This window comes from Microtus pennsylvanicus, chromosome 6 (genome assembly GCF_037038515.1).
Source record: "Microtus pennsylvanicus isolate mMicPen1 chromosome 6, mMicPen1.hap1, whole genome shotgun sequence".
NCBI classification, from domain to species: domain Eukaryota; kingdom Metazoa; phylum Chordata; class Mammalia; order Rodentia; family Cricetidae; genus Microtus; species Microtus pennsylvanicus.
Genome location: NC_134584.1, coordinates 81,580,519 through 81,652,607, shown reverse-complemented (window position 1 = coordinate 81,652,607; position 72,089 = coordinate 81,580,519). Strand labels below are relative to the sequence as shown.

At 42.2% G+C, this 72,089-nt stretch overlaps 1 protein-coding gene and 1 long non-coding RNA gene across 2 annotated transcripts; both read right to left on the bottom strand.

Annotated features, from left to right (window-relative positions):
• Positions 1-45,796: 45,796 nt before the first annotated feature.
• Positions 45,797-47,231, bottom strand: LOC142852903 (uncharacterized). Its single transcript, XR_012911018.1, has 2 exons — positions 47,064-47,231; positions 45,797-46,589 (listed from the first exon to the last, which is right to left on the bottom strand). It is a non-coding gene; the product is annotated as an uncharacterized LOC142852903 (long non-coding RNA).
• Positions 47,232-55,224: 7,993 nt separating this feature from the next.
• LOC142853073 (transmembrane protein 184C-like) lies at positions 55,225-65,815 on the bottom strand. Its single transcript, XM_075978001.1, has 8 exons — positions 65,749-65,815; positions 65,620-65,656; positions 63,776-63,975; positions 62,972-63,046; positions 61,074-61,167; positions 58,606-58,718; positions 55,802-55,901; positions 55,225-55,380 (listed from the first exon to the last, which is right to left on the bottom strand). The coding sequence occupies exons 2-8, from the start codon at positions 65,644-65,646 to the stop codon at positions 55,225-55,227; spliced, it is 765 nt and encodes a 254-aa protein (XP_075834116.1). The 5' UTR covers positions 65,647-65,656; positions 65,749-65,815.
• Between the last annotated feature and the right edge of the window lie 6,274 nt (positions 65,816-72,089).

Below are 72,089 nucleotides of genomic sequence, written 5' to 3'. Positions count from 1 at the left end.
AAGTGCCTCGGAAGTGGTGGGATAAAAGGCTTATGCCACCAACGACCAGAATAAAATCCTTTTTTTTTTTTTTTTTTTTTTGGTTTTTCGAGACAGGGTTTCTCTTCCGGGCGGTGGTGGCGCACGCCTTTAAAATCCATTTTAAAATGATTCATTCACTTCAAATTGGGGCATTACACTAACACCTCCCCTCTCCACTAAAAGTTACTTCCAGGACTAACAGCACGTTATTTCACCCAAGCGAATCAGACTGCACTGTCATTTCCTTACGGTGTAAATGCTGCCCTAGGGTTCATCTTCACAGTGTTATTTCCAATCTAAGGACTGAAACTCTCAGAAGCCTTGGGCCTGGAACTACCGATTACCTCAAAACAAGTCCAAGGCCAAGAATAAAAATCGGAAGCAATAACTTTGTTCCCAGGCGACTCAAAGCCTGGGAGCATATCCAAAAGACCTGCCTGGCAGCGCCACCATTTTTCCACGCTCTCTCCCCCACTTCGTATTGTCATCATCATCTGGCCCACTCGAACCCCAGAAGGTCTGAATGGACCTTAGCAGGAGGTAATGTGCTGGGCCAGCAGCCCAGCGCCCTCCCGCGACGTTCCCATTCATTCATCTCTCCATCCACAAACCCCTAATTAGATGGGGATCCAGGCGGGGCCAGCGGGGTCACGGAGGGCTGAGAGAAGGGGAAAGGAAAGCTAAAGGTCCTCGGAGGCCTATGGCGCCTTCTTCACTCCAGAGTAGACTCTTCTCTAACCGCTGCTCCCAACAGTCGTGAGAAAGCTCGTTTCCCCCTAGGAATGTCTGTGCTGCGTGTCTCGGGCTGCTGCGGCGGGTCAGGAACTCATTCACTCCTCTGATGCATCTTCTGGTACAGGATCAGATCCCCTTGCTGGCCAGGGACCTCTCAGACAAAAGGCCCGCCCAGTTGCACTCACCACCCGGTCCCAGCACCCGAACAGGCTGAGCTGGTTGGGGGATCTTATGGCCCCAAAGAGGGGAGGAAGAAGGGAGGGGTTTCCTGGGTGCAAGCTGGGATGGGATAGGAAGAGAGAGGCAGTAGCCGGGGAGAGTAACCCCTGCAGGAAGACCAGGAAGTATAGGGGGTTGAGGAATGTCTGTGCCTTGTCTACTTTTTTTTTTTTTTTTTTTTTTTTTTTTTTTTTTTTTTTTTTGGTTTTTGGTTTTTTGAGACAGAGTTTCTCTGTAGCTTTGGAGCCTGTCCTGGAACTAGTTCTTGTAGACCAGGCTGGCCTTGAACTCACAGAGATCCACCTGCTTCTGCCTCCCTAGTGCTGGGATTAAAGGCGTGTGCCACCACCACCAGGCCTAAAGTCCTTTTACTTTAACACACAGTTCAACACATGGTTAAACACACAGTTCACATGGGCCATTGTGGTAACACAGGCAACAGACATCAACACAGACTCCAGCTGCATCAAAGCCACAAACCCAGACGTGGTCAGTAGCAGCAGCTTGGGTCCAGTTGTTACCATGGCCCAGGTTGGCATTGCAGGCCTCTTATCAGAATGAGCCCAGCCATGACAAACTCCATAGAGGCCTGAGTTTCAGATTACCTTGTTCCAGGAAAGACCAGAAACTGAGACTACTCTGGCACCACCCAGGAATGGACCATCCAAGGGGAAAGTACCTAAAGGAAATCCTAACATTTCACCCATTATAGATAGGATCACCTGATGTCCCTTAGTCCAACACACACCCATCCCCTTTTACCAGGGCACTTCTAGACAAATGTCAGCCAATCAGGGGTTCTGAACCTTTGAAATCCCTCACCCCAACCTCTGCTATTATATATACATACACCACCCCAACTGAGCTCGAGGCTCTCTGATCACGCCAATGCACTGGACACACAGAGAGTTCAAATTCGAACTTGAATAAAGGCTCATTGCTTTTACAAACAGGGTTCAGTCTCTGTGGTGGTCTTTTGAGGGTCCCCATAATGTAGGTATAACAGTCCCCGGACTCCAACATGGCCCCAGGTAGCAGCCCAGATCCCAGGTAGCCACACAACCTTCAATGGTAACAGGAACCACAGTAGGGCCACGAACCAAGACGTGAACCCTGGCCACAGCTTGGGCCCAGACAGCCCTATGGTCCTGAGTGGCAGTGCAGCGCCCCCATCTGTGGGGCCCCTGTGGCAGCCTGACCCTCAGGTACCAATGCGGCCCAAAGTGTTGACCCAGACCCCTGGCATCTTCACAGGGTTTGGTGGCAACAAGTTAGAGAAATCATCTCGGACCCTGGATATGGTAGGGCCACAGACATAGCCATCGGCAGCAACTCAGGACCAGATGACATCAGGTAGGAAGAGAAGGCTACCCACTTCCCATATGGCCCTGGTTGCAGCATGACCTTTGGTCACCACCATGGCCTCAGATGTCTGCCTAGACCCCGGGCATTTGCACTGAACTCAGTGGTAACAGAAGCCATGGACATCAATGTAAGCCCTGGCTGCGGTAGCGCTGTGGACCCAGACATGGTCTTCAGCAGTAGCTAGGGACCCAGATGACATCACAGGCCCAGCAACACAGGCCACTCAGATCGGCATGACCCCAGCAGCTACCCATTCCTGGGACCCCAACATGGCCACAGGTGGTGGCCCAAAATCTGGGCATTGTGCCAATAAGACCACCATGGAGCCACACTTCCCAATGCAAAAGCAAGGTTTCGTTTATTAAGTACGGGCTAGCATGGGTCCTCTGCCTCACAGTCTGACACAACAGATGGAGGGAGAAGGACCCCGTCTACTATTGTAAGGGGCTGATAAAGCCAAAAACCTCAAAATACAAAATTCTTTCTATATCACAATTGGCTAAAGGTGAGGTAAAGCTCAGTTGTTAGTTCCCGATAGGCTGTAAGTATCTAAGGGAGACAGCAACAACCCCCTGGTTATGTCCTCCAGATCTGCAGACCCTGTGCTAACCACAGGAGCAAACAGTGGTTAATCGGGTACCTACAAGGACGTTTGAAGCAAGCAGATGTAAACAGATGTTGTTTGAGTACCCTGGTGGTTCACTTTGAACAGGGCAGACACAGTTTCTTGGGAGTGTTTATGGCCCCTAGTTAGGTCCTGTCTAAAATGGAGTTCTTTTTCAAAATGGAGTTTGTTTTGCTCCTTCAGGCATTCTGTGGCCTTTGGTGGCAACATGGGCCATGGACATCAACACAGACCCCAGCGGAGCAGGGACCACGGATCCGGACATGGTTCCTGGCAGCAGCCTGGGCCAGGATGTCACCATGGCCCTAGATGGCAGTGCAGGTCTCTCAGATCTGCAGTGCTCCAGTGGCAGGGTGGCCCTTGGACACCAACATGGCCCCAGGTGGTGGCCCAGACCCTCAGTGGCAACAGGCACAGTGGATATCAACACGTACCCTGGCTGCGGTAAGTGTGAACCTAGACATGACCCTCATCTGCAGCTCAGGCCCGGAAGCCTCCATGGTCCCTGGTAGTTCAGGGTAGCCCCTGTGCAGTGGCATGGCTCTTGGGCATCAATGTGACACCCCAGACTCCGGGTATCCTCACTTCCTTCAGTTATAACCACAGACATCAACACAGACCACAACTGTAGCAGGGCCATTGACCAAGACATGGTCCTTGGCAGAAGCCCAGACCCAGACGTCAACATGGTCCAAGGGGCAAGCAGGTTACCCACATCAACTTGTTCCTTACTGCCTTTGCCTCTTCAGATCTGCCTCTCTCCACAGGACATGAGCCATTCTGCCTCTGTCTCTTTTCCATACACCAATATATATTGGCTCACCATAATGGTGCCTGACTGCCAGTGGTTCCTCCTCCCAACCCAGGGCAAGTGACCCTGGGCAGGCATGTGGGTGTTCTTCATTCACTGGTCCCTAATCCTGCATTTTTTTAAAAAAAAATAAATGTGTTTTAGTAATGAAAAATCTACTTTTTCTACTTTTATGGAGGTATGATTGGCAGATGAACTAGGGGTTTAGCTCAGTGGTAGAGCACTCTTGCTGAGCATAGTCAATCCCCAGCACAGAAAGAAGGAAAATGTGTTTATTCAAGGTATATAACATGATGTTTAGAAATACAGATATATTATGAAATGATTACTATAACCCTTTCACCATCATCTCTTATATTTACTCTCTCTCTCTCTCTCTCTCTCTCTCTCTCTCTCTCTCTCTCTCTCTCTCTCTGTGTGTGTGTGTGTGTGTGTATGAGAGAGAGAGGGAGAGATTTAAGGTCTAGTGAGGATGTAGTGCAGTGGTGCATAACTTTCCTGGCCTGCAGAAGGCCCTGGGTGAGATAATACACCAATGCAAAAATAAATCGAGGGGCTAGGGATCCGGCTCGGTTGGTAGAAGTGTTCGCCTAGTGTGAAGAGGCCCTGGGTTAAGTTCCTAGAATGGTGGCACACACCTATAATGCCAATACTTAGGAGGTAGAACTGGGACAATCAGAAGTTCAAGGACGTTCTTAATTACATATCTCATTCAAGAGAAGCCTAGGCTACATAAGACCATGCCTCAAAAATAAATAAATAAATAAATAATAGTAATAAAAGATAAGCAATGTTTCTTTTACTGAAAATAGATTTTTTCATATAATATATTTTAATTATTGTTTCCTCTCCCTGACTTTTATCAATTCTTCCCCTTCTCCTATCCCATCTGACCCACACCTTTTCTGTCTCTCAGTAGAAAACACACAGGCCTAGCAAGCACAAGGCCCTGGGTTCGGTCCTCAGCTCTTGGAAAAGACAAAATGAATCATAATATAATTATCTATGTTTTCCAATGGTCCCGCGCCCCAAAGGGGTCTCAATACACAGGCTGAAAACCGCTGGTTTAGAAGGCCTTGTCTCTTGCTGTCCTCTCTCCCCTTTGGATCTCATACACTTTCCACCTCCTCTTTGGAGTTCCCTGAGCCCTGAGGGGAGAGATTTGACGGAGACGTCCCTTTTATGGATGTACTTAGGGATTTTCCAAAGTCTCTCATGCTTTGCACTTGTCCAGTTGCAGTCTCTGTATTTGTTCCTATCTGCTGCAAGAGGAGACTTCTCTGACAACGACAGAGCAAGGCACTGGTCTATGAATATCAGAATGCTTTTAGGAGTCATTTTATTGCTACGTTCCTTTAGCAGACAGTAGTATTTGGTTTTCCCGTAGGTCCATGGACTATCTAGCTAATATCAGGTTCAGGTTCTTGGCCACCCAAGGAGTGCCAGTGGAGTGCACCTTAAATCAGATCTTGGTTGGTTCCTCCCACAAGCTTTGGGCCACTATTGTACCAGCACATGTTGAAGGCGGGACAACATTGTAGGTCAAAGGGTATAATAGCTGGGTTGGTATTTACCTTTCTCTTCTCTTAGCTTGCACAGTACAGTTAATGCTGCCTGGGAGAACCAGCTTCCAGGCTGCAGAAAGGCTCAAAGGGAAAGTCCACAGTGTGGTGCAAACTAAGACATTTTATCTGAGGGAGTTAAGGGGGAAAAAAACCACTCGTACATTTTCCTGAGGGATTCCTTCTTGATTCTCTCATGTTTTTCTCGTGATGTTCTCTATTCTCTCATTCTGACTCTATCTTTCCTCTTATGTTTCCCTTTGAATTCTCTCATACCTGATGTTATCCTTCTAGCCCATTGTAACTCCTTCTCTCATGGTGTTCTCATCTTTCTTTGTTCTTCACAGTGTAAATACCCACAAAATCTTTCAGACAATACAGGAGTCACACAAAAGGTCGCATTTCATTTCTTAAGTAAATGATTAAAAACAGACAGCTCACATGCTATAAATCTAAATAACTTGTCACATAGCAAGAAAGGAACATTTTTTTTCTCAGCCAGGTCCCTTAATTGGTGGTTTGTAACTTGCAGCTGCAAAGAATCATTTTGTTAACTATTTAGAGAGGTAGTTCCTTTTTTTTTTATCTTTTTTTTATTGAGAAAATGAGAAAAAAAACAAGTTTCCACCTCCTCCCAGCCTCCCATTTCCCTCCCCCTCCTCCCACCCTTCTCCCCCTCCTCCCACCCTTCTCCCCCTCCCCCCACTCCTTTCCCCCTCCCTTTCGAGTCCAAAGAGCTGTCAGGGTTCCCTGCCCTGTGGTAAGTCCTAGGTCCTCCCCCCTCCGTCCATATCTAGGAAGGTGAACATCCAAACTGGGTAGGCTCCCACAAAGCCAGCACATTACGTAGGATCAAAACCCCTTGCCATTGTCCTTGGCGTCTCATCAGCCCTCATTGTTCGCCATGTTCAGAGAGTCCAGTTTTATCCCATGCTTTTTCAGTCACAGTCCATCCAGCTGGCCTTGGTGAGCTCCCAATACATCAGCTCCACTGTCTCAGTGGGTGGGTGCACCCCTCATGGTCCCGACTTCTTTGCTCTTGTTCTCCCTCCTTCTGCTACTCATTGGGACCTTGGGAGCTCAGTCCAGTGCTCCAGTGTGGGTCTCTGTCTCTATCTCCATCCATCACCAGATGAAGGTTCTATGATGATATGCAAGACATTCGTCAGGATTGCCATAGGACAGGGTCATTTCAGGTTGCCTATCCCCAGCTGCCCAAAGAATTAATTGGGGACCTCGGCTTGGGCACCTGGGAGCCATTCCAGGTTCAAATCTCTTGCCAACCCCAAGGTGGCTCCCCCAACCAAGAATTGTGCTTCCGTGCTCCCCTATCCAACCTTCCTTTATCCCAATCCTCCTTTTTCTCCAAGTTCCCCCCTTCCTCCCCTTCTCCCTTTTCGCTCCCCATCTCCCCTTACCCCCATCCCACCCCACCTGCAAGATCTCAATTTTCTCTCCGGCAGCTTTGTCTACTGCCCATAGCCAAGAGGATAGCTATATGTTTTTCCTTTGGTTCACCTTCTTACTTAGCTTCTTTAGGATCACCAATTGTAGGCTCCGTGTCCCTTATTTATGGCTAGAAACCAATTATGAGTGAGTACATCCCATTTTCATCTTTTTGGGTCTGGGTTACCTCACTCAGGATAGTGTTCTCTATTTCCATCCATTTGCATGCAAAATTCGAGAAGTCATTGTTTTTTACCGCAGCATAGTACTCTAATGTGTAGATATTCCACACTTTCTTCATCCATTCTTCCATTGAAGGGCATCTAGGTTGTTTCCAGGTTCTGGCTATCACAAATAATGCGGCTATGAACATAGTTGAACAAATGCTCTTGTCATATGATAGGGCATCTCTTGGGTATATTCCCAGGAGTGGTATTGCTGGGTCCAGGGGTAGGTTGATCCCAAATTTCCTGAGAAACCGAAACACTGATTTCCAAAGTGGTTGCACAAGATTGCATTCCCACCAGCAATGGATGAGGGTACCCCGTCCTCCACAGCCTCTCCAGCAAAGGCTATCATTGGAGTTTTTTATTTTAGCCATTCTGACAGGTGTAAGATGGTATCTCAAAGTTGTTTTGATTTGCATTTCCCTGATCGCTAAGGAGGTTGAGCATGACCTTAAGTGTCTTTTGGCCATTTGAACTTCCTCTGCTGAGAATTCTCTTTTCAGTTCAGTGTCCCATTTTTTAATTGGGTTAATTAGCATTTTAAAGTCTAGTTTCCTGAGTTCTCTATATATTTTGGAGATCAGACCTTTGTCTGTTGTGGGGTTGGTGAAGATCTTCTCCCAGTCAGTAGGTTGCCTTTTTGTCTTGGTGACAGTGTCCTTTGCTTTACAGAAGCTTCTCAGTTTTAGTAGGTCCCATTTATTCAATGTTGCCCTTAATGTCTGAGCTGTTGGGGTTACACATAGGAAGCGATCTCCTGTGCTCATCTGATGTAGGGTACTTCCCACTTTCTCTTCTATCAGGTTCAATGTGTTCTGACTGATATTGAGGTCTTTAATCCATTTGGACTTGAGTTTTGTGCATGGTGATAGATATGGGTTTAATTTCATTCTTCTACAGGTTGACGTCCAGTTACGCCAGCACCATTTGTTGAAGATTGTATACTTTTGCCTCCTTTATCAAAAATCAGGTGTTCATAGGTTTGTGGGTTAAAATCCGGGTCTTCTATACGATTCCATTGGTCGACTTCTCTGTTTTTATACCATTACCACACTGTTTTCATCACTGTAGCTCTGTAATAGAGTTTGAAGTCAGGGATGGTAATGCCTCCAGACGATCCTTTATTGTATAGGATTGTTTTGGCTATCCTAGGTTTTTTGTTTTTCCATATAAAGTTGATTATTGTCCTCTCCAGATCTGTGAAGAATTTTGATGGGACCTTAATGGGGATTGCATTGAATCTATAAATTGCCTTTGGTGGAATTTCCATTTTTACTATGTTGATCCTCCAATCCAAGAGCAAGGGAGGTTCTTCCATTTTCTGGTATACTCCTCAGTTTCTTTCTTCAATGCCTTAAAGTTCTTGTCAAATAGATCTTTCACTTCCTTGGTTAGAGTTACCCCAAGATATTTTATGCTGTTTGTGGCTATCGTGAAAGGTGAAGCTTCTCTGATTTCCCTCTCTGCTTCCATATCCTTTGTGTATAAGAGGGCGACTGATTTTTTGGAGTTGATCTTGTATCCTGCCACATTACTAAAGCTGTTTGTCAGCTGTAAAAGTTCTTTGGTGGAGTTTTGGGGGTCGCTTATGTACACTATCATATCATCTGCAAATAACGAAAGTTTAACTTCTTCCTTTCCAATTCGAATCCCCTTGATCCCCTTATGTTGTCTTATTGCTATTGCTAGAACTTCAAGCACTATATTGAAGAGGTATGGCGAGAGTGGACAGCCTTGTCGTGTTCCTGAGTTTAATGGGATGGCTTTGATTTTCTCTCCGTTTAATTTGATGTTAGCTCTCGGCTTGCTGTATATAGCTTTTATTATATTTAGGTATGACCCTTGTATCCCTAATCTCTCCAATACTTTTATCATAAAGGGATGTTGAATTTTGTCAAATGCTTTTTCAGCATCTAATGAGATGATCATATGGTCTTTTTCTTTCAGTTTATTTATATGATGGATTACATTGATAGATTTTCGTATGTTGAACCAACCCTGCATCCCTGGGATGAAGCCTACTTGATCATAATGGATAATTTTTCTAATGTGTTCTTGGTTTCGGTTTGCCAGTATTTTGTTGAGGATTTTTGCATCGATGTTCATGAGTGAGATTGGTCTATAATTCTCTTTCTTGGTTGAGTCTTTGTGCGGTTTTGGTATCAGAGTAACTGTAGCTTCATAAAAGGAATTTGGCAGTGCCTCTTCTGTTTCTATATTGTGGAATACATTAAGGAGTATGGGTATTAGGTCTTCTTGGAAGTTCTGGTAGAATTCTGCATTGAAACCATCTGGGCCTGGGCTTTTTTTGGTAGGGAGGTTTTTGATAACAGCTTCTAATTCTTCGCGACTAACAGGTCTATTTAGATTGTTCACCTGGTCCTGATTTAACTTTGGTAAATGATATTTATCTAAGAAAGTATCCATTTCCTTTACATTTTCCAGTTTTGTGGCATATAGGCTTTTGTAGTAAGATCTAATGATTCTCTGAATTTCCTCTGTGTCTGTGGTTATGTCCCCCTTTTCATTTCTGATCTTATTAATTTGCAAATTCTCTCTCTGCCGTTTGATTAGTTTGGATAGGGGTTTGTCAATCTTGTTGATTTTCTCCAGGAACCAGCTTTTTGTTTCATTGATTCTTTGGATTGTTCTCTGTGTTTCTATTTTATTGATTTCGGCCCTCAGTTTGATTATTTCCAATCTCCTACTCCTCCTAGGTGAGTCTGCTTCTTTTTTTTCTAGAGCTTTCAGGTGGGCTGTTAAGTCTCCAATGTGAGCTTTCTCTGTTTTCTTTAAGTGGGCACTTAGTGCTATGAACTTTCCTCTTAGGACTGTTTTAATAGTGTCCCATAAGTTTGAGTATGTTGTTTCTTTATTTTCATTGAATTCAAGGATGACTTTAATTTCTTTCTTTATTTCTTCCTTAATCCAGGTATGGTTCAGTAGTTGGCTGTTCAGTTTCCATGACTTTGTAGGCTTTCCGGGGGTAGCATTGTTGTTGAATTCTAACTTTAATCCATGGTGATCTGATAAGACACAGGTGGTTAGTAATATTTTTTTGTAACTGTGGATGTTTGCTTTGTTACCGACTATGTGGTCGATTTTCGAGAAGGTTCCATGAGCTGCAGAGAAGAAGGTGTATTCTTTCCTATTTGGGTGGAATGTTCTATAGATGTCTGTTAAGTCCATTTGCTTCATTACTTCCATTAATTCTCTTATTTCTCTGTTAGGTTTCTGTCTGATTGACCTGTCCATTGGTGAGAGAGGAGTGTTGAAGTCTCCTACTATTAGTGTGTGCGGGTTGATGGCTGCCTTGAATTTTAGCAATGTTTCTTTTATGTATGTGGGTGCTTTTATATTAGGGGCATAGATGTTCAGGATTGAGACTTCATCCTGATGAACTGTTCCTGTTATGAATATAAAATGCCCCTCTCCATCTCTTCTGATTGATTTAAGTTTGAAGTCAACTTTGTTAGAGATTAGTATGGCCACACCTGCTTGTTTCTTAGGTCCATTTGCTTGATAGGCCTTTTCCCAACCCTTTACTCTGAGTAGGTGCCTGTCTTTGTGGTTGAGGTGTGCTTCTTGTAAACAGCAGAATGTTGGATCCTGTTTTCTTATCCAATCTCTTAGCCTGTGCCTTTTTATAGGTGAGTTGAGTCCATTGACATTAAGTGATATTAATGACCAGTGGTTGTTAACTCCGGTCATTTTTTTTTAGTCAGAGAGTTTGTGTGTTTCCCTTCTTTGGTTTGTGTTGATGAAGGGTCTCTAGATGTCTGAGTTATTGTGGTCATTGTTGGACTCCTTGGTTATTGATTTTCCTTCTATTACTTTCTGTAAGGCTGGATTTGTGGCTGCATATTGTTTGAATTTGTTTTTATCCTGGAAAATTTTATTTTCTCCATTTATAGTGAACGAAAGTTTGGCTGGGTATAGTAATCTGGGCTTGCATCCATGGTCTCTCAGTTTCTGCAGTACATCTATCCAGGCCCTTTTGGCTTTCATGGTTTCCATGGAAAAGTCAGGTGTAAGTCTGATAGGTTTACCTTTGTAAGTAATTTGGCCTTTTTCCTTTGCCGCTCTTAATATTTTTTCCTTATTCTGTATGCTTTGTGTTTTGATAATTATATGGCGAGGGGATTTTTTTTTTGATCCAGCCTATTCGGTGTTCTGTATGCTTCTTGCACCTTCATAGGTATATCTTTCTTTAGGTTGGGAAAGTTTTCTTCTATAATTTTATTAAATATATTTTCTGGACCATTGAGCTGCACTTCTTCTCCTTCTTCTACTCCTATTATTCTTAGGTTTGGTCTTTTTATTGTGTCCCATATTTCCTGAATGTTTTGTGATGAGAGTTTGTTGGACTTGCTGTTTTCTTTGATCATAGTGTTTATTTTCTCTATGGTATCTTCAGAATCTGATAGTCTTTCTTCTATCTCTTGTATTCTGCTGGTTATGCTTGTTTCTGTAGTCTCTATTCGTTTACCTAGATTTTCCATGTCCAGCCGGCCCTCTGTTTGTGTTTTCTTCTTTGCCTCCATTTCAGTTTTCAAGTCTTGAACTGTTCCCATTATCTGTTTGATTGTTTTTCCTTGGTTTTCTAGGGTATCATTCACTGATTTATTCAATTCTTCAAACTTTCTGTTATATTTCTCATCCATTTCTATAAGGGCGTTTTTTACATGCTGTTTAATGGCATCAATCACTTTCATGAAGTCAATCTTTTCTCCTTCTTGATTAAGGTGTTCATGTCCTTCCATTGTGAGGTCGCTGGTTTCTGGTGGCTTCATGTTGCTTTTCAGTTTGTTGGGCGAATTCTTGCCTTGGCGTCTGCCCATCTCTTCTTCCAAATGCTCCCTTATGGATCTTCTTTTACCGGATCAGGTCTCCTTGCCTACCCAACGTGGCCTCCCCAATGTTGGCTCCCTGGCACCAGGGATCAGGTCTCCGTGCCCAACACTGGCTCGTCTAGCGAGGAGAGATCAGGCCTCCGTGCTGGTTGGGCAGCTGGCAAACAAAGTGCCTACCCTGCTTGGTGCAGGCAGGCCACAGAAACAAAGGAACTGGAGCCCTCCCGGGCGCCCCGAGGTCTGGGACCTATCGCCCAGACAGGCTGGGCTGGGCGATGCCACGCGCCAAAAGAGGGCGGTGGGGCCGAAGTGGGGGGGGGCTCTGGACGGAAGCTGGGTGGGCCAGGAAGAAAGAGGCAGTACCCAGGGAATAGAGGCCCTGCAGAGAGCCCAAGAAGGACAGGAGGCCAGGGAACCACCGAGCTCCCCGTCCCCGGCTGGCGCCGCGGGCCAGAAACTCACCCCAATGCTGGTTCTCCTGGGGCTGAGAGATCAGGCCTCCGTGCTGGTTGGGCAGCTCGCAAACAAAGCTCCTACCCTGCTTGGTGCAAGCAGGCCACAGAAACAAAGGAACTGCAGCCCGCCCGGGCTCCCCGAGGACTGGGACCCAGCGCCCAATGCCATGCGCCAAGAGAGGGCGGTGGGGCCTAAGTGGGGAGGGCTCTGGACGGAAGCTGGGTGGGCCGGGAAGAAAGAGGCAGTACCCAGGGAATAGAGGCCCTGCAGAGAGACCAAGAAGGACAGGAGGCCAGGGAACCGCCAAGCTCCCTGTCCCCGGCTGGCGCCGTGGGCCAGAAACTCACCCCAATGCTGGTTCTCCTGGGGCCGAGAGATCAGGCCTCCATGCTGGTTGGGCAGCTCGCAAACAAAGCTCCTACCCTGCTTGGTGCAGGCAGGCCACAGAAACAAAGGAACTGCAGCCCGCCCGGGCTCCCCGAGGACTGGGACCCAGCGCCCAATGCCGAGAGGTAGTTCCTTTAAAAAAAAAAAGATTTATTTATTTATTTGCCGGGTGGTGGTGGCGCACGCCTTTAATCCCAGTACTACTGAGGCAGAGGCAGGTGGATCTTTGTGAGTTCAAGGTCAGCCTTGTCTACTAGAGCTAGTTCCAAGACAGGATCCAAAGCTACAGAGAAACCCTGTCTCTAAAAACAAAACAACAACCAAAAGATTTATTTATTATGTATATACTGTTCTGCATGTAGGTATCCCTCTTTACCAGAAGAGGACACTGGATTTTATTAGAGATGGTTGTGAGACACCATGTGATTGTCACTAACTGAACTCAGGACCTCTGGGAGAGCAGCCAATACATTTAATTTCTGAGTCATTTCTCCAGCTCCCAGAGTGGTAGACTTATAAAAGATTTTAAAGAAGTTATATATAAAATCAAACTATTAAAGGGTATAAGAAAAATAAGGAAATTGTGTACTTTATATTTCTGAGTGTATAAACATATTAAACTAACATTTGTGATTAACAGTCATAAAAGCTGGGCTTACTGAGACTCCATGAGCACCCTGGTTTGTTTGTTTTTTTGAACTGATTGATTTATTTTATATATATATTTTTTTCTCTGCTCCCTTCCTGCCTCTCCCCTCCCTTTTAATCCTCACCCAAGATCCCCCGCTCCCAATTTATTCAAGAGACCTTGTCTTTTTCTTCTTCCCGAGCACCCTGTTTGGTGTGTTGTAAATTCTTTAGCTCTGGGTACTATAAATTTCTTCGTATCCGCTCAATCGGCACTTCCCAAGACACAGTGCTTTAAATCTTAAAATGTGCTTTTCTGCCCTGTGTGTAATGCTTGAGCATAAAAGAGAAAACCTTTAATGCTTTCTGGGGTCTATGAAGTCATATTACGTTCTGTAGCCCTGGCCAGTTAGAAAATCTTTTCCTGTGGTGTATCTAAACCAAAGCGTTTTTGTTTCTAGACTTCGGTTACTTGCTCCCTGTCACGTGCACAAATTTCAGGACCCAACATGAAAAAATAGGTAGTTGGCTGAACCTTGGGTCTTCAGGTTACAGACCCAGATCATAAAACTGAGGTTAGGAATTTGTGCAAAGTTGATCACTGTCCTAGGTTCTCAGCCAGACCTAGCAAAAGAGACTGCACAACAATTAGGCTGCTTTGTACTTTTCGCCTTAGTCCAACAGATCAGACAGCTTGTTATGTGTCCTTGTGAATTGGGTTGCCTTTTCTGAGTATAGTTCATCTTAAAAGCCATTAGTAATGTACCTGGTCTGATCTAACGCTACTTTGAAATTTTATATCAGTTGATCGTGCACATCTGTCCTGACCGCTGTGGAAAATTTCACTATTTCCTTGGCGTCAGCCTGAGCTGTGATCTATAACAGGTCTTTGGGGGAACTTATAAAATAACCTCTGACATATGTAGCACTTCTTTGTATTCATTTTATTCATCAAAATTTTATATAAGATATCATTATTAAGCTGCACAGTGGTGGTGCATGCCTTAGAGGCAGGCGGATCTCTGTGAGTTTGAGGCCAGCCTGGTCTTCATGAGCTAATTCCAGGACAGGTACCAAAGCTACAGAGAAACCTTGTCTCAAAAAAAAACAAAAACAAAAACAAAACAAACAGCAAAAAGATAACATTATTGATATCAGTTAGATAATACAATTAAGGAGGAGTCATCTTTTTTAAAAAAATATTTATTTATTATGTATACAATATTCTGTCTGTGTGTATGCCTTCAGGCCAGAAGAGGGCACCAGACCCCATTACAGATGGCTGTGAGCCACCATGTGGTTGCCGGGAATTGAACTCAGGACCTCCGGAAGAGCAGGCAATGCTCTCAACCTCTGAGCCATCTCTCCAGCCCCAGGAGTCATCTTCTTGATCACCCACAGATAAAAATACCTGGTAGATTGGCATACGATCATGACATAAGCACACTATGTATGATACAGTTTGAAATAACACATGTGGAGTAAGAGACAGAAGCATAAGATATTCCCGAGTCTTTGCTCTATGGCTTTGCCTGACGTGGTTTCTCATCAGTGAATTTCATTCTGTTAGGTTGACATCTTGAATATTAGTTATTATGTGCTGCTCCTTTGACAATGGTCACTGGCATATCATGAGCATTAGTCAGCAGGGGTCAAGGCACTAGGGAGTCACATGACTTCTCCATGTTCAGTGAGCTTGTGTAGGTCGGTGTTGGCTTCAACAATAAGGCCTTTTGGAGAGCAACCAATAGCCTTGACAATAGCCAGTGTTGTTTGGGAGTTCCCGTACAACCCCTTTGGCCAACAACTCAATTAAATGTAACTGATTCCCAGTACTGAAAACTTCATTTTGTGATGAGAGATGTCCAGCTGGGACTCTGTTCCCTTCTTATGTGACAATTTCATTGGAGTTGATTACATATATGTATATATTATAGGAAGCATCTACTGTATTAAGTTTTTTAAATTTATTTATTTCATGTGCATTGGTGTTTTTGCTTTCATATATGTCTGTGTGAGGGTGTTGGATCCCATGGAACTGGAGTTACAGACAGCTGTGAGCTGCCATGTGGGTGCTGTGAATCAAACTCTGGTCCTCTGGAAGAGCAGTCAGAGCTCCCAACCACTGAGCTATCTCTCCAGCCCCATGTATTAAGTTTTTATACAACCTGTCCAATGGCCCGTAGTTTTAGATGTCCCTCCCCATGTTCCCTCACTCGCCCCTTATCCCACCTGCTCCCTGTTTTATCCTCCCATTCCAGTCTCCCCACACCTCATGCATTCATGAATGTGTATTCTATTTCCTCTTCCTCGCGGGATCCATCCCTAGTCCCATAGTCCCTTATTCTATACATATATAGTGTAATCTATATATACCCATATATGTGCACATATTTATGTATATCTATATATACCCATATATAGATAGACACATACAGATTATATACATATGTATATAGATAGGTATAAGCACATATGCATATACGTAATATATATATAACTTCTGTGATTATTTACATTATAGCTTCCTTATCAATGACTTAACAGCTAACATCCACATATAAGTGAATACATACCACATTTGTGTTTCTGGGTCTGAGTTACCTCACTGAAGACCCATTTTTTTCTAGCTCCATCCATTTATATGCAAATTTCATTATTTCATTTTTTAATTGCTGAGCAATATTCAATTATGTAATTTACCACATTTTCTTTATCCATCCACCTATTGATGAACATGTAGGTTGCTTCCAATTTCTGGCCATCGTGAATAGAGCAGCAATGAACATGGTTGAACATGTGTCTCTGTAGTAGAATAAAGAGTTCTTTGATTATATGCCCAAGAATAGCATAGCTGAATCTTGAAGTAGATCTGTTCCCAGCTTCCTGAGGAACCACTACACTGATTTCCATAGTGGCTGTATATGTTTGTACTCCCCCATCAATGGAGGAGTGTTCCTCTTACTCCACAGCCTCGCCAATATGAGCTGTCATTTGTTTTATTGATCTTGGCCACTCTGACGGATGTAGGATAAAATCTTCAAGTATTTTGATTTACATTTCCCTGATGACTAAAGATCTTAAACATTTCTCTAAGTTTTTCTCAACCATTTGAGTTTCCTCTTGAGAATTCTCTCTTTAGATCTATACTCCATTTTTTAATTGGTAAACCTGTTTTCCTGATGTCCAGGTTTTTGAATTCTTTATATATTTTGGATATTAGCCATCTAGCAGATGTGTAGTTTGTAAAAAAAAAAAATTTTCCCATTATATAGGCTGCCATTTCGAATGATGATGTTCTTTGCTGCATAAAATTTTTTTGGGGTTTTTCGAGACAGGGTTTCTCTGTCAGCTCCCTAATTAGTGCTGGGATTAAAGGCGTGCACCACCACCACCCGGCTGATATTTTCAGTTTCATGAGGCCCCATGTTTGAATTTTATCTTAGTGCCTATGGTATTGGTGTTCTGCTCAGAAAGTCATTTCCTGTGCCAATAAGTTCAAGACGACTCTCCACTTTCTCTACTATCATATACAGTGTATTTGGCCTTATTGTAAGTCTTTGATCCATCTGGAATTGAGTTTTGTGCAGGGTGGTAAGTATGGATCTATTTGCATTCTTCTATATGCAGCTGTCTGCTTTGACCAGCACAATTTGTAACAGATGCTGTCTGTTTTCCAGTGTGTATTTCCAGCTTCTTTATTAAAAATCAGGTGTTCACAGGTGTGTGCATTTATGTCTGGGTCTTTGATTGATTCCATTGATCAAACTGTTTTTATGCCAATACTGTGTGGTCTTTATTACCATTGCTTTGTAGGACAACTTGAGATCAGGAATGGTGAGGCCTCCTGTAGTTATTTCAGTGTTCAGGATTGCTTGAGCTATTCTGGGATTTTCATGTTTCTAAATGAAGCTGAAAATTGTCTTTTCAAGAATGTGAAAAGTTGTGTTGGAGCTTTGATGGTGATTGCATTGAATCTGTAGGCTTCTTTTGGTGAGATGGCCATTTTTACTATATTAAGCCTATTGATCCATGAACATGAAAGATCTTCCTGTCTTGTGATATCTTCTTCAATTTCTTTTTTCGATGTCCTAAAGTTTGTAATTGTACTAATTATACAGGTCTCCCATTTGCTTGTTTAGGGTAATCACAAGCTATTTTATATCACTTGAGGCTATGATGAAAATGTTTTTTTGCTGATTTCTTTCTCAGTCTATTTGTCATTTGCATATAAGGGGGCTACTGATTTCTGTGAGTTAACTTTGTATCCAGATACTTTGATAAACGTAGGAGTTCCTTGTTGGAATTTTTAGAGTCGCTTAAATATACTATTATATCATCTGCAAATAAAAATACTTTGCCTTTTTTCCCAATTTATACCCCCTTGATTTCCTTCAGATATCTTATTGCTGTAGCTAGGACTTCAAGTACTGTATTGAATAGGTTTGGAGAGACAAGTACTGTATTGGATAGGTTTGGAGAGAATGAACAACATGGTCTTGTTCCTGATTTTGGTGGAATTGCTTTGAGTTTATCTCTACTTAAGTTGATGTTGGCTATGGGCTTGCTATAAACTTCCTTTATTGTGTTAAGGTATGTCTACTGTACACCTACTCTCTCCGTTACTTTTATTATGGAGACATTTTTTGCCGGATTTTGTCCAAGGCCTTTTCTGCATCTAATGAGATGACCATGTGGTTTTGTCTTTTAGTTTGTTTATATGATGGATCACGTTTATTTATTTACCTTTGTTGAACCATCTCTGCATCTCTGGGATGAAGCCTACTTGATTATTGATTATTGTGGAATATATATATTATATAAGATATATATTATATATAATATATATATATATTTGAAGTGTTCTTGGATTAGGTTTACAAGTATGTTTGTGTCTTTGTTCATAAGGGAAATTTGTTTGCAACTCTATTTTGTGGATCTTTGTGTGGTTTAGGTATCAGGGTAACTGTGACCTAGGAAAAGAGTTGGGCAGCATCGCCTCAGGTTCTATTTTGTAAGAAAATTTGAGGAGTATTGACATTACCTCTTTTAAAGTCTAGTAAAAATCTGTACTAACCATCCTGATTTTTTGGGGGAGGGGGCTTGGGAGAATTTTAATTGCTGCTTCTATTTCATTAGGAACTGTGGGTATGTTTAAACTGAAGATAAGCAATTAGTTATAGATTGTTAAAAAGTGTGCTAGGCATAGTGGCACAAGCCTTTAATCCCCAGCACTCAGGAGACAGAGCAGCTGGCTCTTTGTGAGTTCTAGGTCAGCCTGGTCTATTTAATGAGTTCCAGGACAGCCAGAGTTGTATAATAGAGAGAGATTTCTAAAGCACCCAAATATAAATAAAATAAAATGAAATCTATCATCAAATTTCACATATACAGTTGAGTACTTTTAACTACAGTAACAATGATAAATATTAGACTTCTAAAATTTATTCTTCCCAAATAACTGAACTTTTGTACCGTCTTAGTCAGGGTTCTATTGTTGTGAAGAGACACCATGACCGCAGCAATTCTCATTACTTAACTCCAATGCTTAAAGGACAGCATTTAATTGGGGCTTGCGAGCAGTTTGAGAGGTGCAGTCCATTGCAGTCATGGTGGGCAGCATGGCAGCATGCAGGCAGACGGCCCTAGAAAAGTTGGGAGTTCTACCCCCAGATCCACAGCCATCTGCAAGAGAGAACATCACTGACCTGGTGTGGGCTTTTGAAACCCCAAAGCCCCCTGTCTCCTGAGTGACACACAGCCTCCAAAAAGACCACACTTTCTAATTTCTCTCTTGTAGTGCCACTCCCGAATGACCAAGCAAACAAACATATGAGCCCTTGGGGGCCGTTCCTATTCAAACCACCACACGCTCTTTAACCAACATCTCTTCATTTTAAGAAATAATTTTCAGTCTTAAACATTTCTTTGCCAAAAGTATTTATATGGAAGGATAAAAAGATAATGTCTAGAGTCATATCTGACACATACTCTCTTGCTGAATAGTGTTTATATGCTAATATATGTATATATATATATATACACACATATTTATACATCTAGCTTGTATTTAGCTGGGCTTGGTGACAAATACCTTTAACCCTAGCACTTAGGAGGCAGAGGCGGGCAGATCTCTGTGAGTTCAATGCTAACCTGGTTGACATATCAAGTTCCAGACCAATCAGGGCTACACAGTGAGACCCTGCCTTAAATTTTGTTTAGATTTTTTTAATGTTGCATAGTGAGATTCTGTCTTAAATTTTATTTAGATTTTTTAGTGTTACTTTTTAATAGATTTATTTATTCATGTATTTATGTACATGGGTGTTTTGTCTATGTGTGCCGTACTTTAAATGGAAGTGGCCCCCATAGACTTATAGGAAATGATACTATTAGGAGGTTTATGACATTAGGAAGTGTGTCACAGGGGTGGGCTTTAATGTTTCAGAATCTCAAGGCAGATCCAGTGTCACTCTCTCTTCCTGCTGCCTGCCAGTCCGTATGTAGGACTCTTGGCTCCTTCTCTGGTACCATGTATGCTTGCACACTGCTGTGCTTCCTGCCATGATAACAATGGACTAAACCTCTGAACCATAAGCCAGCCCCATTAAATGTTTTCATTTATAAGCGTTGCTGTGGTCATGATGTCTCTTCACAGCAATAGAAACCCTAACTAAAACAACATGTATTTCTGCACACCAGCAGAGGGCATCAGATTCCCTGGTTGTGAGTTACCACGCAGGTGCTGGGAATTGAACTCATGACCTCTGGAAGAGGAGCCAGTGCTCTTAACCATTGAGCCATTTCCAGCTTCCTAGATTTATTTTCATTTTTATGAATGTGAGTGTTTTGCCTTCATGTATGCCTGTCCCAGGTGCATAGGATTTCTTCAGAGCCAGAAGAGGGAGTTGTATCTCCTACAACTAGAATTACAGACAGTGGTGAGCCAACATCCAGTCAAATAAGGTCATCTGAAGGAGCATCCAGTGCTCTTACTGCTGAGCTATCTGTGGTGTGTGTGTGTGTTTAATATTCATGTTGTTAAGTAGAAAGTACATAGTCCAATATGGTGTTGGATGACTGCATACTCACCACTTGGAAGTCTGAGCAATAAGCTCTGGAATTCCAGTCCAGGCTGAGGTTATACAGAAAACTGTCTCAATTTCCTTCCTCTCCCCAAAACACATAGAGATAGGGATGGCAAGCAGGCAGGAAGCACATTTATTTAGTATTCATGGTATTCATTTTTTTAGATTGAGGTAGATGTCTAGGGTCTAGAATCCATAGAATTATACATAATTGTGCGAAAGGAGAATCATGAGTTTGATAGCTAAGTTAAATAACAAATAGCAAGGAAAGGTGCAAGTAAGTGAACACCACTTCCAAGCTGACAACTGTCCCTTTAGCATGTGCATTATATATGTGAGTTCCCCAAATCTATCAGCATTTGAAAGACACTCTAGGCTCTTGATAGAAAAAATATGGAAAAATGGTACATAAACCAGAAAGAAAGTATGTATAAGGTCACTAATTAGCCATCAGAAGCAGAGAAAATGGTTTGGAGTGTAACGGAGTAAACAAATGCAGACATATTGTAAATATATATACATATATATATATATATGTATATATATATATATGTATATATCTTTAATGAAGAGATAGACTTACAGAAACACTGTTCCCGCAGAGACCAGGAAAGCAGAAGCAAGTGCTGTGAGCATGCTCGCCAGATTTTTAGGTAAACATTAGCCCGAGGAGAATACGCCCCCTAAGGGTGGGACTTATCCCTACATCTCCCCCTTTTGTCTAAATAAGACAGAACTAAACTAAATACAACTATATACAATAATAACAAATAATAAATATAACAAACAATATTGAGAACAAAAGTTTTGCTAAACATTCTATCTCAAGGAGTCTAAATAATGTAGGGAGTAACTACAATTATATAATCTTCAACTCCGTCAAAGATCTGAGAAGGGAATAAATATTACTTAACAAACGAGATATATCCAAAATGTGCAACAATTGACAGAGACAACTGATTACCTGGGCAATCACCCAAAGTCTCGTTTGCAATGTTGAGTCAACCTACTTTGGCTAAGGCCTAACATAACTGACGTACCATTATTAAAGGCAAGGAACTTTTCAAAACTATCTTACCCTGTCTTGGCAGGATATGACAGTCCTGTTTTATCCATTGATGCACACTCTGTATCTCTGTCAGTGGTTGAGGTATGGGCATTTCTTTGCCCAAAGGCCAGTTCTGCCAAAAAGAAAGGCTCCAGGTGGAGTGTCTTTGGTGCTCAACGTTCTCTCGGGAATAGAGCGGTATTGCCAGGAGCAATTGTGTCTCACTACCACAAAACTCTGAGGTAGATTAAAGGCCATTTTCTACAGCTCTTTGAAGAGGTTGAAGATTATCTATCTATACTGAGTATAATCTCTATATATCTAGAGAACCTGGTTAGTCTAATTATAAATGACAAACTTAGATGACTATTTATCTATATAATTCTCAATATCTATCTAACTTAAAGACTAAGACAATAAACAACTGTGTAACAAATGAGGATAATGACCTCCAAATATAAACACTGTACAAATATACATTGCAATATGGTAAATATATATCGATACACAAACATTATATAAGTATCTTAATCAGAGGTAGAAATGTACAGTGCAATATGGTAAATATATACAATATATATATATCAATACAATATATGTCAATACATAAAAAATGTTTTAAACAGAGGTAGAAACATGCATGCATACAATAGTCAATATAATTTAACTTTGTATCATCAATATACAAGAATCGATACCAATATATTTGTCTAAAGCAGTAACTCACAATTATAAATCTATTATCCCATCATCCCTCTTTTTTTTTCCAAAATGATCTCTGAGCTTATAAAATTCCTCCCCCAACCTCCCAACCCCTAAATGATGTCCCTAAACCCAGGGGCAAACTTTACTGGGAGAGGGGACATCGTCCTCTAGAATTACTTCCAGCTGTCATGGGGGTGCCGTTATTTCTGGGGGATCCTGTGAAAGTAAAATGATGGTTAAATTTCAAGATCAATGTCTTTTAAAATTGCAAATAGTCTCTGAGTATTTTGTGGAGGTCTGGCCAGAATGTTCTACAAGATGTGCACAATTTCAGCTAACCAAGTTGGGATCGTCTTGTGCAGCTGGTACCCAAAACAGGTCTTGTAGTAGCACTATCAGTATCATGACATCATATAAACCAGGTAGAGTTGTTGTTGTGGGGCCCTATCTTCTTCCTGGAAACTTCAAATGTCACTTCAGGAAAAACTCATTGTTCATTATGAAAAAATTAACATTAATCATATAGACATATATAGAATATATATATATATATTCAATGAAAGGTATGATAGATATATTCAATGAAAAGTATGATAGATAAGAAGAAAAGCAAAGATGTTTTCTAAACTCATATTTCTTTCTGTCCCATATCATGACTCTTGACATGAGACAAAAACTCCAGAAACTCTGGGTTTTTCTCTTACTAACAGGCTTGGAATTGGAGAGGGACTGAGCCAGAGTCCAACTTCAAAACCAGCTCTACATATTTATAAAGAAATGTTTCATAAGACATATATATAAAAAATTAATACTTACAAAATGTGTCCATCCATCAGTAATTAAATATTCAGGGTCCCTTAAATTCTTTGAAGATGAGTATTTTCCTGTGGAGATAAGAAAAGAACCCTGCCCCCAACCTATTTATATTTCTTACCATCAGTATGCTCACCATCCTTGTGAATGAATTGTTATTTATCTTTTCCAAGTGGCTTCTCTTCTTCAAACCGAACCTTTATTAATTTTGATAGTATCCACAATTTTTCCTCACCTGTGGAGATAAGAGCAAAACCCCTTCCCCAACGCAGCACATCTCCTGGCTTCCATTGTGAGGTCAGCACATCCTTGAAATAAACTGGTTGATTTAATTCAGTAGACTTTTCCATTATTCAATGTCTTTCTGCAGCCGTTGTTCCCTTCTCATTAGCGTTGAGAAAATTCAAGGTTAACAAAGCATTATGTAACCTATTTCTGGGGGTGTTTTCCACACCTTTCTGTTTGTTCAACATATTCTTTATAGTTTGATTTGATCTTTCTATGACTGCTTGACCTGTAGGATTGTATGATATGCCTGTAACATGCTTGATATTGTAATAATCAAAAAACCATTTCATTTTCCTAGAGACATAAGCAGGACCATTATCTGTCTTTATTTGTGTAGGTATACCCATGGTAGCCATGACTTCTAATAAATGAGTGATTACTGAATCAGCTTTTTCTGAACTTAAAGCAGTTGCCCACTGAAAGCCTGAATAAGTGTCAATGGTGTGATGAACATATTTTAATTTGCCAAATTCTGCAAAGTGGAACACATCCATCTGCCAGATTTCATTCCTTTGGGTGCCCTTTGGATTAGCCCCTGCAGGCAGTGGCGTTTGGTTATAGAAAGAGCAAGTAGGGCATTTCTTTACAATCTCCTTAGCTTGTTGTCATGTAATAGAAAACTCTTTCTTCCAACCTTTGCTATTAACATGATGTTTTTATGAAATTCAGAGGCTTGTAGCACACTACCAATCAATAATTGATCAATTTCTGAATTCCCTTGTGCTAGAGGACATGGCATACCCGTATGGGATCGGATGTGTGTTCTGTACATAGGGCAAAGCCTGTTCCTGATCAAATCTTGATGGAGAAACAATGAGGTTAGTTCTGTATCATCAGGTATAAATTCAGCAGTTTCAATGTGTAAAATAACTCTTTCTGCGTATCGTGAATCAGTAACTATATTAATAGGTTCTTTAAAATCCCTTAGCACCATAAGAATGGCATATAATTCTGCCTTCTGGACAGAATTATAAGGACTTTGTTCCACCTTACCCAAGTCATCTGCTTTGTAACCTGCCTTCCCTGATTTATTGGCATCAGTATAGAATGTACAGGCTCCAGTTATTGGAGCATCATGGACGATTCGAGGAAGAATCCAAGAAGTTCTCTTTATGAAGTTAAGCCTCTTCCTTTTTGGATAGTTGTTATTAATATCTCCCAAAAAATTAGCACAAGCTCTTTGCCATGGTTCATTATCTTGCCATAATTTCTTTAGTTCATCAGCAGTGAAAGGCACTATAATTTCTGCTGGGTCTATGCCTGCTAGTTGATGAAGTCTCAGTTTGCCTTTTATAATTAACTCAGAGACTTTTTCCACATAAGTTTTCAGTTTCTTACTTGGTTCATGTGGGGTAAAGATCCATTCCAAGATAATATCATCTCTCTGCATTAAAATTCTTGTAGGAGAAATTTTTGATGATAGTATGATGAGAATACAATCGAGCTCTGGATTCACCCTGTCCACATGTGCCTGTTGTATTTTTTCCTCAATTATTGTCAGTTCCTTTTCTGCTTCAGCTATTAATTCCCTGGGACTCTTTAAATCTTTATCACCATCCAAGGTTATGTTCAAATGAATTATTAGATCAGGTGTTATCCCAATAGCTGGTCGTAGACTGGAAATGTCTCCTAACAGTCTTTGAAAGTCATTAAGAGTCCATCGGCAATCTCTCCTAATTTGTGCCTTTTGTGTCTTAATTTTTTGCAAATCTATTTTATAACCTAAATAATTAACAGAATCTCCCTTATGAATCTTTTCAGGAGCAATTTGCAATCCCCATTTAGGTAAAAGTATCTTTATTTCTTCAAACAGTCTGTTCAAGGTATCCATGTTTGAATCGGATAACAAGATGTCGTCTATGTAATGGTATACTATAGATTTGGGAAATTTCTTGCGTATTATTTGCAATGGTTGGTTCACAAAATATTGGCACAGGGAGGGGCTATTTAACATACCCTGGAGGAGGACGGCCCAGTGGTACCTCCTCGAAGGTTGAGAATTGTTATAAGTAGGCACCGTGAAGGCAAATTTTTCTCTATCTTCTTTTTGCAAAGGTATAGTGAAAAAACAATCCTTCAAATCAATAATTATGAGAGGCCGTCCTTTTGGTAATAAAGAGGGCAAAGGAATTCCAGATTGCAGAGGGCCCATAGGTTGAATAACCTTGTTGATGGCCCTGAGATCTGTCACCATTCTCCATTTACCTGATTTTTTCTTAACCACAAATACAGGAGATTTCCAAGGGCTGGTAGATTCTTCTATATGTCCAGCATCTAATTGTTCTTGTACCAGCTGTTCTAAAGCCTGTAACTTTTCCTCAGCTAAAGGCCATTGCTTTGTCCATATTTGTTTCTCAGTCAACCATTTTAGAGGCAAGGCTGTTGGTATCTCTGAAGGGACATCAATTGCTTGTTCTTGTACAGCCCGACTGGCCAGTTTTCTCTGTTTGTAATATCTTTTAATATTATTCTCAGAAATATAGGTTTTTAGAAGTAGCTGGAATGTTAATTTCGGTATTCCATTGTTGTAATAGGTCACGACCCCATAAATTCATTGCAATATTGGCTACATATGGCCTTAATTTTCCTATTTGTCCCTCTGGCCCTATACATTCAACCCATCTCATGCTCTGCCTTAAGAATCCTGGATTCGTCTCGTAAAGACTTTATCATATTTCTACTATCAAACCATTTAGTGCCAACGAAAACTACAAATCCCAGAAGGATTTATAGATGTGGGGTGATAGACACCTCTTGTAAAATCTCCCACAAGGTACAATTAAAAAAACTGTTAAATTCTTGAATAGTAACGTGTCCAGACATTTTATTTATAAAAGAAAAGTTTTTTACCTGCAATGATCGGTTCCTGCCAGTGGTGGTCTCTGTGTTTTTGGAGCCTGTCCTGGAACTAGCTCTTGTAGACCAGGCTGGCCTCAAATTCACAGAGATCCGCCTGTCTCTGCCTCCTGAGTGCTGGGATTAAAGGCATGCACCACCACCGCCTGGCTGGCCTTGAACTCACAGAGATCCCCCTGCCTCTGCCTCCCAAGTGCTGGGATTAAAGGCATGCGCCACCACCACCCGGCCAAGTCACTTTGTATCAGACCAAATCTGCTGCTGTGGCGGCTTTTGTTGCAAAACCTCAGGTGCTTGAGCTTCTGCTAATTCAGGCAGTGGGGTTCCGCTGCAAACTTAGCCAAGGCAGCCAGGGAGGGGTTAATTGCTCTGGCGAGCAGGCGGGGCAGAATGGGCCTGTGTGGCCAAGTTTGTCTTGGACTTGGCACTGGGGCCCAAGTCATGAACTTAAAAACAGCACCTGGGAGCGTGCTGTGTTAGCTAGCAGACTACACACTTGAGTCGGGGGCAAAATAGCCCAACGTTGGACGCCAAAATGTAACGGCATAAATGAATGCAGACAGATTGTAAAAAATATATATATATATATATAGCTTTAATGGAGAAATACACTTACAGGACCACCCTTCCCACGGAGACCAGGAAAGCAGAAGCAAGTGCTGCAAGCATGCTCGCCAGATTTATAGGTAAACATTAGCCCGAGGTGAACACGTCCCCTAAGGGGCGGGACTTATCTCTACACCTGACTGCACAAACGATAAGTCAGAGTGTTCTCTTTCAGGTGCCTATCCGTGTGTTTTTGGATTTATCTTCGTTGCCATGTGTCCCTTTAAGCCAGCCAGTGGAACTCTTTTTTTTTTTTTTGGTTTTTCAAGACAGGGTTTCTCTGTGGTTTTGGAGCCTGTCCTGGAGCTAGCTCTGTAGACCAGGTTGGTCTTGAACTCACAGAGATCCGCCTGCCTCTGCCTCCCGAGTGCTGGGATTAAAGGCATGCGCCACCACCGCCCAGTGCCAGTGGAACTCTTAAGATTAGATCTGATGACGTCATATCTGAACACTTCCAGTAGAGAAGTAAAGGTAAGGACAACGGCCAGCGGTCACTCTTGTCAGTCAGAACAGTTTGCCTTCATGAAGGATACTATACTCACACGGTTTATCATTTTCTTTGAAGATTTAAATCTTTCTAGACAGCATGCAAAAATAGATTGAATAAATATTAGTGTCTAGGACTAGTTATTATGAAATTTGAATGGGTGGTTCAATATGTTTTTAGTTCTTATATCCAATTTGATTAAAAAGAGAAAGACTTGATGATTTGCCTCGATGAAATGTTCAAAATTCGATTTCTATAGGTCTGCATTTGTAGATCTGGACGAGTGACCGCTCTCCCATTTTGGTTTCCTTTGTGCCTTGATGATGAGGTCAGGCTGGACACCTCAGGTGAAGGCTCCCACTGGAAGCAAGCTGCCATGGTTCTGGACACCCCCATCCAGGTGCAGGCGGGAGAGGAGCTTGTGCTCAGTGTGCAGCATCACAAGAGCAATGTCAGCATCACAGTGAAGCAGTGAGAGAGGCTGTAATCATGGGAGGAGTGTAAATTTCCTTGTCGTGCTCAAAGTAAAGCGTTAATAAAGCACATGGTAACGGCCTTAATGTGCAGCCTTGTTTTTGCTCTCTAGAAAAGGATACGTCCTTTGTTTCATTTTGTTGGGCTTGGTAGGGATTTAAAAGTTGTCTGCCTCATTGTCATGTCAGTTAAACAGATATTTAAGGTTTTGAGGCCTTGGCTTATAAAGGCTTCTAGGGAAGACTGAAAGGTGGTGTGAGCCAGAGCTTGCTTCTGTTAGGTAGTGAGTTAGAGAGTGAAGGGCCTAGGAGGTGTCTTAAGGAGGCACAAACAAAAGCTTGAAAATGCTAACTCGGGGGCTGGAGAGACGGCTCAGCAGAATTTTTCTAATTTTGATTTGAATGTCCTCTTGCAAAGCTTTGTAATTCACGGAATCCCATTTTTAATTGTCGCTGTTTCCTGAGTGATCTGAAAGCCTTCAGAAAGTCATTGCCCATGTCTCTATCTTGAAGTGCTTTCCCTACTTTTGATTTTGCTAAGGAATTCTTTCTTTCTTTTTCTCTTTATTTTTTTGGTTTTGTTTTTCTTTTCACGACAGGTTTCTTTGTAGCTTTGGAGCCTGTCCTGGAACTAGCTCTTGTAGACCAGGCTGTAGACCAGGCTGGCCTCGAACTCCCAGAGATCCACCTGCCCCTGCCTCCGAAGTGCTGGGATTAAAGGCGTGTGCCACCACCGCCCAGAAATAAGGATTTTTTTGATCTTCTCCCTTGTCCCAGTCTCTTCTTCTCTCTTTTCTCCTCTCCGTTTTCTTTCTTTGATCCTTCCTCCTCCCTTTTTTTTCTTTTCTTTTTTGTTTTTTTGAACAGGGTCTTATGTATCCCCGACTGGTATCAAATTAGCAATGTATCTGAGGATAACTTTTAATTTCTGAATTTCCTGTCTCTACTTTTTAAATGCTGAGATTACAGGCACATGCCAGCATCTCTGGTTGGTCCCGATTTGGGCATGCTAGTCAAACATTTTTAGTAAGCTCCATTGCCATCCCTTATTCATCTACTCAAGGAACCAACTCAGCTTCATGAGTCTTTTTATTAATTTCTGCCCTCATTTTAATTTCTTTCCATCCACAGCTGTTTAGGTTTGGCTTGTTCTTACTTCTCCCAAGACTCTGAGGTTCATTTTTCTTTGAGATTCTCTGATTTTTTTTAAATGTTTAGCTACGACTTTCCCCTTAGAAATGCTTTTGTTGTGTCCCGTAGGTTTTCGTTTGTTGTTTTCCCTTTGCTTTGATTCTCCTGATCTCTGATTGCCTTCTTGATTTCTTCAGTGCCAGTGCAATGGCGATGGTGTGCTGTTGAGTTTCTACAAGTTTGCATGCTCTGTAGTTACTCTTGCTGTTGATTTTTAGTTTAACATTTTGATCAAAATAAAAGTTATTTCAAGTTCCCTATGTTTATGTCCTATTATATGATCTATTATGGTCTATTTTAGAGCCGTTCCTATGGGTTGCTGAGAGTGTCTGTCCTGAAGTGCTGGAATGGACTGTAGGCTCTGTTGCTACGTCACTTAACTCTGGTGTGTAACTTCTGACACGATGACCTGTCTGCTGCTGAGAAAGTCACCCACTGGGTGTCGGGATTAATTTGTGACTTTTCATTTGATTTAAAAATTTTATTTGCATGTGGCTTGTGTGCTAGTACATGTATGTGCTAGTGTGCACACACAGTATGTACCCATGAATACTGAACCCTGAAGTTGATACTGTGTCTCTCTCCCTCATTCTTCGTTTATTGAGGTATGTTCTCTTGCTGAAGCCAGAGAGCACCAATAGCAAAGTCTTTTCTAGCCGGTGTGCCTTGTAGACCCTGGTTCCCCTCCAGTGTTGGGTAACGGAGAACCACCACAGCTGTCTAGCTTGGATGCTGCTCCTGCTCCTTTGTGGAAGCCCTCTGGTCACTGGGCCATCTTCCTACTTTGACTTTACATCTAGTAGTTTTGTTTTGTGAAATGGGTGCACATGTGCTGGGTGAACAGAAGTTTGGAATTGTAATGTCCTCTTGAGAGATTGTTGCCTTAGATACAATCACATCTTAGACCTTGTGACTGCCTGGCTCTGTCAGGCAGTAAAACAGTGGCACTTTGCTTGTTTATAGTTCCATTTGTTTGGACCACCATTTCATCCTGGCACTGCGTGGTACTATCAGTTTATACTGGTGGCTCATTTGTGGAGACAACAAATAGTGGATCCTTACTTTGACCGCGAGGGGCTCGTCTGTGTCTTTGTGGACTTGGGAGCATTGCTGTTCAGTTGTCAGTGAGAAGAAACACCTCGATCCTGTCGCTCCAGTGTTTGCTTTCTCCTGCTCTTCATTTGTTGCGGCACAGCCGCAGAGTGCCTGTTTCCATAGCCTCTTGGGTGTGTTTGTTTTCTTCAGGCCCAAAGATTCTTACTAGTGTTTTCTGATAACCTGGCTCCACAGTCTGTCCATGTTGTGTTGTGCGCCCCACCCCTTCTAAAGCAATAGGGTTTGGACCTCTGTCTTGGGCTAGACACCATGATCATCTTTAATTGGGACTGGTCTATAGTTCATTATCATTGTACTTGCTGGCTTTGTCTGTCAGCTTGACCCAAGCTAGAGTTATCAGAGAGGAAGGAGCCTCCATGAGATCCAGCTGTAAGGCATTTTTCTCATTTTGTGATCAGTGGGCGAGGGCCCAGTCCTTGGTGCGTGGTGCCATTCCTGGGCTATTGGTCTTGAGTTCTATAAAAAGGTGGGCTAAGCAAACCGTGGGAAACAAACCAGTAAGCAAGCAGCTCTCCTCTATGGCCTCTGCATCAACTCCTGCTTCAAGGATCCTGCCGTGATTGACTTCCTGTCCTGACTTCCTTCTGTGATGAACAACAGTGCTGAAGTGTAAGCCAGATAAACCCATCCCCTCTCCCCGCTCCCCCCACCTCAGCTTGACTTTAGGTATTTCATTGCAGTGGTAGAAACTGAGACAATCCTCAATGCAGGACTTGTCAGCGTGCAGGCAAACATGGTGCTGGAGAAGGATTGGAAAGTTCTGCATCCTGATCCACAGGCTGCAGAAAGAGAGTGAGCCACTGGGTCTGACTTGAGCTTCTGAAACCTCAAAACCCACCGTCCGTGATACACTTCTTCCAATAAGGCTGCACCTACTCCAACAAGGCTACATGTCCTAATTCAAATGATGCCACTACCTGTGAGTCTGTGGAGACCATTTCCATTCAATCACCACACTGGGTATAGGAGTCAGAGATGGAAGTTATTATCTTTCAGACCTTGAAATACTTCATTCCTCACTCTCCTCTTTTAAAATATTGTTAAGGAATATGTTTTTTGATGAGTCAGCCTTTATAATGTGACTTTTTTTCTTTTGCAGCTTTAGATAGACTTCCCTTGTGTATATTTAGTGTTTTGACCATAAGATAACAAGTACCTGTATGAGCATCTCAGATGAGGTGCAGTTTCTTGCTGTCTGTCATTTTATGAAAAATGTTTTTCTGTTCCTTTGACATGCAACTTACCTGTCTACAATTCATAGATTTGGTCCTTTTCATAGTTCCTCGTGAATCCTGCATGTTTCAGGCATGCACATACACACGGAAACACACGCACACACATATATGTTTGATTTTTCAAGAAAGGGTTTCTTTGTGTAGCATTGGGTGTCCTGAGCTAGCCCTGTAAACCAGACTGGCCTCAAACTCATAGAGATTTGCCTGCGTCTGCCTCTGAGTACTGGGATTAAAGTGCTGAAATTAAAGGTGTGCACCACCACAGCTCAGCCCAGGCATATTTTTAAAATTAATGTATCTTTGTTAATGAAAGTCCAATTCCTCATTGCCCTTAAGCCTGGATATTGTTGTCCTATTCATGGTCCTTTGGATTGCTGAATCTTTCCACAGGTCTTGTTATTTGAATTATTGGAATTTTAATTTCTACTTGTTTGGTTTTTCTTCAGTTTCTTTTATATCTTATCTTGATTTCCTTCTTTGATGTTCTCTTAGAACTCAGAAGTTTGTGTCTTCTTACTTTTTTTAAAAAATATAGTTGTAATATTTATTTTAAAATCTTTCTTTTTGATTCTTGGGATGTCATTTAATGTGCTCTCACTAGGTGTGGTTACTAATGGGCTTGATTGTTTTTCACGAAGCTGTACTGTCTTGGTATTCCAGTTTCTTTCCTGTGTTTTTGCTCTGAACTTAATCCTCTGTTGTTAGACTGGTGGCTGATTCAGCAGTTGAGAGCACTGGCTGATCTTGCAAGGACTCGAGTTGGAATCTTTGCATCTACATGGCAGCTCGCAGCATTCTGCAATTCCAGTGCCCGAGGATCTGATGCGTTCTTCTGTCTTCCATGGGCACCAGGCATGCCCATTGGTGCATAGACTTACATGCAGGCGAAATACCCATACACACAAAATACTGGAGAGATGGTTTGATAATGATAACATTTTTACTCTTGCAGAGGCCCTGAGTTTGGTTCCAGTACCCATATATGGCTCACAACTATGTGTAGCTCCAGCTCTGGGGGATCCGACACTCCCCTCAGATCTCCCGCACCGAGCACACAGGCGGTGCATGACATACCTACACTAATAAAAGAAAGTTTTAAAAATTAGGTCATCTTTATTCTTGGAGTGAATGTTTGCAGTGTTCAAGAGGGATAAAGGTATATATATAACAAGGCCGGGTTGTTGTTTTCTTCTGCTTGATTGCTTAGCCCTGGCCTGGTCCCCAGTACTCCTGACAATAGTGTCTGCAACAATAACTGATTGTTATATCAAGGGGTAGGTCAACTGTGAAAATACTGTCATAGCCAAATAAAAACCCACCATTCCTTAAACACCATTTCAGGAAGTAAAGAGCACCGGTACCTTGTTCACTAGGTGTGAGGGCGGAAGGGAAGAGTGAGACTGGTGTTCAGTGTTGGCTCGGAGGAGTGAGGACAGAAATACAAAGTCTCAGGTAACAGGACAGTCCAGTCCCAGTCTTAGGCGGACACAGAGACCCACAAGCCAGTCGAGCATGGGTGTTTTGAGAAAGGAAAATAGAGTAGACAGAATAAATGTGAAGAGTGCTGGATCGTGACAGTATGAACGCTGTCCGTCCTGTTGGCTCTATTCAGTCTCAAGTCTCCATTGTTGTCCTGATTCCCAGAAGCCTGCCATGCTCTTGGGCATTTCACTGCTAGGGTTCTAGTTATTGGTCACAGTCATGGGTGTTGCCCTCCTGTGCTGCTCCACTGCCCTCAAGGTTCTATTTGGAATGGAATGTTTTTTTGCTTCTGGGCTTCTCTTTTGAAGTCTGGGTTACAGATGTTGAGGTCTCAGCTCTGGTTAAGCCTTCAGGAAGCTGGCTGTATATATCCAGTGTCCAGCATGCTGTGTAGAGCTTGTATTCAAGCTCTCCCCGGCAGACTCAAGCTCTATTCCGGTCTCCAGGTCACTGAATTCAAGGAGTTTTTGTTTCAAATACTTCCATAGTCTGCAAATATTCTGCTGGCCAGGTTTTTAGTGTGACTGACACTTGCTGAATTTCCTTAAGAGTATGGTTCACATCGTGCCTTGGGTTGCAAAGACACAGAGGCAGCAGGGGTCTTAGTTTGAAATAACCTTGTAGTTGCTGATAATGTCTAATTTGCAAATTATTCTGAACAGGGGCTGTAGACAGAGACTGTGCTTTCGTTTCTGGCCACCCAGAACCAAATAATCACACAAAACTGTATTAATTGTAACACAGGTCAACAGCTCAGACATTCCTACCTAGCTCTTACATCTTAAATGAACCTATTCTATTAATTTAGGTATTGCCACGAGGCTGTGGCTTACTGGTAATGCTCTGGCATTTTTCTCCTTTGGCAGCTACATGGTTTCTCTTTACTCTGCTAGCTCTCTCTTTATATCTCTGTTTGGATTTTATACCTTGCTTTACTCAACCAATAAAAGCAACACATATACAGAAGGACATCCCACATAATCTTCCCTTTTCTGTCTAATTAAAAAGGAAGGTTTTAACTTTAACATAGTAAAATTCCATATAAAAAACATTGATCAAGCAAGAATTATAATTATTCAGTCCATTTACACTTGGTAAATTAAGGAAAATATTCTATCTATCCTGTTTTGTGTGTCTAAAGTTTTATTTCTAATTTATCTTTTATCATAACTAAGAAAAATTATAATTATCTGTTTTCAACTCCACCAAAGACCCCAGAAGGGTATAATATGACCTAAGTAAACAGGAAGTGCATTGTAAGCAACTTCTGAAACTCTAGAATTGACAGAGTCATCTCACTGCCTGGACAGTCACCCAAAGTTCTTTTGTAATATTGGGGCATCCATCTTCAGCCTATAGGCCCATAATGTCCAGCTGACTTTCCAGTGAAGCGGGAAATTTGAAGATCTGTTATGCCTTGTCCTGGCAGTTTGTCTCATCTGTGTTGCTCTCATCTGGGTCCTGTAGAATGTCTGGCAGTTTCGCCTATGAAGCAGGAACTCTGAAGTACCATCTCATCTTGGAAAGTTCAGCACTTTTCTGTAGGTCTTGCATGTACAGTTCATATAGCATACCATCAAGCTGTCCAGGCAAGAGCAGTTTCTTGCCCAAATAGCTAGCTTTGTCACACTGAAGGAAAATTCCATAATGAATTTCTTCAGTGCCCATCAACCTCTCTGAAGTGATTGGTGCTGCCAGAAGCAGACATGTCTCACTGTCGAGAAAAGTCTAGGTTCTTAAAACATTTTAAATGCCATATTTCATAGGTCTTTGAAGTGCTGAAGATTATCTGTGTAACTGAAATATATTGCTGTATATTTAGAAAACCTACCATGGCTACAAGTTTGACTATTTTACATGACTATTAACCCATAATTTCTAAATTATACATTACATTTTTCAATGAGTTGTATAAACATAATACCTTAAACAAGAGTAGAAATATACATATAATGAAATTGACTTTAATTTTGTATCAGCAAACCAAAATCCATACTATCATCTTCCCTTATTTTTTTTTAGAAATTAACCATGACCATTAATTGTTTATAAACAACCTTCTTTAAATGAAAATAAAACATTTATAAACAATCATTTGGAAATTTGGGCATAGTTTTCTCCAAACTACTTCCTGTTGTTTAGTGGACAAAGTATTTTTTAGGGTTCAGAGACCTTTCTGGGGGTCTTGTTCCATCAAACCACACTAACCTAGAAGGAATCCACAGGTTCTCGTCTTCTGTGGAAACAAAAGCAGAACCTCTTTTCCAAAGTAACATATCCTTTGACTGAAATTTTTAAGTCAAGATACTTTTAAAATATATACGTTGGTTTGGCTTAGTTGCCCAGGAATCAAATGTTTTCAGCAGTTAACTCATTAACAGTCAAAAAATTTAAAGAAAACACAATAATATACACAATCCAGACTCTTTGTGTATTTTCCATCTTTATGTGGCTTTTTTGTTTTGTTTTTACTCTATTTCTTTTATTTTTAAACTTTTGTTTTTTTTTCTTTTTTATTGATAAAAGGAGAATAAAAATAAAAAAACAGATTTCCACCTCCTCCCAGCCTCCCATTTCCCTCCCCCTCCTCCCACTCTTCTCCCCTCCTCCCACTCTTCTCCCCCTCCTCCAACCCTTCTCCCCCTCCCCCCACTCTTCTCCCTCTCCCTCTCCCTCTCCAGTCCAAAGAGCAGTCAGGGTTCCCTGCCCTGTGGTAAGTCCTAGGTCCTCCCCCCTCCGTCCATATCTAGGAAGGTGAACATCCAAACTGGCTAGGCTCCCACCAAGCCAGCACATTGCGTAGGATCAAAACCCCGTGCCATTGTCCTTGGCGTCTCATCAGTCCTCATTGTTCGCCATGTTCAGAGAGTCCAGTTTTATCCCATGCTTTTTCGGTAACAGTCCAGCTGGCCTTGGTGAGCTCCCAGTAGATCAGCTCCACTGTCTCAGTGGGTGGGTGCACCCCTCGTGGTCCCGCCTTCTTTGCTCATGTTCTCCCTCCTTCTGCTCCTCATTGGGACCTTGGGAGCTCAGTCCAGTGCTCCAGTGTGGGTCTCTGTCTCTATCTCCATCCATCACCAGATGAAGGTTCTATGATGATATGCAAGATATTCGTCAGTATTGCTCTAGGATAGGGTCATTTCAGGTTCCCTATCCTCAGCTGCCCAAGGAACTAACTGGGGACCTCAGCTTGGGCACCTGGGAGCCCCTCTAGGGTCAAGTCTCTTGCCCACCCTAAAGTGGCTCCCTTAACTAAGAATTGTGGTTCCGTGCTACCCTATCCAACCTTCCTTTATCCCAATCCTCCTGTTTCCCCAAGTCCCCCCCTCCTTCCCTTCTACCTTTTCTCTCCCCATCTCCCCTTACCCCCATTCCACCCCACCCCCAAGATCCCAATTTTCTCCCCGGCAATTTTGTCTACTTCCTTTAGCCAAGAGGATAACTATATGTTTTTCCTTGGGTTCACCTTCTTACTTAGCTTCTTTAGGTTCACCTATTGTAGACTCCGTGACCCCTATTTATGGCTAGAAACCAATTATGAGTGAGTACATTCCATGTTCATCTTTTTGGGTCTGGGATACCTCACTCAGGATAGTGTTTTCTATTTCCATCCATTTGCATGCAAAATTCGAGAAGTCATTGTTTTTTACCGCAGCGTAGTACTCTAGTGTGTATATATTCCATACTTTCTTCATCCATTCTTCCATTGAAGGGCATCTAGGTTGTTTCCAGGTTCTGGCTATTACAAATAATACTGCTATGAACATAGTTGAGCATATACTTTTACTGTATGATAGGGCCTCTCTTGGGTATATTCCCAAGAGTGGTATTGCTGCGTCCAGGGGTAGGTTGATCCCGAATTTCCTAGAAACCGAAACACTGACTTCCACAGTGGTTGCACAAGATTGCATTCCCACCAGCAATGGATGAGGATACCCCTTCCTCCACAGCCTCTCCAGCAAAGGCTATCCTTAGTGTTTTTGACTTTAGCCATTCTGACAGGTGTAAGATGATATTTCAAAGTTGTTTTGATTTGCATTTCCCTGATCGCTAAGGAAGTTGAGCACGACCTTAAGTGTCTTTTGGCCCTTTGAATTTCTTCTGTTGAGAATTCTCTGTTCAGTTCAGTGCCCTATTTTTTAATTGGGTTAATTAGCATTTTAAAGCCTAGTTTCTTGAGTTCTCTATATATATTGGAGATCAGACCTTTGTCAGTTGCGGGGTTGGTGAAGATCTTCTCCCAGTCAGTAGGTTGCCTTTGTGTTTTAGTGACAGTGTCCTTTGCTTTACAGAAGCTTCTCAGTTTAAGTAGGTCCCATTTATTCAATGTTGCCCTTAATGTCTGTGCTTCTGGGGTAATACCTAAGAAGCGATCACCTGTGCCCATCTGTTGTAGGGTATTTCCCACTTTCTCTTCTATCAGGTTCAGTGTTTTCGGGCTGATATTGAGGTCTTTAATCCATTTGGACTTGAGTTTTGTGCACGGTGATAGATATGGGTCTATTTTCATTCTTCTACAGGTTGACATCCAGTTGTGCCAGCACCATTTGTTGCAGATGCTTTCTTTCTTCCATTGTATACTTTTAGCTCCTTTATCGAAAATGAGGTGTTCATAGGTTTGTGGGATAAAATCCGGGTCTTCTATATGATTCCATTGGTCGACTTCTCTGTTTTTATGCCAGTACCACCCTGTTTTCATTACTGTAGCTCTGTAATAGAGTTTGAAGTCAGGGATGGTAATGCCTCCAGAAGATCCTTTATTGTATAGGATTGTTTTGGCTATCCTGGTTTTTTTGTTTTTCCATATAAAGTTGATTATTGTCCTCTCCAGATCTGTGAAGAATTTTGACGGGAGCTTGATGGGGATTGCATTGAATCTATAAATTGCCTTTGGTGGAATTGCCATTTTTACTATGTTGATCCTCCCAATCCAAGAGCAAGGGATGTCCATCCATTTTTTGGTATCCTCTTTAATTTCTTTCTTCAATGCCTTAAAGTTCTTGTCAAATAGATTTTTCACTTCCTTGGTTAGATTTACCTCAAGATATTTTATGCTGTTTGTGGCTATGGTGAATGGAGAAGCTTCTCTGATTTCCCTCTCTGCTTCCATATCCTTTGTGTATAAGAGGGCGACTGATTTTTTGGAGTTGATCTTGTATCCTGCCACATTACTAAAGCTGTTTATCAGCTGTAAAAGTTCTTTGGTGGAGTTTTGGGGGTCACTTATGTACACTATCATATCATCTGCAAATAACGAAAGTTTAACTTCTTCCTTTCCAATTCGAATCCCCTTGATCCCATTATGTTGTCTTATTGCTATTGCTAGAACTTCAAGCACTATATTGAAGAGGTATGGCGAGAGTGGACAGCCTTGTCGTGTTCCTGAGTTAAGCAGGATGGCTTTGATTTTCTCTCCGTTTAATTTGATGTTAGCTGTCAGCTTCCTGTATATAGCTTTTATTATATTTAGGTATGACCCTTGTATCCCTAATCTCTCCAACACTTTTAACATAAATGGATGTTGAATTTTGTCAAATGCTTTTTCAGCATCTAATAAAATGATCATATGGTTTTTTTCTTTCAGTTTATTTATATGGTGGATTACATTGATAGATTTTCGTATGTTGAACCAGCCCTGCATCTCAGGAATGAAGCCTACTTGATCATAATGGATAATTTTTCGGATGTGTTCTTGGATTCGGTTTGCCAGTATTTTGTTGAGGATTTTTGCATCGATATTCATGAGTGAGATTGGCCTGTAATTCTCTTTCCTGGTTGAGTCTTTGTGTGGTTTTGGTATCAGAGTAACTGTAGCTTTATAAAAGGAATTTGGTAATGACCCTTCTGTTTCTATATTGTGGAATACATTGAGGAGTATAGGTATTAGGTCTTCTTGGACGTTCTGGTAGAATTCCGCATTGAAACCATCTGGCCCTGGGCTTTTTTTGGTAGGGAGGTGTTTGATAACAGCTTCTAATTCTTCGCGACTGACAGGTCTGTTTAGAATGTTCACCCGGTCCTGGTTTAACTTTCGTATATGGTATTTATCTAAAAAAGTGTCCATTTGTTTTACATTTTCCAGTTTTGTGGCATACAGGCTTTTGTAGTAAGATCTAATGACTCTCTGAATTTCCTCTGTGTCTGTGGTTATGTCCCCCTTTTCATTTCTAATCTTATTAATTTGCAAATTCTCTCTCTGCCGTTTGATTAGTTTGGATAGGGGTTTGTCAATCTTGTTGATTTTCTCCAGGAACCAGCTTTTTGTTTCATTAATTCTTTGAATTGTTTTCTGTGTTTCTATTTTGTTGATTTCAGCCCTCGGTTTGATTATTTCCAGTCTTCTACTCCTCCTAGGTGAGTCTGCTTCTTTTTTTTCTAGAGCTTTCAGGTGGGCTGTTAAGTCTCCAATATGTGCTTTCTCTGTTTTCTTTAAGTGGGCACTTAGTGCTATGAAATTTCCTCTTAGGACTGCTTTCATAGTGTCCCATAAGTTCGAGTATGTTGTTTCTTTATTTTCATTGAATTCAAGGATGACTTTAATTTCTTTCTTTATTTCTTCCTTAATCCAGGTATGGTTCAGTAGTTGGCTGTTCAGTTTCCATGAGTTTGTAGGCTTTCTGGGGGTAGCATTGTTGTTGAATTCTAACTTTAATCCATGGTGATCTGATAAGACACAGGTGGTTAGTAATATTTTTTTGTAACTGTGTAAGTTAGCTTTGTTACCAAGTATGTGGTCAATTTTCGAGAAGGTTCCATGAGCTGCAGAGAAGAAGGTATATTCTTTCCTCTTTGGGTGGAATAATCTATAGATGTCTGTTAAGTCCATTTGATTCATTACCTCCATTAATTCTCTAATTTCTCTGTTAGGTTTCTGTCTGATTGACCTGTCCATTGGTGAGAGAAGAGTGTTGAAGTCTCCTACTATTAGTGTGTGCGGTTTGATGGCTGCCTTGAATTTTAGCAATGTTTCTTTTACGTACGTGGGTGCTTTTATATTAGGGGCATAGATATTCAGGATTGAGACTTCTTCCTGATGAATTGTTCCTGTTATGAGTATAAAATGTCCCTCTCCATCTCTTCTGATTGATTTAAGTTTGAAGTCAACTTTGTTAGAAATTAGTATGGCCACACCTGCTTGTTTCTTAGGTCCATTTGCTTGATAAGCCTTTTCCCAGCCCTTTACTCTGAGTAGGTGCCTGTCTTTGTGGTTGAGGTGTGTTTCTTGTAGACAGCAGAATGTTGGATCCTGTTTTCGTATCCAATCTCTTAGCCTGTGCCTTTTTATAGGTGAGTTGAGCCCATTGACATTAAGTGATATTAATAACAGTGGTTGTTAACTCCGGTCACATTTTTAGTAGTAGGGTTTGTGTGTTTCCCTTCTTTGAGTTGCGCTGGTGAAGGGTCTCTAGATGTCTGAGTTATTGTGGTCATTGTTGGACTCCTTGGTTAGTGATTTTCCTTCTATTATTTTCTGTAAGGCTGGATTTGTGGCTATGTATTGTTTAAATTTGTTTTTATCCTGGAAAATTTTGTTTTCTCTATTTATAGTGAACGAAAGCTTGGCTGGATATAGTAGTCTGGGCTTGCATCCATGGTCTCTTAGTTTTTGAAGTACATCTATCCAGGACCTTCTGGCTTTCATGGTTTCCATAGAGAAGTCAGGTGTAAGTCTGATAGGTTTACCTTTATAAGTAACTTGGCCTTTTTCCTTTGCGGCTCTTAATATTCTTTCTTTATTCTGTATATTTTGTGTTTTGATTATTATATGGTGAGGGGATGTTTTTTTTTTTGATCCAGCCTATTTGGTGTTCTGTATGCTTCTTGAACCTTCATAGGTACATCCTTCTTCAGGTTGGGAAAGTTTTCTTCTATAATTTTATTAAGTATATTTTCTGGACTGTTGAGCTGCACTTCTTCTCCTTCTTCTACTCCAATTATTCTTAGGTTTGGTCTTTTTATTGTGTCCCATATTTCCTGAATGTTTTGTGATGAGAGTTTGTTGGACTTGCTGTTTTCTTTGATCAGTGCATTTATTTTTTCTATGTTATCCTCAGAATCTGAGATTCTTTCTTCTATCTCTTGTATTCTGCTGGTTATGCTTGTTTCTGTAGTCTCTATTCATTTACCTAGATTTTCCATGTCCAGCCGGCCCTCTGTTTGTGTTTTCTTCTTTGCCTCCATTTCAGTTTTCAAGTCATGAACTGTTTCCATTATTTGCTTGATTGTTTTTCCTTGGTTTCCTAGGGTATCATTCACTGATTTACTCAATTCCTCGAACTTTCTGTAATACTTCTCATCCATTTCTATAAAGGCGTTTTTTATATGCTGTTTAAGGGTGTCAATCACTTTCATGAAGTCAGTTTTTTCTACTTCTTCTTGATTAAGGTGTTCATGTCCTCCTGTTGTGAGGTCGCTGGCTTCTGGTGGTTTCGTGTTGTTTTTCAGATTGTTGGGTGAATTCTTGCATTGGTGTCTCCCCATCTCTTCCTCCCAATACTCTCCTATGGATCTTCTTTTACAGGATCAGGTCTTCTTGCCCACTGATGTACCTTCCCAGTGATGTCACTCCCCAGTGATGTTTCTCCTGGTGTCCAGATCGGATCTCCTTGCTGCTTGGTTAGCTCGCAAACAAAGGGCCCACCCTGCTTGCTACAGGCAGGCTATGGAGACAAAGGAGCCACCGCCCTCCCCTTTGCCCTCCGCTTCGGGTTCGGTCCCAGCACCCAAGCAAGCTGAGCTGGGAGGTGCTATGCCGCCAAAGAAGGGAGGGAGGGAGGGAGACGGGGGTGGGGGGATCTGGATGTAAGCTGGATGGGATAGGAAGAGAGAGGAGGTACTGGGCAGTATAGCCCCTGTAGGATGACCAGGAAGTGCAGGCGGGCTGTTCCCGGGTGCCGCAGCACTCACTCACCACAATGATGTTTCACTCGGTGCCCAGATTGAAACTCCGTGCTGCTTGGTTAGCTCTCAAACAAAGGGCCCACCCTGCTTGCTGCAGGCAGGATATGGGGACAAAGGAGCTACCGCCCTCCCCTTTGCCCTCCGCTTAGGGTTCAGTCCCAGCGCCCAAGCAGGCTGAGCTAAACTTTTGGTTTTTTGAAAAGGGCTTCTCTGTAGCCCTGGCTGTCCTGAATCTCACTCTCAACCAGGCTGGCCTTGAACTCACAGAGCTCCACCTGCCTCTGCAACCCAAGTGCTGAGATTAAAGGTGTGTGCCACATTTGACTACTCTATTTCTTTTTTAGAACTTTTTATATCCTTTTTCTTTTCTCTCTTTCTTTTTTTAGAACTTTTTATATCCTTTTTTTCTCTCCCAAGCCTCTGTGTATATATTGTTTTTTTAAAAAAGATATTTATTTATTATGTATACTATATTCTGTCTGTGTGTATGCCTGTAGGCCAGGAGAGGGCCACATGGTTGTGAGTCACCATGTAGTTGATCGGAATTGAACTCAGGACCTTTGGAGGAGCAGGCAATGCTCTTAACTGCTGAGCCATCTCTCCAGCTCCCTGTATATTGGTTTTTTGAGACAGGGATTCACTGTAGTTTTAGAGTCTGTCCTGGAACTAGCTTTTGTAGATCAGGCTGGCCTCAAACTCATAGAGATCCACCTGCCTCTGCCTCCCAAGTGCTGGGATCTGGCCCCATGTATATTTTTAAACACACTGTAAACCATTTAGAGTATCTTTTTTGTCTGAATCTGTCTTGTGTACCTTTATCTTTTTCTGACCTTGAGTCTTTAATCTGCTAAGTGATGTGGCTAGGATTAGTGCTGCAGTTTTGGTGACTGGATCTGTCTTATTCCTTGGCTTCCTGAGAGTCCTGCCTCATGGAGGGGCATTGGTGGGAGCCACGTTTTTTGCTACAGCTCAGTGGAGTTTCTAGGTCCATGCCACCACCAAGAAGCATGCTGATGGCTGCTTATAAACAGCATTTGAGTGTTCGATGGCAGGGCCTCTTAAAAGAGCTACAAGGCATTTGCTGCTAACATTAATTATAACACTGTGTGGCCAATGGCTCAGACATATTCCTAGCTAGCTCTTACATCTTAAATTAACCCATTTCTATTAACCTATGTATCACCATGAAGCTGTGGCTTACGAGTAAGGTTCTAGTGCCTTTCTCCTTTGGCAACTACATGGTGTCTTCTTGGCTCTGCCTACTCTTTCTGTATATCTCTGTTCAGATTTCCTGCCTGGTTTTACTCTGCTAAGCCATTGGCTGAAACAACTTTATTCAACAACCAATAAAAGCAACACATATACAGAAGGACATTCCACATCAAGAGGCTGCACTAAAAGCAGTAAGAAACGAGCCTTGATGTGGGGCCTGGCTGGAGCCAAGTGCACAGCTCTCAGTGCAGATAGCATGAAGGCCTACAGAGGGATACAGTCCTGTGGCATAGTGGCAGCTACGTGAAAAGGCTTGTCATATTGTCCACAGTCAGAAAGAAACAGACAGCACCTGCTGGCCATTTTTGTTTTATTGAAATGTTTGTTCAGCTTTTCTATTACTGAGCTGTATGAGTTTTTTGCTTTTTTTTATAGCTATTAACTCCTTTTAAGTAGATACTGTTTGTAAGTCTTTGTCCCAGCATGTAGGCTGCTGCTCTGTGTCACTGATACATTTTCTTTGCTCTGCAGAAGCTTTTAATTTATACACTTGTCCTGCCCTTATGGGAGCTCTAGATATGGCAGCCAATACAGTGTCAGGGCCATGCATGGAAAGAAAAACAGGAAAGGGTGCCTGTCCAGCACAATTGCTGTCTTCCCAGCAGGCAGCTGTGACCAGGGCTGTTTGAATTTGTGGATATGTGCAGATGCCATCTCTTGTGACCATGGGCTATTTGAATCTGGGTGTAGGCAGATGCCATCTCTTGTAGAATGTTGTTCACTCATTTGGTTTGCTTTTGTGGAATAAATTTATGGTATGATATTTTATTTTTTATTTTTTTTGAGAATATAATAATAGTTCTCCATTCCCTTTTCCCCAAACTCTCCCATATATCCCTCCCTGCTCTCCTTCAAATTCATGACCTCTTTTATTATTGTTATTGTATGCATATATGTATACCATATATATATTTCTAAATATAACCTGCTCAGTCTGTATAATGCTACCTGCATTTGTTTTTAGGAGCTGACCATTTGACACTAGACAACCAATTATTTTTGTGCTTTTTTATGAAAAAAAAACCACCTCTCCTACTTCCAGTTTTCCTCAGTTGCCTATAGTTTTGTGTAGGGTTGAGGCCTTGTGGGATTTTCCCTGTTCAGTTTGGTTTGTCCCTTGGTCTTGTCCTTGTTCAGCTCACATTTGGGTAGCCATGTTGGTGAGACTGTGCGTGTAGATTCTGACATTACTTGGAGCCACAATCTCACAGCAAAGTCCCTGATCCTCTGGATCTTACGCTTCCTCCACCTCTTCCACAATGTCCCCTCAACCTTAGGTGTAGGAATGTTTTGTAGATTTAACCATTGGGACTGGGCCCCACAACTCTGCATGTTTGGTTATGGTTTTCTGTAATGGTCTGTTGTAGATAAATTCCCATGATGAGGGGTAAAAACTACACTTATCTGTAGGTATAAGGACAGATGTTTATAGATTTTGGTTAGGGATTAGGCTGGTGTCATAAATTAGTGGTTGTAGATTCTCCTCCAATGATTACTAGCACTGAGTAGTTAACTAGGTTTCCAGTACCAGGCATGTTTTCCCTCTTGTTGAGCAGATCTTAGGTCCAAATAGAGTACACATGCCACTGTTGCACCCCTAGGGTTGTCATGACATGGGGTTGTTGTTGAGGTTGTCATAGCTGTGTAGGACTTTGGAAGCTTGCACGGTACCTTCTGATGGTGTGATATTCTGAAAGTCTAAATTATATCTGTGTCTTACACAGTGAGTTGATTTTGGTGTCTGGTGTAAACGAGGGTCCAGTTTCATCCTTTGGTGTATGGAATCCAGACTTCCTGGGACAATCCCCTGGATGGAAGCTGTTTTTTTCTTAGTTTGCCTATCTGGTGCTCTTGTCAGCAACTATCCTGAACTTTCCATTTTGTTCCAATTGTCTGGTTTTTCTTAGTTTCACACTTTTTTCCTTAAAACACTTTCATTTGTGTTTGGGTGTTTTGCCTATATGTATATCTGTGTACCAGTGGGCATGCCTGGTGCCTGAGTTGGTTAGAACAAGACACTAAACTTTTCAGAACTACAGTTACAGATGGTTGTGAGCTACCATGTTGGTACTGGAAATCAATCCTGGGTTCTCTGGGAGAGCAACTAGTGTTCTTAACCCCTGAGCCAACTCTCCAGGCACCGCTCTTGACCACTGAGTTCTCTTAACAACTCTTTCTTAGGCATACGGTATGATGTATGTTTGTGTTTCTTACTATGTTGCTCAAGCTAATCTTAAACATGGGGCTCAAATAACCCTTCTGCCTTAGCCTCATATGCTGGGATGACAGGGACATGAATAATGGCACCTAGCTTGTATTTCAAATCAGGATGGACCACGTGTCCAACTTTCCTCAGAAGTGGTTTGGACTTTTTTTTTTTATAAAATATTTCTACATGAGTTTTAGGATTGTTCATCTGACTAATGCCACTAAGATTCTGCTGCCAGTTGTACTGAATCTATATATTCCTATGGGTAGTGTGGGCATTGTGATAAGATTTATTTGGATTCACAGTGTGTCCTTCCATTTTCTCTTTCTTTGACCAGTGATTTGTTTTCATTTTTGGACTAGACCAGGCTAGACTGGAACTTATTAAGTCCTGCCACCTCTGCCTCCTGAGTGCTGGGTACACCATTCAGTCTGGCTCAAAAATTTTCGACTTCTAATCAAAAATGTTTTGCTAAAGCATTAAGAATTTATGTTTAAAGAATAAGACACAGCCAAGTGGTGGTGCATGTTTCTAGTTCCAGCACTCAGAAGGCACAGGCAGGCTGTTCTGAGTTCAAGGTCAGCCTGGTCTATGGAGGGAGTTCCAAGACAGCCAGGAACACATAAAGAAACCATGTCTCAATAAGAAAAAAGGAAACAAAAAAAAGAGTAAAAAAATAAGACATGTAAGAGTTTCAGGAAACAGTACTAGATTTATTGAAAGACATGTAATTGAAGTATAATTATGTAAACTTAAATGGCACATGATTATGATTAAATTAATATAATCTGAATTTTATATGTACATTTTGAGTCCAGAGCATTACATTGATGCAGTGGTAAGAAGCAATGATTTTTTTTATTTTTTTATCTTCAAATGTCCATCCTCTTGAGAAATGCAAGAGCACTCAGCTGAAGTTGTTACCTACTGTGTGAATATATGAAACCCTAAGAGTTTAAGAAAGCCAAAGCCTAGGAAATTTAAGTGTTATTTGTGATATATAAAACATATACAAATTATATACTAACATGTATGTATTAGTATTATATAGTAGTTATATCTGGCTTTGCCTATCTGAAATTTTGAACATTCTGAGCTGTGGCACCTCTCTAGGAGTCTGCTGTGTCAAGGAGCTTCTTCTGCTCGTCTGGGATGTCATTCATGGCGTCTGCAGACAGCTGGTCTGCAGAGAGCGTGTCCTGTGAATACACTGTGTCTTCAAAGTCTGGATATTGGCCTGCATCGTCAGGAGGGCCATGCTCGTCTGGGATGTCATTCATGACTTCACACAGCTTGGATGCAGCAGCTGCATTCTGGGTAGTAATCGTGTGTCCAAAGCCCTGATACTGGCCCTTGGGTAAGGATGACTTTGAACCTGGAGAACCTGCATCGCGTGGTGATGAGGAAAACAGACTTGTGTGTTCAGTATGCTCTGGGTCTTCGGGAAAACATTTTTTTGGGGGGGATAACCTCGCTTTGTTCTCCCTATAAGACAATATAAATTTAATAGCCAAAGGTTATTTTTACTGCTGTAAACTTATTCTCTAACCACTCCCTTCCCCCTTTGTCTTCCCCAAATCTGAAGAGCCTGTATCATGGTACTGCTTTCCATATTTTCTCATTTCTTAAATTACTAGAGTAAATGACCTTCCTTATCTTACGTATTTGGGTCAGGATGCCACACAAGCATGAGGGCCTGAGTTCGATCCTCAGCACGGGTACAAAGCTGGGCATGTTTGTAGTCCCCGTGCTAGCAAGGCAGAGATAGGATCCCTGGGGCTCTCTGGTCAGCCATCCTAGCTGAGCCCCAGGACAGCGAGAGACCCTGTTCCAAAACCCAAGCTAAACATCCTGAGGGACCACACCTAAGGTTCATCTCTGATCCCATGTGCACACACACAAACCTAGCTTCCCAATATACACACTTACACTAACAGAAGTTAAACAGCTGTTACCTACCGACACGTCTTACTTGCTCAGAAATATCTCTGATATCTGACACATCCCACATGGCGAGGAAGGAGTCGAAGCACGAGCCTTCCTCTGCCTCTTGCACGTAGGGTTTATAGGAGAACGAGTAATGATGGGCAATCGCCGCAAAGAACATCTCGATGCAGATGATGAAATCCTACAACAGCCACACAAATATCAGACATCTTTGGGCTTCGATATAATTTTTCAAATTGCTAACTTTTCAAAGTTACTTAGAATGTCAATAACTTTGAAATATAATCCAGATTATATTCCTTTTCAACATTTTTCCCCACTTCATAACATGACAAGCAAAGTTTGCATCTCTTTTGCTTTCCCTCATTCAAGAACTTTTCAATGCACTACACAAGCACTGAAAGGAACCATGCAGACATAAGCGGACCAGGAATCAAATCAGTACCAATCACTCCCTATGGGCCATTTCTCTCGGGTTCTCGCTCCTCACTACACAGTAAGCTAACAGTCTTGCCCACTGTTTGCACGTTGGCAGGTTCTGGGCATCACTGCATTAAATAGCTTAAACAGTAAAACCCCCCGAGTTCAGAGACAGCCCTACTTACCTGCAGGCCTATGGCTGCAGCTTCAGGACTTTGCCATCCCCATCTTAGATTGTGCGAAAATACTCCAGCTTTAGCCAGGCCAAAAATAATTACTTCTTGCCTAGTGTCAAGAAGAGGTAAATGTCAAATCTAAATCATGAAATGACCGGCTGTTTTATGCAATTAGGGGCTAGGGAGGTGGCTCAGTGGGCAAATCACTTGTTGTACAAGACTGAGGAAGGTCCTAAGTGAGAAGCACAGAACCCAGGTAAGGCTGGCATGTAGCACACACAGGTAAACCAGTGTTCCTGAGGGGAGCTGAGAGATGGGACACAGTCAGGGGAAGCCTCAGGCCAGCAAGCATTGTGTCTGTACAGTGAACAATTAAGAGACCCTCACCTCAATGCAAGACATGGACACCCAAAGCTCCTCATCTCCACATGCACACATGACATGGGCATGTTCCCACTCACAATAAACACATACATAACATATACACAAAAAGATTAAAATACGCAACCACAAACAGTTAAGGCCTCAGTGTATCCTAGGACTCCGAACTATCCTGCCTTCAGGACATACTCCCAAACAAACTGTGTTTACATTAAATTATATGCACCTTGCCTTTCAAATGTGTTAGTTTCATAAGATGAATTTCATTATATATTCTCAGAACAACATTGATTTATATATTTTTTTTGTTCTGAAACCATATACAAATAATTAGATTCTGAGTTCTAACAGTGCGTTTACATGTGCCTACTAAGACTTTATTTTATTATTTAATTATTTAGATACAGGGTCTTTCTATGAACCCTGGTTGTTCTAGAACTTGCTATGTTGACCAACCTGGCATTGAACACAATATCTGGCCACCATTGACTCCCAAGTGCTGAGACTAAAGGCACATGCCATCACACCTGGATAATTACTAGGATCAAAAAAGGACTATTTTCGGCAGTGTATGTGAGATCACCATTTCTTTCCCCTACCATGGGCTCTTGGGTGGAACTCCCCTCGTCAGGCTTGGCAACGGCAAGCCACTTTTCCTACTGACCCACGCCATGGATCTACTACTCTGTCTTATTCCCCCTCTCTTTATGATTAGTGAGTGTGGCAGGGTCTCTGAGGGCAGCTGTGTTCTCTACCTCTGCTTTTACAAGGGTGCTGGGGATCAATCTCAATTCTTTGGTGTGCACAGCAAGGGCCTTTCCCTGCTGAGCTATCCTGCCAGTTTACGGGTTATCTGAATTAGAATACTGTTGAGTTCCAGAAGTTTTTCTAGCATAAATTACGTCTGTAGAAGACTGCACATGATGTGTGCCCTCAGATGCTAATCATTACTCTGGCAGTGCAATTCCATGAATGTTTTGTCTCTTTTCCCGTTACTGAACTGCTAAACTGGATAGATTTGTCTATGTAACTCTTATTACCTAGCCTATTACTAATCTAACACCACGTCTAGGTTTGTTTGCTTGCTTTGTGACACCAAGGACAGGCAGTAGGGCCTTGTCTACACTATGCAGACACTCAAATGTATCTCCATCCCTACCTTGTATTTTAAAGGACACACACTGATAAACATTTCCTCACGCCATTAAATGTCTTCTCCTAAACTGATACTGTTTTATTCATGACAATAATTTTAAACTGTTTATTTTATTCATTTTGAGACAGGGTCACACTATGTACCTCTGACTGGTCTCACACTTGCTATGTAGACCCTGCTAGCCTTGAACTCATAGAGAACCACCTGCTTCTGCCTCCCCGGGGAGTGCTGGGATTAAAGGGTATACTACCACACCAGCAGAACTATAATTTTAACGATGGTATCAAGATAGTTAGGCTATCTCAAATTATCTTCATCTTTTAAATGTCATAGTGGCCGTCTGACTACTTCTTTGATTGTTTAGATACAAGATCACACACAGTGGCATAGGCTAATCTACAACTTGCTATAGAGAGCAGGCTGTCATCAAACTCAATGAGATTCTCTTGGTTTACCCTGAGTGTTGGGACTACAGGTATATACCACCACACAGGACTAAGACTGGGTTTTAAAAATACTTTTAAAAACTATTTTTTAATATATATTTTTGTGTGAGTTTTGCCTGCATGTGTGTATACAAGTAGAGTATCTGCAGATACCAGAAGAGGATATTAGAATCATCTGGATCTGAAACTGCAGAGGGTTGTGACCACTAACTTTGTTGGTATTGAGAACTCAACCCAGATCCTCCAAAAGAATAACAAGGGCTCTTATCTGCTGAGCCATTTTTGCAGCCCTGATTTTGTAAATCTTACAAAAGCTAAACGGATGGGTTTAAAAAACATTGCTATGTGCGTGCGCGCAAGTGTGTCTGTGTGTGTGTGAGTGTGTGTGTGTGTGAGTGTGTGTGTATGTGTGTGTGTGTGTGTGTGTGTGTGTGTGTGTGTGAGAGAGAGAGAGAGAGAGAGAGAGAGAGAGAGAGAGAGAGAGAGAGAGAGAGAGACTGAGACTGTGCAAGTATGTGCATGTGTCACAGAGGTCAGAAGAGGGCTTCGGGTCCCTTGAACTAGGGTGACATAAGGTTGTGAGTCGCCATACATGGCTGCTGGGGACAAACTTTGGTCCTCTGGATATGTGCAACAAACTCTAACTGCTGAGCCTCTCTCTCTCCAGCCCAAGGATGTCTGCCTAGTTTAGACTGGCCTTGAATGGGTGGTCCTGCCTCAGTTTCCCAAGGGCTGGGACCACTGAGTCTGGCACGGTCTTCACATTACTCTAAAAAACTCCCTTAAACAACAGTTTTATTGGCATTTATAAAGAAAGAATATTTAAGAACACGCAATACTTACCAGAATGTGAGAAAGACTACCAGTTTGATACCAATAAATTTGCCAACAGGTTTTAGACCTCTGAGCTCTTCTTTCAGCATTTTATAAAACAGCCAAAGGCAGTACACGGCAAACTAGAAACAAAAGCAACATTCATCATTCTGCAGTAGAAAGACAGGGACTGACTCTTAAAGCCGAACCAGAGCCTGCTCTACAGGAACATTCCAGGTGGAACTTAAGGCTGATTAGTCAATGTTTTAGTGCTTTTAATACGTTACTGCAGAGGTATACATGTGAAATTTCTCAAGACATATGTAAAATTTTTCCTGAACGTGTTTCTAAGTATTCACATACTGTAACTCAAGCAATAAACAAATGACATGAACAGAAGATTTTTTTCATTCAAAAGAGAAGGGAAACATACCTGTTAAGCTTTTAAATACAAGTTACCGTCAATTTTTATAAAAACTCAATTATTATTATTATTAGCTAGTCTCTTTTGTAACATTTACACAACACACATACATACACGGTTTGTAAATCAACACATTAAATAAGTACAGTTTCAATAAAATTGTGACCATGAAATCTACATCATACGAATTTCCTTGAGAGCAGTCTGTTAGTCCAGCTGGTCTGACTTCTTAGAATAAATGTCCATGACGTCAGAGTGAGTTCTAAAGACCAACCAGGACTTCAGTAGCAAGAAGCATCTCTGAAAGCTTACTTTCCCCATTAAAATGATAAGACACTTTATGCTCATTTAAACTACTCCAGGACAGGAAAGCAGTAAGGATCCTTCTTCAGATCCTTGCAGTGGAGTCAGGGCCAAGCAAGGTGCATGTTCTACACTCACAGGTCCTGGGTTCTAGCTCTAGTATTGTTTAAAAACAACAATAAAAGAAATTGAAGGCCTAGCGGTGGTGGCACACACCTTTAATACTAGCATTCAGGAGACAGAGGCAGGCGGACCTCGGTGAGCTCGAGGCCAGCCTGGTCTACAGACCAAATTTCATGACAGGCTCCAAAACTATGGAGAAACCCTGTCTCAAAAACTCAAAAGCAACAGCAACAACAGAAACCAAAACAAACTGACTCTCAGCACCGAGCCATTTCTCTGTACATAGGAACTGTTACCCTGTTAGGCTTGGATAACCCAGGGCTATGTGTGCTAGGCAAACACTCCATATTCCACCAGTCACAACCCAATTTTCTAACATCATGAACTAAAATAAAATTTTGTTCCCCAATATTGTTTTCAACTAAAAGTAGCTAATTTTTGTGCGGTTTTCTTAAATTTTACTTTTAATATCTATCTAAATGCCAATGGGAAGAACAAACTATGCCCACAATGAAGAGCGTTTCCAGTCCTTTCTTATCATGGGTATTTCATCCGGAAGGCAAAAGCACTTCTGACCATTTCTTTAGACTATATTTCCAGAAAAAGGGCTATGGGTCATGAAGGCAAACACGAGGGAAATCTCTGGAGACACACCACATTTATTTCCATTAAAAATTGTTTTGTTTGTTTTGGGTGTTTTGAGACAGGGTTTCTCTGTGTAGCACTGGCTGTCCTGGAACTCACTTTGTAGACCACGCTGGCCTCACACTCAGATCTGCCTGCCCCTGCCTCCCACCTTCTGGGACTGAAGGCATGCGCTGCAATGCCCAGAACCATTATAAACTTCCAACACTGTGTGTGGGCCAGTTACTACACTGTGGGAAGCACCACCCAAAGACACTCCAGCACCCATTTTTTTTAACTTCAGTCTTGGCGGGCAGTGGTGGTGCATGCCTTTAATTCCAGCACTTGGGAGGTGGAGGAAGGCAGATCTCTGTGAGTTTCAGGCTAGCCTGGTCTACAAAGTAAGTTCCAGGACAGCCATGACTGTTACACAGAGAAAAATCAAAACAATCAAAAACCAAAAAGTCTTCAGTCTTAATTTTCCTTTTTTTAAAAAAATATTTATTTATTTAATTATGTATACAATATTCTGTTGGTATGCCTGAAGGCCAGAAGAGGGCGCCAGACCTCTTTACAATGGTTGTGAGCCACCATGTGGTTGCTGGGAATTAAACTCAGGACCTTTGGAAGAGCAGGCAATGCTCTTAACCACTGATCCATCTCTCCAGCCTTTTTTTTTCACCCTTGTGTTTATGTATCAAGTGATTGATGATTCGGATGCAGAACTTGGAACTGAGAAGAGGTGGGCATTACCGGGGCAGGGGCCTTGGTGTGACCAGTCACCTGTGGGAGAGCTGGACTCACAGGGCGGAGATGAATCCTGGGCTGGCCGGCTCGTGAGACTGCAGGTCTGTGGTGAAGGGTTTACTCACGCACATGTGAACGCAGTCATTTCACAAATGTTTGTCGCATGCCCTAAGGACCCTGAACTTCAAAGCCCACTGTCAAGGAGAGTCAGTAGGTACCCGTCTTTCTTGGGAAATTCGGGCTTTCAGCTGGACAAGGGGGTATCCACATTTCCTGGAGTCTGATAAGTGTTGAGGAGGGGAGAGATCCCAAGCCATCAGCCAGCCTCTGGGGCCTGGCCTGCATCTGCACCTTCGACCTCCACCTGATTGCTCTTGCCCAGCTTCTTAAAGCTCTCCACAAAGGCGTTCCAGGACTCGGGCACACTTTTCTCCAGCAGCCAGCCCTCACTCTCGCACTTTGGGTCCTCGGGGTTGGACACACTTTCCAGCGCCCTGTGCAGTAGCGGAGTCGGCAGTAATGATCACTTCAAAGAGCCAGACAAGGAGTGTGACCACATCCATGGAGTTCATGAGGCCGCTGTAGTAACTCAGCAGGGAGGCCTTTATTTTCCTTTAATTCTAAATACAGAAAAGACAATTGAGTATTGAGTTCTTTCTTCTTCTTTTCTTCTTCTTCTGTTTTTTTTTTTTTTTTTTTTTTTTTTTTTTTTTTTTTTTTTTTTTTGAGACAGGGATTCTTTGTGTAGCCCTGGCTGTCCTGGAACTCACTCTGTAGACCCAGCTAGTCTCAAACTCAGAGATTTGCCTTTATGCTGGGATTAAAGGACTGTATCACCACCGCCTGGTGAATCCTTTCATTTTTATTTAAACTTTATCCTTTTGCACCAATTAGACTTTCCCTCTAACTGAACAGGCTGACTGTGTTGTTCTGCTCATTTAGAAGCACACAATGCTTTTACCCACAGCTAGGCGGTAACAAGGGCAAACAGGTGTCCACAGACAGGGAAACATCACCAAATCATTCATGAGCACATTACTGTACTTTTATATACATTAAAGCTGTTTCGAGTAACATGTACAAATGAAAAGGTTATATTTTTCTCAAGAAAAGTACCTGATAACACTCAGCAACAGAAACTAACTTAGTACAGCTATGGGGAATGATGATTTACTTACGAATTCTGAGAAGTTATTTACTATAAACAAGTAAGTCCATGCATTGTCGACACTTAAGTTCCCTTCATTGTAGACACCAGCTGTTTCACACACCCTAAAAATGGCAAAACTCAATGTTAGGACTAACCAAGCAAACCCATATCTTAATATGTCTCCTTTAGAGACTTATTTTATGTATATGAATATTCTAGTGCGTGCAGACCTGTGCACAATGTGTGTGCAGTGCTTTTGGAGGCCAGAAAACAGTGCTGGCCATGCTGGCCCTAGATTTTACTGAACCCGAGTCTTCTGCAGGACTGTGGAGTGCTCTTAACCCTGAACACACACGGAAGGTATCATGGCAGAACTACTTAGATTCTGAGACCATTTACTTCAGCAGCGCTATGGATCATCTCTTGACTCTGGTCAGGGAAAGAGAAACGTTCTTCTAGATGTGTACGATATGATTATTCCTTCTACCTTAAAGGAATGACAAACTCAGCATCATTAAACTAGAGAATCATCACCAACTCCAGAAGACAAGGCCTGATTTTGGAAAGTGTGATGGATAAACATTGATCCCAGCTCACCTTTTCCTTGTAAACAACATGGCAGATGTGTATGTGCGGACCCAGAGTATGTCCTGTGAAGACGTTGTTTTCTAATGTCTAGATATTATTTGCCTGAACCATCAGGAGGGCCCTTCTCTTCTGGGATGTCAATCCTGTCATGTTCACCCCGATGGAATGCAACAGCTGCATTCTGGGGAGTATTCGTGTCCAAAGCCCCTATACTCGCCCTGGGGAAAGGATGTCTTTGAGCCTGGAGAACCTTCACTGTGTGGTGATGAGGTAAGCCGAATTGTGTGTTCACTATGCTCTGGGCTTTCAGGACAACATCCCGTTTGAGATTACCTCTCGTTCCTTCTATAAGACAATATAAAATTAATAGCCAAAAGTTAATTTTACTACTGTAAACATAATTCTATAACCACTCCCTCCCTTCCCCTCTTTGTCTTCCCCAAATCTGAAGAGCCTGTATCATGGCACTGCTTTCCATATTTTCTCATTTCTTAAATTACTAGAGTAAATGACCTTCCTTATCTTATGTATTTGGGTCAGGATGCCACACAAGCATGAGGACCTGAGTTCGATCCTCAGCACGGGTACAAAGCTGGGCATGTTTGTAGTCCCCGTGCTAGCAAGGCAGAGATAGGATCCCTGGGGCCCTCTGGTCAGCCATCCTAGCTGAGCCCCAGGACAGCGAGAGACCCTGTTCCAAAACTCAAGCCAAACATCCCGAGGGACCACACCTGAGCTTCATCTCTGACCCCATGTGCACAACACACAAACCTAGCTTCCCAATATACACACTTACACTAACAGAAGTTAAACAGCTGTTACTTACATAAACATCTCGGTAATATCAGACACATCAAACATTGCTAGGAAGGAGTCGAAGCATGAGCCTTCCTCTCCTTCTTTTATATAGGGGTCATAGGGAAAAAAATAATTATTTCCAAATGCCGCCAAAAGCATCCAAACGCTGGTGATGAAATCCTACAAAAGTCACACAAATATCAGACATCTTTGGGCTTCGATCTAATTTTTCAAATTGCTAACTTTTCAAAGTTATAGTGTCAATAATTTTGAAACAGAATCCTGATTATATTCCTTTTCAACATTTTTCCCCACTTCATAACATGACAAGCAAAGTTTGCATCTCTTTTGCTTTCCCTCACTCAAGAATTTCTCAATGCATTACAGAAGCACTGAAAGGAACCATGCAGACATAAGCGGACCAGGAATACAATCAGTACCCATCAGTCCCTATGGGCCGTTTCTCTCTGATTCTTGCTCCTCACTACAGAGTAAGCTAACAGTCTTGCCCACTGTTTGCACGTTGGCAGGTTCTGGGCATCACTGCATTAAATAGCTTAAACAGTAACACCCCCCTGAGTTTAGAGACAGCCCAACTTACTTGCAGGCCTATGGCTGTAGCTTCAGGACTTTGCCATTCCTTTGAGAGTGTCTCTGAAATTATTCCAACTTTTAGCAACGCAGCTATAATTACTCCTTGCCTGGATGTCAAAAAGAAGAGGTAAATGTCAAATCTAAATCATAAAATGACCAGCTGTTTTATGCAATTAGGGGCTAGGGAGGTGGCTCGGTAGGCGAAGCACTTGTTGTACAAGAGTGAGGAAGGTCCTAAGTGAGAAGCACAGAACCCAGGTAAGGCGGGCATGTAGCACACACACGTAAACCAGCGTTCCTGAGGGGAGCTGAGAGGTGGAACACAGTCCGGGGAAGACCGCAGGCCAGCAAGCCTTGTGTGTGTACAGTGAACAATTAAGAGACCCTCACCTCAATGCAAGACACGGACACCCAAAGCTCCTCATCTCCACATGCACACATGACATGGGCATGTTCCCACTCACAATAAACACATACATAACATATACACAAAAAGATTAAAATACACAACCACAAACAGTGAAGGCCTCCAAACTATCCTGCCTTCAGGACATACTCCCAAACAAACTGTGTTTACATTAAATTATATGCACCTTGCCTTACAAATGTATTAGCTTTTTAAGATGAATTTCATTATGTATTGCCAGAACTTCAGCATTTGATTTACATATCTTTTTTGTTGTTGTTTTGAAACCAGGTACAAATAATTCGATTCTGCGTTCTAACAGTGTGTTTACATGTGCCTACTAGGACTTTATTTTATTATTTTAATTTCTTTATTTAGATACAGGGTCTTTCTATGCAACCCTGGTTGTTCTAGAACTTGCTATGTTGAACCAACCTGGCCTTGGCCTTGAACATAAGATCTGGCTACCTCTGCCTCCCAAGTTCTGAGACTAAAGGCATGTGCCATCACACCTAGATAATTACTAGGATCAAAAAAATGACTATTTATTTTCGGCCGTGTATGTGAGATCGGAGGACAACCCGCTGGCGCCATTTCTTTCCCTCTACCGTGGGCTCTTGGGTGGAACTCCCCTCATCAGGCTTGGCAAAGGCAAGCCTCTCTTCCTACTGACCCACGCCATGGATCTACTACTCTGTCTTATTCCCCCTCTCTTTATGATTAGTGAGTGTGGCAGAGTCTCTGAGGGCAGCTGTGTTCTCTATTTCTGCTTTTACAAGGGTGCTGGGGATCAATCTCAATTCTTTGGTGTGCACAGCAAGGGCCTTTCCCTGCTGAGCTATCCTGCCAGCTTATGGGTTATCTGAATTAGAATACTGTTGAGTTCCAGAAGTTTTTCTAGCATAAATTACGTCTGTAGAAGACTGCACATGATGTGTGCCCTCAGATGCTAATCATTACTCTGGCAGTGCAATTCCATGAATGTTTTGTCTCTTTTCCCGTTACTGAACTGCTAAACTGGATAGATTTGTCTATGTAACTCTTATTACCTAGCCTGTTACTAATCTAACACCACGTCTAGGTTTGTTTGTTTGCTTTGTGACACCAAGGACAGGCAGTAGGGCCTTGTCTACACTATGCGGACACTCAAATGTATCTCCATCCCTACCTTGTATTTTAAAGGACACACACTGATAAACATTTCCTCACGCCATTAAATGTCTTCTCCTAAACTGATACTGTTTTATTCATGACAATAATTTTAAACAGTTTATTTTATTCATTTTGAGGCAGGGTCACACTATGTACCTCTGACTGGTCTCACACTTGCTATGTAGACCCTGCTAGCCTTGAACTCATAGAGAACCACCTGCTTCTGCCTCCCCGGGGAGTTCTGGGATTAAAGGGTACACTACCACACTCAGCAGAACTATAATTTTAACGATGGTATCAAGATAGTTAGGCTATCTCAAATTATCTTCATCTTTTAAATGTCATAGTGGCTGTCTGACTACTTCTTTGATTGTTTAGATACAAGATCACACACAGTGGCATAGGCTAATCTACAACTTCCTATAGAGAGCAGGCTGCCATCAAACTCAATGAGATTCTCTTGGTTTACCCTGAGTGTTGGGACTACAGGTATATACCACCACACAGGACTAAGACTGGGTTTTAAAAATACTTTTAAAAACTATTTTTTAATATTTAGTTTTGTGTGAGTTTTGCCTGCATGTGAATATACAAGTAGAGTATCTGTAGATACCAGAAGAGGATATTAGAATCATCTGGATCTGAAACTGCAGAGGGTTGTGACCACTAACTTTGTTGGTATTGGGAACTCAACCCAGATCCTCCAAAAGAATAACAAGGGCTCTTATCTGCTGAGCCATTTTTGCAGCCCTGATTTTGTAAATCCTACAAAAGCTAAACGGATGGGTTTAAAAAACATTGCTATGTGTGTGCGCGCAAGTGTGTCTCTGTGTGTATGTCTGTGTGTGTGCGTGTGTGTGTGTGGGTGAGAGAGAGAGAGAGAGAGAGAGAGAGAGAGAGAGAGAGACTGAGACTGTGCAAGTATGTGCATGTGTCACAGAGGTCAGAAGAGGGCTTCGGGTCCCTTGAACTAGGGTGACATAAGGTTGTGAGTCGCCATACATGGCTGCTGGGGACAAACTTTGGTCCTCTGGATATGTGCAACAAACTCTAACTGCTGAGCCTCTCTCTCTCCAGCCCAAGGACGTGTGCCTAGTTTAGACTGGCCTTGAACGGGTGGTCCTGCCTCAGTTTCCCAAGGGCTGGGACCACTGAGTCTGGCACGGTCTTCACATTACTCTAAAAAACTCCCTTAAACAACAGTTTTATTGGCATTTATAAAGAAAGAATATTTAAGAGCACGCAATACTTACAAGAATGAGAGCCAGACTACCATTTTGATGCAAACAAACTTGCCAACAGGTTTTAGACCTCTGAGCTCTTCTTTCAGCATTTTATAAAACAGCCAGATGCAGTACACGGCAAACTAGAAACAAAAGCAACATTCATCATTCTGCAGTAGAAAGACAGGGACTGACTCTTAAAGCTGAAACCAGAGCCTGCTCTACAGGAACATTCCAGGTGGAACTTAAGGCTGATTAGTCAATGTTTTAGTGCTTTTAATACGTTACTGCAGAGGTATACATGTGAAATTTCTCAAGACATATGTGCCATTTTTCTGAACGTGTTTCTAAGTATTCACATACTGTAACTCAAGCAATAAACAAATGACGTGAACAGAAGATTTTTTTCATTCAAAAGAGAAGGGAAACATACCTGTTAAGCTTTTAAACACAAGTTATCGTCAATTTTTATAAAAACTCAATTATTATTATTATTAGCTAGTCTCTTGTGTAACATTTACACAACACACATACATACACGGTTTATAAATCAACACATTAAATAAGTACAGTTTCAATAATATTGTGACCATTATATCTACATCATACAAATTTCCTTGAGAGCAGTCCGTTAGTCCAGCTGGTCTGACTTCTTAGAATACATGTTCATGACGTCAGAGTCAGTTCTAAAGACCAACCAGGACTTCAGCAGAAAGAAGCGTCTCTGAAAGCTGACTTTCCCCATTAAAATGATAAGACACTTTATGCTCATTTAAACTACTCCAGGACAGGAAAGCAGTAAGGATCCTTCTTCAGATTCTTGCAGTGGAGTCAGGGCCAAGCAAGGTGCATGTTCTACACTCACAGGTCCTGGGTTCTAGCTCTAGTATTGTTAAAAAAAAAAACAATAAAAGAAATTGAAGGCCTAGCGGTGGTGGCATACACCTTTAATACTAGCATTCAGGAGACAGAGGCAGGCGGACCTCGGTGAGCTCGAGGCCAGCCTGGTCTACAGACCAAATTTCATGACAGGCTCCAAAACTATGGAGAAACCCTGTCTCAAAAACTCAAAAGCAACAGCAACAACAGAAACCAAAACAAACTGACTCTCGGCACCGAGCCATTTCTCTGTACATAGGAACTGTTACCCTGTTAGGTTGGGATCATACCCAGGGCTATGTGTGCTAGGCAAACACTCCATATTCCACCAGCCACAACCCATTTTCTAACATCTGTCATGAACTAAAATAAAATTTTGTTCCCCAATATTGTTTTCAACTAAAAGTAGCTAATTTTTGTGCGGTTTTCTTAAATTTTACTTTTAATATCTATCTAAATGTCAATGGGAAGAACAAACTATGCCCACAATGAAGAGCGTTTCCAGTCCTTTCTTACCATGGGTATTTCATCCGGAAGGCAAAAGCACTTCTGACCATTTCTTTAGACTACATTTCCAGAAAAAGGACTATGGGTCATGAAGGCAAACAAGAGGGAAATCTCTGGAGACACACCACATTTATTTCCATTAAAAATTGTTTTGTTTGTTTTGGGTGTTTTGAGACAGGGTTTCTCTGTGTAGCACTGGCTGTCCTGGAACTCACTTTGTAGACCACGCTGGCCTCACACTCAGATCTGCCTGCCCCTGCCTCCCAGAACCATGCGCTGCCATGCCCAGAACCATTATAAACTTCCAACACTGTGTGTGGGCCACTGTATTTCAGTTACTACACTGTTGGAAGCCCCACCCAAAGACACTCCTTACAGCCCTTAAGTTCCTAGACAGCACCCATTTTTTTTTTTTAAACTTCAGTCTTGGCGGGCAGTGGTGGTGCATGCCTTTAATTCCAAAACTTGGGAGGTGGAGGAAGGTAGATCTCTGTGAGTTTCAGGCTAGCCTGGTCTACAAAGCAAGTTCCAGGACAGCCATGACTGTTACACAGAGAAAAATCAAAACTAACAAAAACCAAAAAATCTTAATTCTAAATACAGAAAAGACAATTGAGTATTGAGTTCTTTTTCTTTTCTTCTTCTTCTTCTTTTTTTTTTGAGACAGGGTTTCTTTGTGTAGCCCTGGCTGTCCTGGAACTCACTCTGTAGACCCAGCTAGTCTCAAACTCAGAGATTTGCCTTTATGCTGTGATTAAAGGACTGTATCACCACCGCCTGGTGAATCCTTTCATTTTTATTTAAACTTTATCCTTTTGCACCAATTAGACTTTCCCTCTAACTGAACAGGCTGACTGTGTTGTTCTGCTCATTTAGAAGCACACAATGCTTTTACCCACAGCTAGGCGGTAACAAGGGCAAACAGGAGTCCACAGACAGGGAAACATCACCAAATCATTCATCAACACATTACTGTACTTTTATATACATTAAAGCTGTTTCGAGTAACATGTACAAATGAAAAGGTTATATTTTTCTCAAGAAAAGTACCTGATAACACTCAGCAACAGAAACTAACTTAGTACAGCTATGGGGAATGATGATTTACTTACGAATTCTGACAAGTTATTTACTATAAACAAGTAAGTCCATGCATTGTCGACACTTAAGTTCCCTTCTTTGTAGACACCAGCTGTTTCACACACCCTAAAAATGGCAAAACTCAAAGTTATGACTAACCAAGCAAACCCATATCTTAATATGTCTCCTTTAGAGACTTATTTTATGTATATGGATTTTCTACTGCATGCAGACCTGTACACAATGTGTGTGCAGTGCCTTTGGAGGCCAGAAAAGGGTGCTGGCCACGCTGGCCCTAGATGTTACTGAACCCGAGGCCTATGCAGGAGTTCGGAGTGCTCTTAACCACTGCGTGCTCTCAGCGCTGAACACACACTTAAGAATTCCGAGACCATTTACTTCAGCAGCACTATGGATCATCTCTTGACTCTGGTCACAGAGAGAGGACATTCTTCTAGATGTGTATGATATGATTATTCCTTCTACCTTAAGGGAATGACAAACTCAGCATCATTAAACTAGAGAATCATCACTAACTCCAGCAGACAAGGCCTGATTTTGGAAAATGTGACGGATAAATATTGATCCCAGCTCACCTTTTCCCTGTAAACTACCTGGCAGATGCATATCTGCGGACCTAGACCCCCCGCCAGGTAATTATTAGCCTAAGTACTGGGTTTTGCACTTGTCCATTTTCTAAGCAGCAAACACATCTTAAGCCATAAAGCACTCCAGCTCAAAGGTAGAATAAAGAACTGACCTGGTTTGTTTCAATGTGGCTGTCTTTATTTTGTGAGCTGCAGAACTTTGAATTTCATGCAAGGAATCATATAAATTGACACTTTGGATATTTTTAGGGAACGTTTCCTGGGTAGTTTTATTATGCTTCTTATTTGACATCAGATGCTTTTTGTCTGTGTTTGAGACTCAGTCTATGTAGACCATGCTGGCCTCAAACTCACAGAGATCTGCTACCCTCTGCCTCCTCAGTGCTGGAATGAAAGGTGTGTTGCTTTCATTGGTTAATGAATAAAGAAAATGCCTTGGCCTAGTTGATAGGGCACAACTTAGGTAGGTGGAGAAAACAGAACTAAATGCTGGGAGGAAGAAAGCAGAGTCAGAGAGAAGCCATGATCCTCCACCTGAGATGGACGCTGATTAGAATCTCTAGTAAGCCACTGCCACGTGGCGATACACAGATTAATGGAGATAGGTTAAACTAATATGTAAGAGTCAGCCAATAAGAAGTTAGAGCTAATGGCCAAGCAGTTTTCATTAATAGTTTCTGTGTGGTTATTTCAGGTGTAAGCTAGCCAGGTGGCTGGGACAAACAAGGGGCCCCTGCTCCTTGTAACAAAAGACAGTGCTCCTAATAAAACTTTTTTTAGAGACAGGGTTTCTCTGTGTGGCCCTGGCTGTAGACCAGACTGGTTTGAACTCACTGAGATTCTCCTGCCTCTGCCTCCCAAATGCTGGGATTACAGGTGTGTGCCACCACGCCCAACTCCTATTAACTCTTAACAAGGTAGAAAATAAACCTCTTTGGTTAACCCAAAGGAGATTTTATTTTTTGTGTTTTACAGCCTGCTCTCAAAAGAATGTAAATCTTGTGACAATTCTTGCATTGTTCACTGTAGTAGATTCCAGCTTTTACATATGGATTTACATTATTAATCAACATTGATTTTCTACTTGTTTTTCCCATTTAAGAATTATTTTTTAAGACAGGGCCCAGTCTGAACTTGAACTCTCAATTCTCCCGAATCTACCTTGAAGTGCTAGGATTATTTGCCATTCTCTACACTTGGTTTCTGTGGAATTAAATCTAAGGCTTTGTGCATACAAACAAACACTCTTATTAACTGAGCTGTATTCCCTGGCATATATCAAGAAGATAAAATAAACCCAGCTCCAGAAAGGTCACACTTACATTGTTGTCAGAGTGGTGACTAGCCTAATGACAGCATATTGTAACATCCCCCATCTGCACATGCAATTAACCATTCTGCAAGAGAAGAGAACACCAAAGTTCAACTATTCAGTGGCATCAGAGCATCTCAAAGCCTCCAAATTAAAGTCACAAGGCGTGGAACAGGAGGAGAAGAAAGTACTGGGACCTTGGTCTTTCCTTGTTTCCCACTCTTGCCATGATATACCTCAAATCAACAGGACCCAATGATCTCATCAACAGTGCAAATAAACCCGATTATCTCAGAAATTTTTGATAGAAGTGACAATGAAAGCTCTAACACACACTCCAGGAGAGAAACTGAGGCACAGATCAACTGTGCATATGTACCTGTGCATATGTAAGAGTGTGTTCCCAGAAAGATTTCCTGGGACAAGGGAGTCACCGAGGGTGGCAGCATATTCTCCAGGCTGTGGTCTGGACTGCACAGAGGAGGCGGTGAGCTGAGCTCCTGCCGCACACCTTCCCACCACAATGGACTGGCTCCACAAACTCTCTTCCTTAGTTGCTCTTGGCAGTCATTTTGTCCCAGCAGTGAGACAATTAGTGTGTGATCACAGACAAGATCACAGAGGCTCCTATTCCCAGCTGTAAAAAGGATGCTGACTAAATGTTTTCTAATGTTCTCTCCTACAATTCACTGATGAACTTTTCTACCGGAGTGATCACTTGCAACATAAAAAGAAAACAAAACAACAAGCAATAAAAACAGCTGGCTGATACTGAAAGCCCACGCGGAGGCTCACTAAAGACAAACATACTTACTCTCCCCTAGCCCATGGTGGACAGCAGCACAGAAAGGGGAGACGCTGGTGTTTAGTTTCGAGGTGTAGCATCACACGGGGGGATTGGATTTGTACGTAGTTCCTCATTAAGATCATAAAGTTATAAAGGACGAAAGCCTCGTAGCAGTCCTTGCAGGTATCCACATAGACGGCTACTTTAGGAAACTTCATAGAGAGCCACTACGAGAAAACAAGACGTTAAAGACCTGTCGCCGACATAACATGACTTCACCCCACTCACAGAAGCTAACTCTAGAGCCTGGAGATCGTTTCCCATGCTTGCCGCAAACTACCATAATCCAGAATGGATTCACTTGGGGAGGAGGCCAGGGAATGCAAGGCTGCATTCCATCACTGAGCTGCATCCCCAGCCCTGTAACACATGCCTTGATGTGCAACAAGCAGCTTCAATACAGCTAACAAAACAGGTAAGTGCTGGGGCAAATAAGGAATATAAAAAGAAAAGTTAATTAACTGTGTTCTCAAGTTATCCGAAATTAAGGGAAAAATGATCACAGAAAATGCTCCTGAAGACATCTGTGTGTGTGTGTGTGTGTGTCTTTCTTGTTTTTTTTTTTTTTTTCCAGACAGGGTCTACGTAACCTGGATATTCTGGAACTCACTAGGTAGACCAGGCTGGCCTCCAACTCACAGAGTTCCACCTGAGGGATGGGATTAAAGGTGTGCAACACCACACCTGGCTAAAGCCATTTTCTTATAACTAACCACCAGAGTAGTTACATCCACTGTGGAAAGTCTTTTGTCCTTTCCTTTTTCTCCTCTTTTGGGGGGCGAGGTGACAAAATAATAACGGGAAAGCGTGATAGTGATCCTTGAGAATCTGCATCCATGGGTTCAGCCAACCCTGGAGCAGATACCTGTAAAACAGCCCCTGACCCCAGGTCTGCACTCTGGAACGCAGTATACAGACCAGGCTGGTCTTGAACTCATGGGGTTCTCTTATCTGCACCCCTATCTCCTCAACCTCCAGGGCTGTCACTATTATTAATTTCAAGCATATATTAAAGAGTAGTGGTGAGAGAATACATCCCTACAATATGCCTACAACTGTCTTTAAGATAATCGCAGGAAAAGAGCTACACATTAGAAATATTTGAAACAGCTTCATTTTTCATTACATTATCTTCTTTACCAACATTTTAAAAAAGTAAGTTAGCCAGTTGCAGTGGTATATGCCTTTAATCCTAGCACTAGGGAGACAGACAGGTGCTGTGGGACAATGGTCTGCAACCTGTCAATCCTATTTTAATACAGCAGAAGTATAGGTGAGGCGACAAGAACAGGAGAATTCTGGGAAGAGGAAAGATTCAGTCTGTGGTCCTCACTCAGCTGCAGAGGAAACAAGATGAAACTAGCCTCACTGATATAAGCCACTGAGCCATGTGGCTTAACACAGACAAGAATTACGAGCTAATGTAAGATATAAGGATGAGTTAATAAGAAGCCCGAGATAATAGGCCAACCAGTTCATAATTAATGTAGAGTTCTGTGTGTTTCTTTGGGACTGAACAGCTGTAGGACTGGGGGAGACAGAAACCTCTGTCAAAAAACTGGGAGCCCCCTGTAAGTTCAGGGTCAACCTGGTCTCCAGAGTGAGTTTCAGTACAGCCAGAAATACAGTGAGACCCTATCTCAAAAATAAAAAGAGAGAGAGGGAGAGAGGGAGAGAGGGGGAGAGAGAGAGAGAGAGAGAGAGAGAGAGAGAGAGAGAGAGAGAGAGAGAGGAGAGAGAGAGAGAGAGAGAGAGATGAGCCATCTCTCCAGCCCAAAAGTTCTTAATGCAATACAATAAAATATACTTACGCTACTCAAACTGTATATTGGAACCATCCAAAGAATTCTATCGAAAGTAAAACATATAATAACATTTAATATCATGTTTATGAATTATGTCAGTCAACACTAGTAGTAGCAAATATATTAAGACTTGACCTTATAATCGGCTTCTGAAGCTCTGGTTGCGTGAAATGCAGTAAGTGGTGCACAATCCCCCAGAGGGACACAGGGATTGTCAACAGCACCAAGACACCAGCAATAAGCCATGGTTGTATGTGCATTCCAGCCTTGAAAAACAAAAGAACACATTAGTTTAGATTCTGATATTAAAACTACAAAGATCAATATTTTTTATTTCTTATGTTTTCATTTGATTTCTAATCCTGCTTGGCATTTCCAAAATAATTAGTAACAATTTTTAAAAAAGATTTACTTTTTAAAAACTTCTACGAATGTTTGTGTCTGTGTGTGGGTATGTGCATGTGTGGGCATCTGCTGAGGCCAGAAGAGGGCGCTAGAGTCCTTGGACCTGGAGTTAGAGGGGTGTGAGAGCACACACCTTTAGTGTGCGGCCAAGGAGGAGGCTCCAGGACACCAAAAGAGCCCTCCTCGAACAAAACAAAACATTCCCATACTATCTTTGCCCACAGAATCATGTCTGAGTGAGGACCAGCACCGTGTGTGCCAAGGACTGATGCAGACCAAGTGCCTCACAGAGTGCTGCTAGGAGGAAAGTTCCATGTCGAGCAGTCATAAACCATGCGACAGGAAAAACAAGCCACCACAGCCACCGCTGCAGTCACGTGGCACAGCACGGCAGCGCTGTGGGCACTTCTCTCTGCCTCAGTGTCCTCGTCCACAGAGGGAATCTCCTGTACTCAGCATTTCTCAGAGGGTTAAATAAAATCATAGTTACAGATTGAATGAGAGCGATCTTGAGGATATGCTCTAGCTAATACCTCTAACCTTAAAGACAAAACAAAGCCTTTGTAATCTCAGTCTTCTCTGCCCATGGTGCTATCATTTCTCAGGGCCCTTCAGAGTCAAATCTTCAAAACTCAAAGATTCTCCGGATTCTAAGCTTGCACCACACATTCCCACTTAAACAGTTCTGTTCTGGCTTTAGTCCTTCAACTGCAGTGAAATCACTGAGCTCCCAATGACCTTTCTACTTGTGAAACGTGACAGGCAAGGTGGCAACAATGGACACCAGCCAAAATGTTCCCCGAAACCCTCCTTCCCAGGCATTCACTTTGTTCTTTGTAATTTCCTGTGAAATACTGGTGCCAGGTCCTTTGCCATTGTTCCTTCTCTGCGTCCTTGATCTAAAGCATTCTCTAACTGCGGACATTGACTGAAGTCTGACCATACCTAGGAGTACACCTGTGGGAGTACCTAGGTGTGCTCCCCTTTCAGAGGCTGAAACCTAACCTCGAATGCCAACGGCCATATTTGGACGTAAGGCTGATGGGAAGTGACTTAGGTAAAATGAGGTCAGAGTCTCACAGGGCTGGTGACTGCATGAGATCAGGCAACAACCTGAGGATTCAGCAAAAGCATGGCCACCTGTGACCCGAGAGCACCCTCCCCAGAGAGCAACCCCTCTGGCCCCCATGATATCTGACTCCAAAATAGTTTTCAGGACTGTGAAAAGATAAATTCCTGTTGAAGGCACTCAGTTCATAAACATGTGCTTTCACATGTGTGAGTGCAGGTGTGGGTACAGGTGTGCAGGTATGAGTGCAGGTGTGCATGTGTGAGTGCAGGTATGAGTGCAGGTGTGCATGTGTGAGTGCAGGTGTGGGTACAGGTGTGCATGTGTGAGTGCAGGTGTGAGTGCAGGTGTGCATGTGAGTGTAGGTGTGCATGTGTGCAGGTATGAGTGTAGGTGTGGGTACAGGTGTGCATGTGTGAGTGCAGGTGTGGGTACAGGTGTGCATGTGTGCAGGTGTGGGTACAGGTGTGCAGGCATGAGTGCAGGTGTGCATGTGTGAGTGCAGGTGTGGGCACAGGTGTGCAGGTGTGGGTACAGGTGTGCATGTGTGAGTGCAGGTGTGCATGTGTGAGTGCAGGTGTGGGTACAGGTGTGCAGGTGTGAGTGCAGGTGTGGGTACAGGTGTGCAGGTGTGAGTGCAGGTGTGCATGTGTGAGTGCATGTGTGGGTACAGGTGTGCAGGTATGAGTGCAGGTGTGGGGGAAGGGGTGAATGCATGTGTGCACGTCAGAGGACAACTCTGGGAAATCAGCTCTCCTTCCACCTTGTGAGCCAGGGTCTCTCTTGTTTCTGCTGCTGTGCTGCATACGCCAGGCCAGACGGCTGGCAAGCTTCTAGGCAACTATGTGTCTACCTTCCTCTTGCCATAGACATCGTTCATGGTGGCTATAGAGGGGAACTCGGGGTCAGGCTTTCCTGGCTATTGCGTGACCTGCTGAGCCATCTTCACAGTCCAGTTTATGGCATTTTCTTAGGGCAGAGAGAGCAGACAAAACAAGACGAGTATCTGCAGCTGAAGCGGTTCTGAGGTCTAGACTTGCATATCCAGTGCAGTATGACAGGCTCACCTGCACTCCCTCCATTGGACCCCGATCAGAACTTGAGGGATTGACTTGGGTGTTGGCAGTTTACACTGCAGATCAGAATTGGTCTGAAAGGTTAGAGGCTTTGAAACTGCAGCTCACAACTAAGACAAGTCTTAAGCAGAAATGGTACACATTTCACTCACCTTCCTATACTATATTCCAAGGACTACTAAATGAGGAAGTTATGTTTATATTAAGATTGCTATACCCAAATTTGGACAACAAATTTCAAATAACCTAAAAACTTAACAAATGAGAAATATTTAATGTCATATTTTAATAGCCTGAACTAGCTATATGGACTATAAGAGAAGCCAAAAAAAGTTTAGTGAACAAAAGCACCCTACAAATATGGCTAGACATATTGTTTAACTAAAATATTTTCCACAATCAAAGGGGAGGTCATCTACATGGTATGTCATAACTCTTCCAAAATAAGTGTTTCTCAATAAAAGTACTTTCTGGTTATTAATTAACTAGTCGATAATTCTAAGTTCCCTTTATACATATATTATGGCTATGTTAGGTACCCAGCTTCCAATGCTTTACTAATGTCACAGCGTGACATCAACACATAATGAAGGCTGGGTCAGAGAGATGGCTGCGCTAAGGTGCTGGCCTCCAACACTGCACTGATCCCTTGCGCTCCGCCCTCACTCAGCACTCAAGAAGGAAGGAGAGAACCAACTCCCCCAACTTGTCTATCTTTTGACCTCCACAACCGGGCCATCCTACAAATACGCCAGCAAATACATTTAAGAAAAGAAAGAAATGAAGGAAGAAAGGAAGGGAGGGAGGATGAGAAGGAGGGAGGGAAGGAAGGGAGGAAGAAAGGAAGAAGAAATGAATACACAGGAACTTTAGTAAAACTTTTCCCATGATTGAGAAAGAAAGAAAGAAGGAAAGAAAGAAAGAGAGAGAGAGAGAGAGAGAGAGAGAGAGAGAGAGAGAGAAAGAAGGAAAGAAAGAAAGAAAGAAAGAAAGAAAGAAAGAAAGAAAGAAAGATGAATAGACATGGAACTTTAGTAAAACTTCTCCCTTACTGAGGAGCAACTTCAATTCTGGGAATGTCGCTCAGATGGGAGAATGCTTGCTTGCCTCAAATGCACACAGCCCTGGGTTCCATCCCCAGCTTTCAATAATCAGAAGCGCTGAGAATGTGCTTGGAGGATTATTCTAGGCTACAAGGCAAATTTCAAAGAGCACGGTCTACATTAGACTTTATCCCATTAAAGAAAGAAACAAAAGACGTAACTTCATAAAAACAATTAGCAAGTCAAACTAAAGGGAATCCTTTCGTTTCAGGAAGAGCTTCTAAAATCCAGAATGTAGCTTTCAAGGTAGTTTATTTTATCTGGTTAAGATCAATAACTGCACAGCAGATCTGATTTCAAGAAGAGTTCTCTGGGAATTGATGGGTATCAGCAAAGCATTCTCAGCAGCAACATTGACTATTTTCTCCACCCGGTCCCACCTCCAGTTGTAGCGGCAAAATGAAATCAGACGGGTCCGTGTGTTCAAAGACGAAATCTTTTTCAGACCCCAAGCATGAGAGGGCAGACAAAGGGATTCTGCCCATGAGCTTAGGAAAGGGTAGAGGTGCTGGACCCTCCTACCTTTAGTTTTTGAAGTTCCCAAACACCGAAGGAAACTGAGACGAGGATGGCAATTATGTAAATAACTACGAGCAGGGGCTGGATCCATCGCCTCCAGTTGTTACAGGTGCAGGGCATTTTCACAGAAAAATTAGTTTTGACCAGCTCAAAAAACGAACCAAGCCGAGATTTTGGCGGGTTTTCTTCGTTTTTTTTTCTCCTCCGGCTCTCTACAGGGGAAAATTCAGCAGCCGTTGGCACCGCGTCCTCGGGTCGCGCTGTGGTTGCAGCTGCCACAGTGGAAGCCGCTTGGGATGCTCGCAGGTGCGGGCTGCATCCTTGCTGGCTAACCGGTATGCACCCGGTCGGCCGCGGCGCAGACGCTGCTCACCTGGGGGTCGCCTAAAGTCTCGGCTGCACCATGGCCCAGAGGACAGCCGGGGTGACCTGGATGGTCCCACCTGCAGCTGGAAACCAGCAACTCCCCCCCCCCCCCCCTGCTCTGGCAGGCGAGTTTCCGCACCCCCCTCCCCCCTCGAAGTCCCGGCTACCTACTTCCTCACTCACGCTTCTGGAACTTCCACAGTAGTGAAACTCATCTTCGAAAAGGTGGGAGGTCCTTGGACTTCCCAAAGGGTGGGGAACCCTGACTGCCCTTTGGGCTGATGAGGGAGGGGGACTTGGTTGGGGGAGGGGGAGGGAAATGGGAGGCTGTGGCGGGGAGGAGGCTCTTTAATAAATAAAAAATAAAAAAATAAAAAGAAATAAAAAGAAAGAAATGAGTCCAATTCCCTTTCTGATCAGAAACTCAAAGCCAATGACCGATGGGGAGCTTCAAGCTAGGCAAACCCTGTCCCGTAACATCAGCCTTTATGATTGGTTAGCTACAGAGGAAGGGCGTGACTATAACCTAGGTTACCGGTGGGCGGGGCGAGGGATGTAGGAGAGGGTAGTGGAGGACTAGTGGTTTTGCTGACTTACTGGGTCTTAGTGGAGCCTGAGGGGGATTGTAGGAACTGAGACCCCTTCAGAAACACCTTCTTCATTCTTTAGACTTTATTCCACATAATGGAAAGCTTTAGTGAGCACTGTGGAGCGGAACTTGAGACAGCCTTTTTCTCAGACTGCTTCCCTGAAAAAGACAGAATAGGAAACTTTCGCTTAGATTTTAGTCAGTTGCTAGAGTTGGAGCCCTAAGGAAGAATTTGTCTGCATAATTTCTGAACCGAGTAGGAGAGTCATTAAAAGAAAGCTCATTTGGAAGTAACTGCCAATATATGTTCACATTTGGAACTTGTGTTAAAAAGTCCTACTCACTGGTTTTCTGACACCATATTCTATGCACTTAGCTTTTAGCTATATAGGTTTGCAGACAAAACAATAGCAAATGGGATCATAAAGTCTTTCTAAATCAAGGGAATAAGCAAACATCTGTGTCCAATTAGACACATGAATATGGCCTGTAATGTCATTTTCTGAAATTAAGCATTATACTACGCTCTTTACCTATATTATATGAGTTGATCTGCAAAGAAGTGCCTAGAGACAGGCAGTTTCCACTTCCAGGTGAGAAGTTTCAAGTGACAGATTTGCCCAAACATTTTTCTCTGACCTTGAATTCTGCTTGATGTTTAAATACTTGGTTTGTCATCACCAGAAACGAGGGCAATTCTGGCGATTGGTCATGTGTGCAAAATGATGTGGGCCCAAGTCTCCTGGAGATACAGATGGAATTGTATGTATATTCCTGTCACTCTGTGACCCAGAGCCTGGATATTGACTTCCACAATCTTTCCCCATTTCTTTCAAGATCTCCATTTTACAACTTCTCCTTAAAGGGGCACTACAACTTTTGTTTGGTTTAAACTAAAATAGTTGGTTAGGGGGAAATTCCTGATCATTACTGAAAATAACTCACGCATTGTTGAAGTTCAGAAAATAAGAGAAAACTCTTGCTCTAAAACCAAATCTCCTTACTGTTTACTTCTTGGCCAATGACACTCTTTTTTGGATAGGCTGTCTAACATGGGTTGTTTCTGTATGTTCAGTAACACACATTCTTTGCTGCCTATGGAAAACCATTTTTTAACAAGATTTCTGAAATCTATCTCAACGCCTCAGCATCATCGTTCATGTTTTGTTATGTTGTAACAGGAGCGGTGGGGCTGCGTCCCCGGCACCCGGCCGCCTATATGGCTAGCTCTAGCTTATGCCCCGAAATAATTACACGGAAACTGTATTCTTTTAAACACTGCTTGGCCCATTTCTATCTAGCCTCTTCTAGGCTAACTCTCGCACCTGGACTAGCCCATTTCTAATAAT

Excerpts from the sequence above, each read along its gene's own strand:
- LOC142853073 (XM_075978001.1), bottom strand. The coding sequence starts at position 65,646 with ATGGTTCCAATATACAGTTTGAGTAGC. Across the intron at positions 63,047-63,775 it reads CCACCATGGGCTAGGGGAGA|AATGGTTAATTGCATGTGCA; the intron begins GTAAGTATGTTT and ends CTTCTCTTGCAG. Across the intron at positions 61,168-62,971 it reads GTCACCACTCTGACAACAAT|GGTGTGTGAAACAGCTGGTG; the intron begins GTAAGTGTGACC and ends TGCCATTTTTAG.